Consider the following 72,089-nt stretch of genomic DNA (forward strand, 5'->3'; position numbering starts at 1 on the left):
TATGAACTCATACTGACCTGCGGCATACCACCAATACATCAGTTTAGCCATATAGTGAACACGGTGAATAAAATATCCCAAAAACAATCATGCAATTACACTTTTTTTTTTCAATTTTTCCCCACTTGGAATTTTTTTGCCGTTTTCCAGTACACTATATGGTTTCATTTAAAAATACAGCTTATCCTGCAAAAAAATAAGCTCTCATATGGCAAGATTGACAAAAAAATAAAAACGTTACGGCTATCGGAAGAAGTGGAGCAAAAAAATAAACGAAAAATGGAAAATCGGTCAGGGGTGAAGGGGTTAAGATCTCAAAGTTACATTTTAAAAACCATATCCACATCTATGATTAATTTCACCAAAACCTTCATATTCGACTTTACTGATCTCTGGACTTTAAATCACTAGACAATGTTTTCATCCTTAGTGCTGAATGCTTAAATTGAGCTACTGCTTACTAGAATTCTTCTTAGAGCTATAGGTAGGGTTTAAACTCAGAGCGGGCAAAGCATCTTAGTGGACCCCTAAGCAGGAAACCATACAACTACGGTGGCACAGCCTAATCATAGGTATAGGGGAACCTCAGCAGATGACTGAGGTCCTACTGAATATCTTAGGGTAACACTTATCTTATGGCCATATAGTGAGCATTTAGTGATAGCTACCAGTGCTGCAGAACACATAGAAGGGTCCAGATTAAGATTTAGTCATGGGTCCCCATCTCCCCCTTCAATAGATACAGGGTTTCCCCAGCTAAGTCCCGATCAACATGCAGCACTCTCCAGACCCTTCAGATCTTTGGAACTCCAGTCCACCCTGTCCAGAACTCCGTCAGGGAAAGTATCAGGCCCCGATGGTCTTTCATTACCATACTACAAATCCTTTTCTAACATCTTATCTGCGTAACACATGTAACACCATCCTCGCTGTCAATTAATTTCCCAAACAGGTTCTTGAAGCCCACATATCACTCACACAGGGCAAAGATCCAGAAATCTGTAGTAACTATAGACCAATCTCCCTTCTTAACGTTGACTTAAAAATCTTTTGCCAGTATGATAGCCAGCCAAATAGCAGAAGTCTTCCCCAATCTTATTTCCCCTGACAAGACAGGATTCGTTAAGGGTAGGGAAGGCAAAGAAAATGCAATATGCATTCTGCACCTAATTCAGCACGCTAATTTGAACAAAACTCCTTTGGTCCTACTGGGCACAGATGCGGAGAAGGCGTTTGATAGGGTGGACTGGACTTTCCTTACAGAGACTCTCACAAACTTTCACTTCCCCCTGCACTTCACACAGGCTATATTGCAAATGTATACCTCCCCGTCAGCGACAGTTAAACTCAATAATTCCCTAACCAATCCATTTACATTCAGAATGGGACTAGGCAGGGGTGCCCGTTGTCACCCCTTCTTTTTGTCTTAGTGATGGAGCACCTTATACAAGCCATCAGAAACTGCAGAGATAGCCACAGAGTTAAAGTATGCAGTATAACCCATAAAACTGCAGCATTTGCAAATGACCTTATGGTCATCATGCCTCAGCCTACGAAAGGTCTCCGGGCGCTCATGTCTATACTGGAAGAGTATAGCTCCCTATCCAATTTTAAAATAAACCCTTCCAAATCAGAGGCTCTTAGCATTAACATCCCTGCACAACTAATTGATCGCCTTAAAATTAACTATCCATTCCTCTGGCCGCCTAAACACATTACCTACTTGGGCATCAAGATTGGATGGAATCCTAAAGATCTATTTGATCTAAACTTCAAACTCTTGCTACCCAAAATTTCAGAGAGAATCAACTCCTGGAAGGCACCATATCTGTCATGGATAGGAAGGAAAAACTTAATCAAGAGCATAATCCTCCCAAAATTCATTTATCTATTCCAAATGCTTCCCATCCAGATCCCAGACTCCCAGACTCCTTTTTGTCCAAAGCTAATTCACGTATTTACAAATACTGAATATTATACCGAATTAACTCACTTTCTCTTTCCCTGCCCAAAAATAGAGGAGGAATGGGTGCCTCAAACATACGCCTATACTATCAAACAGTCCTTGCTGCCAGAGCTCTAGACTGGATCCAAAAAACCAAACGGAAGGTCTGGGTCACTATTGAAGATCATATGGCTCCCATCTACCTTCACTCCATTCTCTTCCTACCCCGTGGCCTCGGCCCCAATAGGAAAATCCCAAACTTATTGTCAAGGGCCATAACTACGGGCTGGAAAACTTTGGTAAATAATTTAGCCCCAAGTAGCTTCCCTTTAGGCCCGTTTCACACGTCAGTGAAAAACACTGAAATTTTTCACTGGTGTGTAAAACACGCACATGTCCCTCCGTGTGCCATGAATCACGGCACACGTGGGTTGTCTAAGTGCAATCCAGGCTCCGTTCTCCGTGGCCCGTGATTGCACTTAGAGATTAACTCACCTGTGCGCGCTCCCGCTCTCCATGGTGCTGATCGCTCCCGCGGTGCAGCATCCGGCCAGCGCTGACCCCCGCAGCAGATGCTTCCGGGTCGGCTGTGTCGTGCATCATGAATATGCGCGACAGTAATGAGCCGGCTCAGAAGCAGCAAGCTGCACGGGCTGCAGAGGACATCGCTGGAGCCGGGTGAGTAAAAATGATTTTTATTTTAAAATCACGTTTTTTTCTGGCACGTGTTTCATGGACCACACCACTGTGTGGTCCGTGGGACATCAGTGATGCCAGAAAAAAATGGACATGTCTCCGTGCGGCAATCACGGACACGCGGGTACGCCGCACGGAGACACGTGCAGTGAAAAATCACTGATGTGTGAGCAGACCCATTCATTATAATGAGTCTGCGTATGTCAGTGATTCTGGTACGTTTAAAAAAAAGCACAAACGTACCAGAATCACTGACGTGTGAAACAGGCCTTAATCCGTATATCGGACATCCTGTGTCTCTGATCTCCAAGCACTAGTAAATGCTCTACTGACCAGTCACTTAGCTTGGATATCCCTGTCGACCACTTAATAAAAGATTGCTCTCTGTTAACCTATCAGGAATTGAGCACTCTCCCCAGTTTTACCAAGATAACCTTCCTACACTATAACAAAATAAAAAATGTCATTCCCCACTCACATTCCGGCGGGAATCTTTACAGACAGCCTGCAAAGTTCAAGGCCTTGTGCTCTCAGTTGAAACCTCCCCCAAAAGATTTTATCGCAAATATACAATCTACTAGTTACTAACAACAAACCCAAAAGAAGGGCCTTTGTGACCAGATGGGAGAAAGACCTGGGCACCACATTTACTGACTCTCACTACAACCTCATACAGTGCCTACAAGTAGTATTCAACCCCCTGCAGATTTAGCAGGTTTGATAAGATGCAAATAAGTTAGAGCCTGCAAACTTCAAACAAGAGCAGGATTTATTAACAGATGCATAAATCTTACAAACCAACAAGTTATGTTGCTCAGTTAAATTTTAATAAATTTTCAACATAAAAGTGTGGGTCAATTATTATTCAACCCCTAGGTTTAATATTTTGTGGAATAACCCTTGTTTGCAATTACAGCTAATAATCGTCTTTTATAAGACCTGATCAGGCTGGCACAGGTTTCTGGAGTTATCTTGGCCCACTCCTCCATGCAGATCTTCTCCAAGTTATCTAGGTTCTTTGGGTGTCTCATGTGGACTTTAATCTTGAGCTCCTTCCACAAGTTTTCAATTAAGTTAAGGTCAGGAGACTAACTAGGCCACTGCAACACCTTGATTTTTTCCCTCTTGAACCAGGCCTTGGTTTTCTTGGCTGTGTGCTTTGGGTCGTTGTCTTGTTGGAAGATGAAATGACGACCCATCTTAAGATCCTTGATGGAGGAGCGGAAATTCTTGGCCAAAATCTCCAGGTAGGCCGTGCTATCCATCTTCCCATGGATGCGGACCAGATGGCCAGGCCCCTTGGCTGAGAAACAGCCCCACAGCATGATGCTGCCACCACCATGCTTGACTGTAGGGATGGTATTCTTGGGGTCGTATGCAGTGCCATCCAGTCTCCAAACGTCACGTGTGTGGTTGGCACCAAAGATCTTGATCTTGGTCTCATCAGACCAGAGAACCTTGAACCAGTCTGTCTCAGAGTCCTCCAAGTGATCATGAGCAAACTGTAGACGAGCCTTGACATGACGCTTTGAAAGTACAGGTACCTTACGGGCTCATCTGGAACGGAGACCATTGCGGTGGAGTACGTTACTTATGACTGAAACTAATGTCCCCACTGCCATAAGATCTTCCCGGAGCTCCTTCCTTGTTGTCCTTGGGTTAGCCTTGACTCTTCGGACAAGCCTGGCCTCGGCACGGGTGGAAACTTTCAAAGGCTGTCCAGGCCGTGGAAGGCTAACAGTAGTTCCATAAGCCTTCCACTTCCGGATGATGCTCCCAACAGTGGAGACAGGTAGGCCCAACTCCTTGGAAAGGGTTTTGTACCCTTTGCCAGCCTTGTGACCCTCCACGATCTTGTCTCTGATGGCCTTGGAATGCTCCTTTGTCTTTCCCATGTTGACCAAGTATGAGTGCTGTTCACAAGTCTGGGGAGGGTCTTAGTTAGTCAGATAGTCAGAAAAGGCTGGAAAAAGAGATAATTAATCCAAACATGTGAAGCTCATTGTTCTTTGTGCCTGAAATACTTCTTAATACTTTAGGGGAACCAAACAGAACTCTTGTGGTTTGAGGGGTTGAATAATAAATGACCCTCTGAATACATTTTTCACAATTTAAAAAAAAAATAAAAAAAGAAATAACATTCTTTTTTGCTGCAGTGCATTTCACACTTCCAGGCTGATCTACAGTCCAAATGTCACAATGCCAAGTTAATTCCGAATGTGTAAACCTTCTAAATCTGCAGGGGGTTGAATACTACTTGTAGGCACTGTATATAGCTGCTCACATGGCCCTTCACATTGTATTAGATTCCAGGAAAATTCATACAAAGTGCTAACTCGATGGTTCACAACTCCATCTCAAACACACAAATGGTATCCATCCTCTTCTCCTTTGTGCTGGAGGTGCGGAGTTGAAGAGGGATCATACCTTACATGGTGGCGCTGCTTTATAATCTGCACATTCTGGTGTGATATTTCACTACTAACCTCGTCTGTGGTGGGTTGCAAAGCCCAACTCACTCCAGAAATGGCCCTACTTAATTTCCCGATTTGGTCGGCCAATAAATCCTGGTCTAAGCTGGCTGCATTTATAGTGGTATATAGTATTTTGAACCCAACACATTGGCTCACGCCCAAGAAACACACCCTAAATAAAATTGACCTTTTGTACCGCACTGAAGAACTGGCTGCGCTCGCCCACTACAATTTGGCTTCCTTCCAGAAGATCTGGGGTCCCTGGATGTCATACCAAAAATCATCAGAATACTTGAATACAATTACTATAGGAGACACAACCCCCAATAGCTAGCAGACTTCAGATCATTCCACAGACCTGTTGAGCCTCAACCCAACTCTCGTAGCAAGCACCATTCTCTTCAAGTTCTGACGGACCCAAAACCCCCCCACTCAACCCCAACTCCCTGTCTTCCCTCTATTTTCCCCTTGTCTCCCCCATTGTTAAAATGCTTAAATGTCTAAGATTTGTTTTGGAAATTGTCATGCTTAGATGCCCACAAACATAGCTCACTTATAGCTCAGTAGCAACAGCTACTAGTACGTTGTATACTGAGTGTGATACCTTTCTTCCTATCTGTTTCTGAAAAATTTCTTAAATAAAACATTGAATAAAAAAAAAGAAAATATACAGGGTTTCCCTTCCCTTTCACTGTACGTGTGGTAATTCCCCATACCTAGAGTGACAGTTGTCCATATAATATGTGGGTGTGCTGGGAACAATGACACTGTTTGAGGGGACAACTAGGGGCCATCATAAAGTGTGAATGGACTACTGGGGACTACCATAGAGTGTCAGGGGCTACTGGTGTACATCATATCATGGGGAAGGGGGGGCTTTTATACAGTGTGAAGGCAATACTGGGAGCCATCATACAGTGTAGGAGGACTACTGGGGGCCATGATACCATGTAGGGAGCTCTTGGGAGCCATTATACATTGTGAAGAGACTATTGGGCGTCATCATGCAGTTTATAGTGAATACTGGGGGCCAACAATACCATCTGAGTGATCTAGTAGCCCCAACCATAATTAAACGAGAGAACAAAACATGTAGTGTAGCAAAATTTGCAAACATTAAAGACTAGTTTTCATGAAAGAAGCATGTAATTGGTTGGAACACAAAATGAAAAAAAGAAAAACATTTCATGAAGGGCAAAGAAAAAAAATCAACATAGGAGATGAGATGAGTATGTAACATTAACCCCACTGGACCCTATTAACATGGACTAAGTGGTAGTATTTTCAAGTCTTCTCAAGTCTTGATCATATGTTTACTAAAAAATTATTTTAGAAGACAGTATAAGGCTAGGTGCGCACGCACCGCAGCATAAAGTCACTACTTTTGCGATTCAGAACGCAGCTGAAAAGCTGTGTTCTGAAAGTTTTGTGTCTGCAGAATTCCAGCAGAATTCGTGTGCTCTGGATGCTGCCTCTCCCATAGACAGAGTGGATAGTTAGAAAACTGAGGAAAGGAAAGCGCAATAGGGTCTTAACCAGGTGATGGAAAGGGTGAAAATAAGTATTAGACTCACCTATAATGGTTGTGCCAGTCACAACCACTATGCACGCATGCAGAAATCCAAGTCCGGCAGCAGTGCCAATATTGGCTGATAACAGAGAGTAAACGGGTTGTAAATCCATGCCAAGGACTCAGAGCTCTGAGTCCTTGGCGCGGATTTACAACCCATTTCCCGTTTACTCTCTGTTAATAGACAGAGTGGAAAAAGCATCCAGAACACACAAAACAATTGACATGTTACTTTTTAGAACGCAGCATTTTGACAGCATGTAAAACGCTGCGTTCTAAAAAGCAACGAGCGGATGCATTTTGCACAATCTATATAGATTTTGCTGGGGACGCAGGACGCATGCTTTTACGCTGCGGTGCAGAACGCTGCGTAAAAGCATGTAATTACGCAACGTGCGCACATGGCCTAAGTGTATGCTTTTGTAACATTGTTGGAGGGTATTTTTTATATTCAGATATTATGCTGCCAGATAATGGTTGTGAATCAAATTAAAAACAATATAAAATGCTTTATAAATTGTGTTTTTTTTTAGCATTTTTGGCATCTTTGTAAAAACATTTCTTAAAAAGCGAACAGATAAAAATGATATTGTTTTTTGCAATCTAGAAAAATGCTGATTTTTTTTTTAAAAATGTAGCAAATGCATCTAAAACAAACAAAAAACATTGAAAAACTCTTGAAATTCCTCCAGATTCACACATAGTGTACAAGTTGCCTATTTTCATTTGTGATATCCATAAGAAACAGTGCAATGCGATAAGTGGGATTTTAACATACCAGAATAAAAAATGTGTTGCATATTTAAAGTATATTGCAGACTTTCAAATCCACAGTATATCGTATCTTTTGAGAAATGAGGCAGATTTCACTTTTTGCAGTGCAATAAGTAATATTTATGGCTAATTTCTGCACAAAAAAAAGTAACATGTTAATTTCATTGTACAATGTAATTTTTATGATATGTGTTAAGCAGGGCCGGCGCCAGGACCCGGCAAACCCGGTCAAATGCCGGGGCCCTGAGCTGCCGGGGGGGCCCACTCGCGGTGGCAGGAGTGGCGCACCGCTACTCAGGGGGGCCCGGTGGCCGTGCTGTCACCGCCCCCCGCCGAGGATCGAGCTTTCAATTGCATCGGCATCGCAGGTGCCGATACAAGTGAGAGCAATGATGAGAGAGTGAGCGGCGCGCTCCCTCTCTTATCATTCTCCCCGCTGTGACTGTCGGCGTTCTTCTGACAGCTCTGCAGAGGACCGCGGTGACGTCATCACTGCGCGCCTGCAGAGAGGTCAGAGCGAGCGACAACAATGGACGACGCGCCGAGGAGACCGGATCAGCGGGGGAACGAGGAGAAGTGAGCCGCCCCTCTACTGACACTGGGCTCCCCTGACTCACAGGCCGGCCACTACACAGCGGCACTACACATAGGGGCCCGACAGCCGCTCTGCGTCTATGTGTAGTGCCGCTGTGTAGTGGCCGACCTGTGAGTCAGGGGAGCCCAGTGTCAGTAGAGGGGCCCCTGACCTGGAGAGGCCACCAGCCATGTCTGAGCTGCAGGAGTGCTAGTCCTGACCTGCACAGTAGATGGAATCTCCATCCTGCAGGACCTGCGATGATGTCACGCCCATGTGACTGTGTGGGAGGAGACACAAGATGCCGGGCAGAAAGCAAGAGAACTGAATCCTGAAGGAGATTTGGACACATGATGACTGGTAATAAGAAAAGAGGGGACATGAGGGTGAGGGGGGCTGCAGGGTGAGGGGCATATGAGGGCTGCAGACTGTGACAGAAGCATGTGAAGGGGTGCAGAGTGTTTGAGAGGGGTAAGTTGGGGTACAGGCAGGGTGAGATATGTGAGCAGGGTGTGTGAGATATGGGGGTGTATTGTGTGTGATATGGGGGTGCAGGCTGTATGGGGAGCAGTGTGTGTGTGTGTGATATTTAGGGTGCAGGCTGTATGGGAAGCAGGGTATGTGACATATGGGGGTGTAGTGTGTGAGATCTGGGGGGTGCAGGCTGTATGGGAAGCAGTGTGTGTGTGTGGGATATGGGGGGTGCAGGCTGTATGGGGAGCAGTGTGTGTGTGTGTGTGTGTGATATGGGGGGTGCAGGCTGTATGGGGAGCAGTGTGTGTGTGTGTGTGTGTGTGATATGGGGGGTGCAGGCTGTATGGGGAGCAGTGTGTGTGTGTGTGTGTGATATGGGGGGTGCAGGCTGTATGGGAGCAGTGTGTGTGTGTGATATGGGGGGTGCAGGCTGTATGGGGAGCAGTGTGTGTGTGTGTGATATGGGGGGTGCAGGCTGTATGGGGAGCAGTGTGTGTGTGTGTGATATGGGGTGTGCAGGCTGTATGGGGAGCAGTGTGTGTGTGCGTGTGTGTGTGTGTGATATGGGGGGTGCAGGCTGTATGGGGAGCAGTGTGTGTGTGTGTGTGTGATATGGGGGGTGCAGGCTGTATGGGGAGCAGTGTGTGTGTGGGATATGGGGGGTGCAGGCTGTATGGGGAGCAGTGTGTGTGTGTGATATGGGGGGTGCAGGCTGTATGGGGAGCAGTGTGTGTGTGCGTGTGTGTGTGTGATATGGGGGGTGCAGTCTGTATGGGGAGCAGTGTGTGTGTGTGTGTGTGTGTGTGATATGGGGGTGCAGGCTGTATGGGGAGCAGTGTGTGTGTGTGTTTGATATGGGGGGTGCAGGCTGTATGGGAAGCAGGGTGTGAGAGATTTGGGGGTGTAGTGTGTGTGATATGGGGGTGCAGGCTGTATGGGAAGCAGGGTGTGTGAGATATGGGGGTGTAGTGTGTGTGATATGGGGGTGCAGGGTGTGTGACATATAGGGGCAGGGGCATAACTACCGCAGTCGCAGGGGTCGGAAGGAGAAGAGAGGTACTTGTTTTTTATTTTATAGGGGTGCATTTTATAGGGGTGCATTATACATGGAGGAGTATGGGCTGCATAATACAATATGATGATTTATGGCGCTACATTATAATACATATAGCACTATAGGGGCTACATTATAATAAATGGAGAAATATGGAGGCTACCTTACACATGGACACACATGGGTGTGCGTTATAAAACATGGAGGACTGTGGTGCAGTATAATATATGGAGTACTATGGGGTGAATTATAATACATGGAGAACTATGGGGGTGCATTATAATATATGACGGGTTATGTGGGACCCTTTATATTAAACGGAAGGCTATGTGGGGACCATTATAGTATTTGGAGATCTATATATAAGGAGGACAAAGATACAAGTATGGGATGGGAAGGTTTTGTGCTGAGGGAAAAAGGCTCTTTCTCTCAGCACCCAGCTTTCCCATGCTCTGCTTTACATCTTCTCTCAGCACCCAGCTTTCCCATGCTCTGCTATACATCTCTCAGCACCCAGCTTTCCCATGCTCTGCTATACATCTCTCAGCACCCAGCTTTCCCATGCTCTGCTATACATCTCTCAGCACCCAGCTTTCCCATGCTCTGCTATACATCTCTCAGCACCCAGCTTTCCCATGCTCTGCTATACATCTCTCAGCACCCAGCTTTCCCATGCTCTGCTATACATCTCTCAGCACCCAGCTTTACTCTGTTATGGGAAAGCTGGGTGCTGAGGGAAAGATGGATATCAGAACATGGGAAAGCTGGGTACTGATAGAGGGATTTCAGATCATGGGAAACCTGGGTGCTGAGGGTAAGAGCCAAGTGTCAGCATCATTATCCTGTACCCCGAGTGTCAGTGTCATTATCCCGTACCCTAAGTGTCGGTGTACGTGGAGGGGGGCCCCGGTCCAAATTTTGCACCAGGGCCCATCAAACTCTAGTTACGCCACTGAGTATTAATCACTGTATTCTACATGAGGGTGCCTACTGCTATCTGGCTCTGCACTGTGCTATATACAGGCTATGCTATATACAAGCTGTATGCTACATGAGGGTGCCTACTGTTATCTGGCTCTGCACTGTGCTATATACAGGCTATGCTATATACAAGCTGTATGCTACATGAGGGTGCCTACTGCTATCTGGCTCTGCACTGTGCTGTCTGGGCCTGCACTGTACTATATAGGTCTGTGTACTACATGAGGGTGCCTATTGCTATCTGGGTCTGCATTGTGCTATATGTGTGCTGTATACTACATGAAGGTGCCTAATGCTATCTTGGTCTGCATTGTGCTATATGGGGGCTGCATAGTGCATATGGGGGCTACATAATACTATATGGAGGACAATGGGGGCTTCATAACACAATATGGGGGCTGCATACTACTATACCCCCAGAGTTGTATGTCCCCCCCACCCCAGAGCTGTATACACCCAGAGCTGCATGTCAACCCCCTACCTCACAGCTGTCCCCCCCACCTCAGTCACTGCCCTCCTCTAGAGCTGTATACCCCTTTCCTCAGTAATATCTATTCCCCCCAGTAATGTGTTTGTCCCCAGCCTCTCTTGTGATGTATATACTGCAGTGTTAGTGTGCCCTATGTGCGGCCATGTCTGTTAGACAAGCCGGGAGGTGAATGAGGCTGTTGCCGGCTTCCCAATATTAGAAATATATATACAGGATAAATATATAAAAATAATGTGTGTGTGTGTGTGTGTGTGTGTGTGTGCGCGCGCGCGTGCGTGCGTGCGTGTGTGCGTGTGTGCGTATGATGTGTATCTATGTATGGCAGTGTATATGACTGTGTCTAGATTTATGTCTATTTATGTGTTTTTGTGAATTTCTCTTTAAATAAGTATGTGTACTTGTGCCTGTATGTGTATGTATCTGTGCATGTCTGTGTGTGGATGGGGCCCACTGAGACTCTTTCGCCCAGGGCCCACAAAAACCTGGAGCCGGCCCTGGTGTTAAGCCTAGTCTTGTAGCAATGGTCAGTATTGAAAAACATAGCACCAAATTTATTAAACCTGGCATTTTGCAGTTCAGTCCAGGCTGCATTCCGGAGCACAGGTGAGAGCTCCGGAGTTGAATGCCAGGCCTGGTATTACTGGCGGTTCCTCCGGTAGGCAATCCGATTCTGGGTACATCTTATAAAACTTGTTAATCTCCATCAAAAATATTACTCCAGTGAGCTGCTAGAAAATATTTTTAGTGTACAATGTGCCATAAAAATGGTGTAATGTTCGATACATTTCCCATATATGCTTCCCTCCTCCCTGTCGTGTACAAACTACAACAACAGTTCCGGGTCTGCCTGTGTCTCGCATAAAATCATGAAAAGTCCTACATTTTTTGTGCATCTTCCAGTTACAAAAAAATTGGCAATATTTTAAAGTGTTTTATACCAAGAAACTAACAAAAACACCCTGAATAATTGAGCCCAATTTTTATTATTGACACCTATCCATTTTTGCCTTTCACCTGACAATTTTTAGAAACACACAATCCACAAGAAGCTATTGCAGGTTTTGTCCTCTTATAAAAAGTAGGTCACCAAGCAAGTGCAAAGACATTGCTTTTTCGAGAAGATAAATAATAAATTAAGCTGAAAAGGAAAAAAAAAAAGAATGAGAATACTGGCCAACCAAGAAATACACATTTCCAAGAGACTCATAATAGATAAATATGACCATGGCATTACTACCGGTATCCACATATTTATGACACCGTCTTCACTAACGTCAATGACTGTCAACTTTCGACAAGCATAAAATATGCTAAAATGTCCTAACATAATATTTTGTGTCCAGTCTTTGCTTCATTAACTTGGATTGCCTTCAGCAACTGTCAAAGTTACAAGCATAAATCTCTTGATTTCGCAGAAGAAAAGTGGGAAGGGAATATTTGGGGTGACAGAGGCAAGCTGTCTTTTTTTTGCAAACCAGAAATTCCTCCTTTGTTTTGTTGATTTCAATCACACAGTGATGTAGCCGACCAAAGCTGTGTGACATTCGGTAAATAAAGAGGCTTTCATTTCAAAAAGCTTTTTCTGTGCTCCCCTTTGGAGTGAATAATTTACATGTATACGCTTTTTTTTTCATTGAAAGCACAGTGTGACTACAGATTTCCCTGAGATTCGAGTGAAAGCCCAGGAGTTAGAAAATACAGGGGAGGGGCGCACTAGATGCTTTGATTACACTAAACTACTTCTCTGAGCTATTTTAAAGGATGGAAACAAAATCTCTGTATGCGCTGGATCATTTGAATCAGCCTTCCTCGGGGTCAGTTTAGAGAAGTCAACAGTTCCATTATATCCTAAAATGCTTGCTTTCTTTTGTAGGTAAAACGACAAACAAACACGAACCTCAAAAAGGAAAAGTGAGATATTCATAGCTTGAGCACATCGGCAAAGAAATGTTTGATAACTGAAAGACGTAATAGCGCATAGATTTATTCCTTTTTCCTTGTGATCTTCTACGTGGCACAGCTGGGACATAAAGAGTTTAATAAGCTAATTAACATCTTTAAATAAATGTTGTCACGCTTGAGGCAGAGATTGGGACTTTTTTCTTTTTCCTCTGGAATAATTATGATGAGTATAGGAGTTATTTGAAAATGTAGATTTATAGCTAGCTGGCTGATAAAGAGATACAGTTGAAACCAGAAGTTTGTTCACCTGAGAGGAAGAAAGTTATACTCTCCATCGCCATTGCATAGAAATCCAATTTATTCAAACCATGTGCACTAAAAACATGCGGAGAAGAGGTCGGATGTGGGCGCTCTAAGGACTACGGCAGTTTTACTCTACATTGCGGTTCCACGGGTCCTGCAAACCAGAAGTTTGCATACACTATCTAAAAAGACACATATGCATGTTCTTCTCCCTATCTAACATGAAATAAGAATAAACCTTTCCCATTTTAGGACAATTAGGAACTAAAATTATTTATATTTACCAAATGAATAATGAGAGAGAGAGAGAGAAGGTTTTAAGGCATTTTTATTACTTTCTGCAAACTCAAAGGTTTACATACATTTCATTAGTATATGGTACCATTGCCCTTAAACTTTATGACTTGGGTGAAATGTTTTGGATATCCTTCCTTAAGCTTCTTACAACAGTTGAAAGGAATTTGGGCAAATTCCTCCTGACAGAACTGGTGCAACTGAGTTATGTTTGTAGGTCACCTTGCTCGCACCGGCCTTTTCAGCTTTGCCCATACATTTTCAATAGCATTGAGATCAGGGTTTTGTGATGTCCACTCCAAAACATTGACTTTGTTATCTTTAAGCCACTTTGTAACCAATTTGGCAGTGGAAGACCCATTTTCACCCAAACTTTAAATTCATGGCTTATGTCTAGAGAAGTTGCTTCAGTATTGCCACATAATATTCTTTCCTCATGATGTCATCTATTTTGTGAAGTGCACCAGTCCCTCCTGCAGCAAAAAAAAAACCCACTACATGAAACTGCCACCCTTGTGTTTCCCAGTTGGGATGGTGTTTTTAGGTTTCAAAGCTTCTCCCTTTTTCCTCCAAATGTAAGGATGGTCATTATGGCCATACAGTTCAATTTTTGTTTCGTTAGACCAAAAAACATGTCTCCAAAAAATAAAGTCTTTGTTCCTGTATGCATTTGCAACATTAATCTGGCTTTCCATGTTTCTTTTGGAGTAATGTATTTTTTCTGGAAGAGTGGCCTTTCAGCTCATGTTTATATAGTACTCGTCTCACTGTGAATAATGACTCAATTTAACCAGCTTCTGCCAGCATCTTCACAATGTCTTTTATTTTAGTTCTTGGGTTGATATGCACATGTCTAACCAAAGCACATTCATCTCTGTTACACAGAACCTGTCTCCTTCCTGATCGGTATGATGGCTGGACATTCCTATCTTGTTTGCACTTGCACATAATTATTTGTACAGATGAATGAGTCGCCTTCAGGTATCTGGAAATTACACCCAAGGATGAACCAGACATGTGCAAGTCCACAATTCTCATTCTGAGATCTTGGCTTATTTCTTTTGACCTTCCCATGATGCTACACACATATACCAAGTTAAATATTGGTAATATACCATATATACCATATACCAGGGTAATACATAGAGGTATCAAGCTAAAGATTGCAAAAAAACCCTTTATAAAAAATTAGTTATTAAACAATACATTAAAATGGTAGAAATCAATGGAAGGAAAAGTAGCAAAAAGAAAAGAAAAATTGTGCCGTGATAAGTGACACACACTGGCTACCTTTGTGTGGTATTTTATCTTAAGCGGGCTTTACACGCTACGACATTGCTCAAGTGATCTCGTTGGGGTCACGGATTGTGTGACGCACATCCGGTCGCTTTAGCGATGCCGTTGAGTGTGACACCTATGAGCGATTTTGCATCGTCGCAAAAACGTGCAAAATCGCTCATCGGTGACATGGGGGTCAATTCTCAAATATCTTTACTGCAGCAGTAATGAAGTTGTTCCTCGTTCCTGCGGCAGCACACATCGCTCCGTGTGACACCGCAGGAACGAGGAACCTCACCCTACCTGCGTCCCGGCCACAATGCGGAAGGAAGGAGGTGGGCGGGATGTTACGTCCCGCTCATCTCCGCCCCTCCGCTTTTATTGGGTGACGGTTCAGTGACGCTGCTGTGACGCTGAACAAACCGCCCCCTTAGAAAGGAGGCGGTTCGCCGGTCACAGCGACGTCGCAGGGAAGGTAAGTCCGTGTGACGGGTCTGGGAGATGTTATGCGACACGGGCAGCAATTGGCCCGTGCCGCACAACTGATGGGGCCGGATACGCACGCTGGCGATATCGGTACCAATATCGCAGTGTATAAAGCGGCCTTTAGGGGCATGCAAATTGTGGAGGCCCACAAATTCCTGTGGGGTTGGGTGCCAGGATGATGCTAACTAATAGCTGGCTATCCCTAATCTTCCTCTTACCTAACAGCGGAGGTAATACATGCTACTGTTTATTGGTGCCCCCGTTCAGAGGCGTCTGACCCTAATTATCCCTGTTAACTGCACTTATTGTCTCCAACACTTTAACCCATAAGGTGCAATTGTGCATTGTGAGAGCCATAATACAAAGAAATGCAGTAACACGTTTTCAGAAATATCAATAATTTAAAAATTAATATGTAACAACTACATATTAACACTATAATTAGTGTAATAAATTATTTTTCGGTCAATAAAGGAAGTTACTTAGCCAGTTAGGTCCTCCACAAAATCCCAAAGCGTTTCTCCCCTTTACGGTCACTGGAATTCATCAGGGGATACAAAACGGACAAGTCAATGGTCATATAGAAGTAGTGGCCATCTGAAATGGAAGGAACTGTGAATATAAGGTTTCTTTACCTTTTTCAGGCCACCATTTCAGATATGTGTAACATACATTGCACGGTGCCTGCAAGGATGTCTGTAATCTCACTTTAATGAAGCATATGAGCCACCTACACTGCCATGTTTGTTGCGCCAGAACTGATATACCTTGTGATGAGCTGCTGTCAGGGCAGGGAGGACTGGTAGGCCCAGGAGGTGGATCCACTGGACTATACACCCCACCGGAAGGCAGGGTACACGGCAGCCGGAGCACTGGCGAGGCAGGGACAGGTATAACCAGGTCACCAGGGTCACGGAGTACTTTAAGACGGTACAGAATGCTGGTACAGGTAACAGGACACGGTACAAGGGGACCTGAGGATCTAGCTCAAAAGACAAGCTTCAGGACACGTTGATCAGGCGCCGCCCACATGGAAAGGCAAGTCTTATATACCCAGCACAGCCTCATGTCATTTCCTGCTTCAGCTGTGCTGGGCCTATAAGACCAGGAGAATGGGCGCGGCCTGGTCCTATACAGAGGCACTAGTCAGAGTCAGATTCCTGAGACCAGGAACAGAACACAGGAGAGCACGAGCGGGGGCGGTAGCCGTGACCGGAGGACACGTGGACCGGATCAGTGGGTACGGAGCGGTGGTGCGATGCAGGTACAACTGGATCAGTGGGTACGGAGCGGTGGTGCGATGCAGGTACGACTGGATCAGTGTGTACGGAGCGGTGGTGCGATGCAGGAACCGGGTCAGTGGGTAAGGAGGGCTGCCGGGACACCGGGAGCGTGACAGTACCCCCTCCTTGAAGCCCCCCTCCCCGCGGCCGGGACATGTAGGCGCGCCGAAGAGGGGCAGCAACGTACTTCCGGGACAACCAGGACCGGGCCTCAGGACCGCAATCCACCCAATCGACCAGGAAGGACTGCTTACCCCGGACCGTTTTCATGGCCACTATGTCCCGTATCGGAGAACCCAAGTCAGCGGCAATGGAGGCAACGGAAAGGGGAGGACAGTCAGAAGCAGGACTGGAGTCTTGGACGGCCGGATCGGGCATCTCGGACTGGGTACAGGACATTGTCTCATCCTCAGTAGCCGGTGACATCGAAGTCTCAATAGCCAAGGATGGTGGAGCGATGCTAGACTGCGTCGTTTCTTCTTCAGGACCCGGTGGTACCAAAGACTCAGGCAACAGGAGTTGTGGTACGACGCTGGACTGCGTCGTCTCCTCTTCTTGTTCTGGTGGCACCACAGGTACAAGAGACAGGAGTTGTGGTACGGCGCTGGACTGCGTCGTCGCCTCTTCTTCCTGCGGCATAACAGGCTCAGGTGCCAGGGGCCGAGGAACAGGCTGTAGACAGTTATCATGGCACAAGGGACTCCAGCGGGTGATTGCGCCAGAGCGCCAACTGATGTCAGGGTCATGGAGTTGTAGCCAGGGCAGACCCAGCAGGAGCGCGGGAGTCATTCTCGGGATGACGTACAAAGCAATAGTCTCAGTGTGCAGGGCACCAACACAGAGTCTCACGGGTTCGGTGGTGTACCGGACGGGTTCGTATAGCGGTTTTCTGTCCACGGAGGCGAACCAAAGGGGTTTAGCAAGCGGGATGACCGGTATTCGATAACGGTCCACTGTAGCTTGTAGAATGAAATTACCCGCTGCTCCCGAATCAATGTGAGCCTCTGCCGTGAACTGGGTCTTCTTGGTCGTGACCTGGACAGTCTGTGTAACTGGGACTGAAGGGATTACGGTACCAAGGGTGGCGGTTCCCACCATCCCTTGGACTTGGGGTCTACCTGGTCTCTCTGGGCAAGAACGAAGCAGATGTGTACCGCTTCCACAATAGAAACACAGGCCCCGGGCAAGTCGCTCTGCTCGGCGTTGTTCAGCTTGGCTCAGTCGGTCGATTTGCATGGGTTCGGAAGCGGAATCGCAGGACGGCAATGGCGGGGGAACGGTAGACCTCTGTGGAAGGGAGATGTGACGGATTGGTTGTTTCTCCCGGGATACTTCCTTAGTTCGCTCTTGAAAACGGAGATCAATCCGGGTAGCTAGTTATACCAAAGCATCCAAGGTACGGGGAACATCACGACCGGCTAATTCATCCTTAATGCGGCCGGAGAGCCCCTCCCAGAAGGTGGCAGTCAATGCCTCGTTGTTCCAGCCTAGCTCAGAGGCAAACGTGCGGAACTGGATGGCGTACTGGCCCACCGTCAGGGTTCCTTGGCGTAGCCGGAGGAGCGAGGAGGTAACCACGGTGGTGCGTCCCGGTTCATCAAAGGTACTTCGAAAAGCCTGAAGGAATTCCCGGATGTCGGTCGTCACCGGATCCTCGTTCTCCCACAACGGATTTATCCAGGCCAACGCTTCGCCTTCCAGGTGTGACATAACAAAGGCTATCTTGGCTTGGTCGGAAGCGAAGAGGTGCGGGAGTAATTTGAAGTGCAGCGAGCACTGGTTCAGGAAACCGCGGCAGGACTTGGGATCCCCTGCATAGCGAGGCGGAGCAGCGAGGCGAAGTTGCGAGGCCGTGGAGGAAACTGGTTCAGACCTGAAGACTGGTTGCTGCGTAGACTCAGACGAGGCGGCGGTCTGCAGCGTATATAACCGGTGGTCCACGGACGCCAGGAATTTCAGCATCCGGTTCAGGGTTTCACGCTGTTGTGCCAGCTCCTGGCGCAGCTCAGCCAGCTCGGATGTTTGCGCTCCAGCGGGATCCATGGCCTGATCAATCTGTCAGGGCAGGGAGGACTGGTAGGCCCAGGAGGTGGATCCACTGGACCATGCACCCCACCGGAAGGCAGGGTACACGGCAGCCGGAGCACTGGCGAGGCAGGGACAGGTATAACCAGGTCACCAGGGTCATGGAGTACTTTAAGACGGTACAGAATGCTGGTACAGGTAACAGGACACGGTACAAGGGGACCTGAGGATCTAGCTCAAAAGACAAGCTTCAGGACACGTTGATCAGGCGCCGCCCACATGGAAAGGCAAGTCTTATATACCAAGCACAGCCTCATGTCATTTCCTGCTTCAGCTGTGCTGGGCCTATAAGACCAGGAGAATGGGCGCGGCCTGGTCCTATACAGAGGCACTAGTCAGAGTCAGATTCCTGAGACCAGGAACAGAACACAGGAGAGCACGAGCGGGGGCGGTAGCCGTGACCGGAGGACACGTGGACCGGATCAGTGGGTACGGAGCGGTGGTGCGATGCAGGTACAACTGGATCAGTGGGTACGGAGCGGTGGTGCGATGCAGGTACGACTGGATCAGTGTGTACGGAGCGGTGGTGCGATGCAGGAACCGGGTCAGTGGGTAAGGAGGGCTGCCGGGACACCGGGAGCGTGACAGCTGCCTTGTGGACGCCGATATTTTGCCAGGCCTTCCACCTATTGGCTTATCAATGGATTGATGGACTTCATTTTGTATTCTTCCAACAGTAATGGCGCTCACATGGTGTAGTTTGTGAACTTTCTTGGTTGAGAGATCACTATTGATGAGCTGGATGATGCTGTTTCTCTTTTCTTGGAAAATCTTTTTCATAGCTGCTCCCCACTTTGAATCAGTGACCTTTTGTTTTGAAATCGGCCTAAAAACACACTGAGCTGTTAGAGAATGTCAGACTAGATTGCAATTTGTAGAATATCTGAATAGAGATGGACGGACCGGTGAATATTTGGGTTCTCCGAATCCTCACAGACTTGAAAAACTAGTTTGATTCGGGAACTGAACTTGATCCCAGACAACAAACTCCATAAAAGTCATTGGGGAATAGAAGTTCTGTGCTATAAAATGGTCATAGTAAGGGCTAGAGGGCTGTCAAAGGAAGCAAAATGGGGGTAAGAGCAGGACAATTATACATGCTGTGTTTCCTCAAAGAAAACACTGCAGTCAGATTGCTTTTTGGTCTCGCTCATTAAACTTCATGAATCTTCAGTGCTTACCCCTTCCACCCTTTGTGCCTGCATCTGTAATTAGTTGTTTCCTGCTATAAATGACCCCATCCTCTGTGTTGGCATCAGTGATTGGCTGCAAACCAGTTTGCTGTCTGATAGTATAAAAATAAATAATAACTTAAAAAAATGGCATGGCTTCCGCTCTATTTTGCAGCACTACACACGTAGTTTATTACGCTACATGCTCGTGCTCCCTGGTTTATGTGGGCTCACTTCACGTGAGCTCTGCATTAGAGTCAGGGAGCACGTGAGAGATATCATTGCTGCTGCCTCAGTGGAAGATGTCACCCTTCTGAAAACATTGCCCCACCATTTTAGGGCTGCTCACAATTGCAGCCCTAAATCATTACAGGTTAAGGGCATCGATGTTATCCATGGGAGTGTCCGGGGGGGCGATCTACGGAAGATTCTCGCTCAGCGGGAGTCCAAGTGGATCGTCTCCCTGAACACACTTGTGCCCTTCGGGTTAAGGTGGTCAGTTATGCCCCTTTCCTGTAAATGTAATAGCCGGCATTGTTCCCTATTCTGGTCAGGTTGCATTAATAATTCCCTCTATGCAAAATCCATCCTTCATCTAACCGTGGATTTTTGTAAAACTCCCCCTTGTCTTCTCCTTTTGGCCTCTCCCTGTACCTTGTTTTGGGCCCTTTTTGACAGAATTTCTGCCATATGTACACTTCTGTAGTAGTGGTCCTGTGGGGCTTTTAACCTGTGTATGTCTTACAAATTTTAACATTGTGTTATCTTTTTCTCTCTTTTTCTTACTTTTTAGGCCCTTCTCCATATATTGTTATTCGGATATGAAAATTTTTCCATTGGCTCCTTGCTGAATCTGTGGTCCCACTGTTGTTTTCTTTATTACATGGCCCCTTAACGAGCCTTTCTATATATAGATCGTATGTTTATATGCTGGTTCTACTTACTCTTTTGTGGTCAGGCATGCACTAAACATCTTCACCTCCTTCGAAAAAGCACGCTGCGAAACAGCTGTCAGGAGGCTGTTTCCTTGCCCCCAGAACCAACCACAGGTACTGTTCTTTGCCCTACCCTCACAACTTGGGGTCTTTTTCTGGCTGCACGCCGCTCCAGACTGTGATGTATTGTAAGCACACTCATGCTGGATATAATTGTTCCTTTCCAGTCTGGTCCTTGCGGCCCTGGCAGTGTCAGATCTAGCCCTGATCTGTGATTGGGGTGAGTCCCAGGGGGAATTCAAATACTGTCATTGCTGGCTTGTGGACACCCACTTATGTATATGTATGCATAACATTATATAGCCTCTCCCCTGGTCACTTTCTCCTTGCAGTTCCACTGTTGGAACCCTCTGTCCGCGCCGCCTTCAGGCTCTTTCTGGCTGCGCGGGCACCAGGCTAGGACTTACTGTGTGCACACTGATGCCGGTTAATTTCTGGTACCTATTGGTCCACGCCTGTGGCTCTGCACATTTTTGAGGCCGGATTGCGCCGCGGCTATGTGGGTCCCTGAGGGGTTTTTCATACATTGTACCGCTCGCCTGCAATTATAGTTTGCACCTCCATGTCCCCATAGGGCCGTCACCCCGCCGCAGCTACATTACAAGATATCTACACGTACCTGGTAGTAATACACTTCCCATGTAATTGGTTGGTTCTGTGTGGCAAGGCCTTGTCCCCACACATTACACTTCCCCTACTGTTTTTCCTGCCCAATTGTCTGACCTTTTCTAACTTATGCAATTTTGTATCAATTAAAATGTATTTTAATGAATAAAATGGAATTTTTTACACACATTTGTTGCCTCATCTCCCTTTTCTCCAGTCATGTATGCCTTTGGAGTAGGCAATTTCTTATGGGACACCACTAGGTAGTTCCATAAGTTCGGTATTTATTATGGCCAAATTTTTGCTATTATTATTATATATGCTTATGGGGAAAGATTGAGCATAAGTTGTATTTTGTTTGCTGAATTCCTTGCTAATTCTAAATTTATCAGTCAACTGGGCAGTCATAATATGTTATTCATAGCTATCTCTCTATGAACACTGGGAACACTGTCAATCATTGAGTAGGTCTATCCCCTTGACTGCTAAGCCCAGAATGAAGAGATTTTAACTAATGAAATACAAGTTATATTGGAAACTATGGATCAATAAAGCTATAAATCAATCTGCTCATGCCTCCCATAGGTTGCACAGAGTTTCCAACCTAAGAGGTTCCCTTTAGGCCTCCAACACACATCCATGAAACACGTGTGTGTTTGGTCCGTTTCCATATATACAGGAGACACGGACAAACGTGCACCAATGTTAATCTATGTTTGAGGTCACACTTGCGTTTTTCATAATGTCCATGTGTCCGTCTCCGTGATTCGTATGTGTTTCCGTTTTTCACGGCAGCATGTCCGTTTTCTGCACGGAACACGCACACACGAACACCATGAAAGTCAATGGTTATGTGCGCACAAGTACGTGACACGGATGCATCTCAGTATGCTCCATGTACGTTTTGTGCTTTTTTCTAGCGATGTCGGTTATTCTTTCTTTTCCTGTGTATGTCGGTCAATCTCGCTCAGTCTGTCGGTCGGTCTCTCTCTGTCTGTCTGTCTCTCTGTCTGTCTTATCTGTCCCTCTCTCTGTCTGTCGGTCAGTCTCCCCCCTCTCTCATACTTACCGATCCCCGATCACCGGCGTGGCACTGCACGGCATTCACACTGCTCCGGCGGCTTTTACTATTTTGAAAAAGCCGGCCGCTCATTAATCAATCTCGTATTCCCTGCTTTCCCCGCCCACCGGCGCCTATGATTGGTTGCAGTGAGACACGCCCCCACGCTGAGTGACAGCTGTCTCACTGAAACCAATCACAGCCGCCGATGGGCGGGTCCATAATGTGCAGTAAAAAAATAAATAATTAATTAAAAAAAACGACGTGCTGTGCCCCCCCCATTTTGATGCCAGCCAGGGTAAAGTCACACGGTTGAAGGTTGGTATTCTCAGGATGGGGAGCTCCACGTGATGGGCTAATAAGGAGTTAATGGCAGCCCATAGCTGACAATCAGTCCTAAATTAATCATTGCAGGCGTCTCCTCGAGATACCTTCCATGATTAATTTGTATGTTACAGTAAATAAACAATAACAATGAAAAATCCTTTATTTTCAATAAAAAACAATAACAAAGACCCTCGTTCACCAATTTTTTAAGCCCCAAATACCCATCCATGTCTGGCGTAATCCACTGAGGACCCGTGTCGCTTCCAGCTCTGCTACATGAAGGTGACAGGAGCTGCAGAAGAACACCGCCGCTCCTGACAGCTCCACGCAGCAACTGAGGTGAGTATCGCGATCAGCGATGACGTCACTCAGGTTATTCACGGCCATCGCTGGATCCTCCAACTGTGACAGCAAGTCGCCTGAGTGACAGCGATGAAGTCACAGGTGAGTTGTGGTCACGGGGGGTGGACTCCAGCTAGCTGCGGGTAACCTGAGTGACGGCAGCGTTAATCGCGCTGCTCACTGCAGTCACTCAGGGGATTAGCGGTCACCGGTGAGTCCTTCACGGGTGATTGCTAATCAGGACGCGACACAGACAGAGCCGCAGACAGAGCTGAAGTTCACCCGAGTTCATTCTCAGCGCGCGACTCTGTCTGCTGTCTGCGGGTATGTATCAATGACATTTTACATCACACATGGAACATTTCACATGGAAAACACATTCACACATCAGTTACAAATTTCACACACACACGGGCATTACACACGCACACGCGGTTAGCATACGCCGTTCACACAAATGCCACACGGACCATAAAACGGACATAAAAACGGATCATGGACCTGAAAACGGCCCGTATTACACGTGCGTGGTTTTCAACGGATGTGTGTTGGAGGCCTTAAAAAAACAAGTGGTATCCCTCTTTAAATCACTTATTCGGCCACATCTTAAACATGGGATCCAGTTTTGGGTTCCAAATCTTAGAAAGGATATTGAAAAGCTAGATTCAGTTCAAAGGTGGGTAACTAGATTATAACATGAGGAAATTTCTCTATATGGAGAGGTTAGAGAAATTGGACTTGTTTAGCTTAGAAAAAAAGACACCTCAGAGGCGATCTTGTTACATGTATAAATACATGTGTGATCAATACAAATGACTTCCAAGTAACTTATTCCTTCCAAGGACCTTACAAAGGATTATTGGACATCAATTTGTGGCAGTTAAATGGGAAAGGGTTCCTTACAGTTAGAGTAGTCAGACCGGATAATAAATAATGTAGAAAATAGAAAATGTCAATTCAATAGAGGAAGGTTTATCTACAGTATATGAATCTATAAGTTTTCCACTTATTGAAAAAAATATGATATTGAGTGTATAAAACACTATGAATTTTACTTGGAATTTTTCTGCAAATTGCAGTAATTTTCTCCAAAGATTTGCAAAGGGTAAAAGGTAGAGGTGACTTTACTAATTGTCATAAAGTGACTGTAACTGCCTATTCGTGAGTCCATAATCAAATACAGTATCCGGTATACACAGAAGTGGTTGCTTCCAATACTATCATTATTCTTTCATAAGCTGGGTTTCATTAAACTCATTCAATATTCATGGACGCCCTTAACGTTGCCAGGCATCTGGCGCTTACTACTTGTTAAGTGAATGTTTCAGGAAAACTGAAGACTTTAGAGATCTCACTGTCCTATGATTATGACTTTTGTCTACTAGTAGGATCTTCCGCGGTGCATCAGAAAGGTGATTTTTACAAAGTCCAGAAAATATGTGTGTGGTCAGTAGTGCAGGGGAAAGTCAGTGGTCAAAATGATGGAAGCTTTACTAAATCCATTGGTTTTTTCATGTAAATGAACTTATTTGAAATAGCAGATCATAACCCTTGTCTATATGCTGCACCCATTAAGATAATCTCAATCTGACAGATTTGACCCACCCTTATATTATGTGGATGGTCATATAACAATATTTTCCATGCAGCAACGATCTGAATGAGGCAACTCCATCACTTAAAGTCATATGTCAGAAAAATATGAAGTAATAAATGCCAATGAAGCAGATTATTTTCTGCTACATTAAACATTATTAGTTTATTGTAATTAAAATATGCATTAACATATAAAGTAATCAACATTTCTCAAGTTCTTAAAATAACCAAAAATATAGTAGCAAAATACTATAGAAAGGCGTACTTCAAGGTGACATAAAAAAAGCTAATAAATGCATGCCTCGGTTTTCATTTAGTCGTAGACCACTCATTCATTGCGTAGTGTTGTAAGATTTTATCACCTCGACAGCCTGAAGCATCAATACAAGGTCTCACTCCAGTGCTTCTTTTGCTGCTTCTTCTCTGCAGACAGACAATCAGCATGTACGGACAATACCTTGCTAGGTTCTTTTAGGGGGAGCTATTTAATCAATTTCATTATAATGCAAAATTCTCTGCAATTTTACACAGCATGATCGCTGAACATTGCTCTGAAGCTCCACATGGCTGAGTCTTTAATCAGCTGCGCAATCATCAGGGAAATTAGGGAGATGAGATTTTGGATTCAGCAGTGGGGTGCCCGGAAGCTTTCAGAACACAAAACGAATATCTTCTACTGACATATATATATATATATATATATATATATATATATATATATATATATATATATATACTGTATATATAGATGTGTAAATTTTATTGTTTCTCTCCCTGTATATATACAGTCATGATATATTTTTTATTTATATATATATATATATATATATATATATATATATATATATATATATATATATATATGCATACATATATATATGTATACATACAGTACAGACCAAAAGTTTGGACACACCTTCTCATCTCTAGAACAACTATTCAGAGACTTTGTGCAGCAGGCCTTCATGGTAAAATAGCTCTTAGGTAACCACTACTGAGGACAGGCAACAAGCAGAAGAGACTTACTTGGGCTAAAGAACACGAGAAATGGACATTAGACCAGTGGAAGTCTGTGCTTTGGTCTGATGAGTCCAAATTTGAGATCTTTGGATCCAACCACCATGTCTTTGTAGAAAAGGTGAACAGATGGACTCTACATGCCTGGTTCCCACCGTGAAGCATGAAGGAGGAGGTGTGATGGTGTGGGGGTGCTTTGCTGATGACACTGTTGGGGATTTATTCAAAATTGAAGGCATACTGAACCAGCATGGATACCATAGCATCTTGCAGCGGCGTGCTATTCCATCCGGTTTGCGTTTAGTTGGACCATCATTTATTTTTCAACAGGACAATGACCCCAAACACACCTCTAGGCTGTGTAAGGGCTATTTGACTAAGAAGGAGAGTGATGGGGTGCTATGCCAGATGACCTGGCCTCCACAGTCACCAGACCTGAACCCAATCGAGATGGTTTGGGGTGAGCTGGACGGCAGAGTGAAGGCAAAAGGGCCAACAAGTGCTAAGCATCTCTTGGAACTCCTTCAAGACTGTTGGAAAACCATTTCTGGTGACTACTTCTTGAAGCTCATCAAGAGAATGCCAAGAGTGTGCAAAGCAGTAATCAAAGCAAAAGGTGGCTACTTTGAAAAACCTAGAATATCAGACATATTTTCAGTTGTTTCACACTTTTTTAAGTATTTCATTCCACATGTTTTAATCCATAGTTTTGATGCCTTCAATGTGAATCTACAATTTTTAGAGTCATGAAAATAAAGAAAACTATTTGAATGAGAAGGTGTGTCCAAACTTTTAGTCTGTACTGTGTGTGTGTGTATATATATATATATATATATATATATATATATATATATATGTTGTGGGCGGGGGCCGCTGCCTCTTCTCTCTCGGGGACCTGCTCGAATCCGGTTTCGCTGCTGCGGCTCAAGTGGTGACCAGACCCGGGCTTTCACGGCCTCCCATCCTCACAACCGTTGGAAAGGGGGTATTTACAGGGGAGGTGTTGTGTCTGTGACGCCACCAGTGGGTTGCAGTGAGGGATGGTGGCACCGCCGCTGCCTGGTGATGGGGCGCCCGGGGCTGATGGAGTGGGGCAGTAAGATGGGATCCGCTCCATGGGTAGGGGAGTTGTAGTCCCAGGGCCGGAGGATTGAACACGGTAGTGATGGCTGCTAGAGGTTGCGCACTGGGCTGGACCAGGGGACAATGATGTACTCACAGTTCAATAATTTCACACAAGTCCAATAGTAAACCAAGTTGCCAGTGGCCGGCTGCCTTAGGAAGGTGCATTCGGGTCTTGCACCCAGGTTAATGAACAGGTATCGCTTCCTCCTGCACTTTGTATTTGTCTTTCCTTCTGGACAACTTTGCATGGAACGGAGAAGTCCAATCCCGGTTCTGTGTGTGTTGGGAGCTTTGGCCCGCGAAAACTGACCCTTGAGATCTCTGTGGGTTCTGACGAACACCCTATCCCCCATGTTGGGCTTTTGTTTCGCTCTATCTGGGCAGTTAATGGGACAAAGTCTGGAACCTTGTCCCCGGCTGGTTAATTGGAGAGGGGCTTGCAACCTTCCTTGCCCTAGGGTCCAGGCACCCCGACTGTGCACGGCCTCTGGACCGGATTCCCACTGTCGGCACCGGCGGGCTACAACCCTGCCCCGGTCTACTTTAGGTCTCCCGCGACTGGATCTCCATCGCCTGTGGCCCTGTTCACTGCCTGCCACCTAGCCAGGTAGTTCAAGGGCTACTACCCCTGACTACACTGCAGTCAACTCTCCACTTCCACTTGACTGTGTCCATTTTAAAACCTGAACTTGGTCCTAAACTGACTGAACTCCACTCTAGACTGACGTGTTCTCACCTCTGACACCTCAGGACCTCTAGGTGGGTGTTATCATCTGCCTGATCCAACCCACTGGTGTGTCCCTATTATCATGAGGGTGTGACTAGGGTTTCATGGCTGTGTTATGCCTACGTGTGGGTTTCTGGTGGTCACAAGGAGAATGTATACTTGTTGTGACTATCTGGTTTTGCCAGGGCGCCACACTCCCCCTTGGTTGAATACAGCCAATCCGCGGGCTGTCCGGCCACTGACGTTTATTTTTGCAGCAACTGAAAGCAGAAAAATTAGTATAAATAAAGACCAAAAATTGAGGGAAAAACAGAAAAGCCAAAACATGGCACCTGTCTTAGCACACTCTAAACATCAAACAAAAACTGGAGGACAAAAAGTAAAGTGCAAATATTTGTAATAAATAGCAACTGGCACAAAAGGATCAGCGGCAAAACAGGCCGGCAGATAAAAAATGAATGTACAAGGTGACAAATACATGTAGGGCACAAATAGAAGAAATGACTGACAGGCTGGGTCAGAAGTTAATACATATAGAATGGACAAGGCATCCAGCACATATAAAGCATGATGTGAAGTTTTGACAATTGTTACACATAGACAGATGATAAAAACCAGCACTAAATAAGTACTATAATAAGAGTGTATACTCTGAAATAACAGAGATACATTCAGTATATAGAGTAGAATCCAAATATCACTAGTGAACAATACTTAATACAGGTGCTGGTGAGAAGCAAAACTCTACAATGACAGAGTAAAATAGTCAAACAAAGTCAAAGCTCATAATCAAAATGAACAGGTTTAGCCATCAAGGGGTGCTAAATGGATGCCAGTAAACAGTCAGATTGAGTATAAAGACATAAACACATGAATGAGAGCCCAGCCAGTTAAGTAAACATACCCATAAAGTGCACAAAGCTGGCCTGAAAGGCAGCAGAGCGGACCCCCCGGAGAGAGCCCCGAAGTATACATTTCACAATCTCAGTAATAGGATTATTTCATCAGGGGGAGGTGGAACGCTATGGAGCAGCCATGTGTATTTATACATGGCGCTCGCACGCTCCAGCTGCTCCACCCCCACTCTGTCAGCGCGACTGGATCAATCGCGGCTGATACCCAGCGCCGTCAGCTGTCAACGCCCCTTAGAGGTAGCGCGCATGCGCGGAAAGCGGGGACGTGTCACCCGCAAACCGCGCATGCGCGCAGGCGATAATGACGCCGACAGAGCCGGGCCAGCAGGTCACTGATGCAGTTGCGCCGACGGGGGGAGGAGGAGCGGGAGCGAGCATGAAAGAGAAGGATACATAATTGTAAACAATGTGACATTAGTAGGAGAGCAAATACTATAATGCAGAATGCAGTATTACTTTAGATATCCCAGTCGTGGCACAAGAGAGAGATGATCAATATATAATGATAACACAATGTCCATGATGAATATCAGAAATATACATAAGTAAATGTAAACAGTGTGCCACTGATGGAAAGACATATATTATAACACAGAATATTCAGTATTACATGTTCAAGTGTCCCAGTCATGGCACAAAGAGGAAGGTAATCAATGTATAATATATGAACTCCATGTCCAAAATTAAAGTCAAAAATATAGATATAAATATAAACAGTGTGACACTGAAGGGAGATCATGTACTATGCCGCAAAGTATTCAATATTACAACAGATATCCCTAGTCGTGGCACAAGAGGGAAATGTCAATATATAGTACATTGACTCCATATCCATGATCAAGATAAAAAATATAGCTAAATAAATATCAACAGTGTGAGGGAAAACATATACTATAACAAGGATATTCAATATTAATTCAAATGTCCCAGTCGTGGCACAAGAGGGAAGTAATCAATATATAATAACTCCATGATCAATAATGGAAATGTAAATATAAACGATATGGTGTTGGTGGAAAAACATATATTAAAACACAGAGTATACAATATTGCTACCAATGTCCCAGTCGTGGCACAAAGAGGAAAGTAATCAATATATAAAAAACTCCATGTCGATGTTCGATGTCAGAAGTGTGGTTCCAGAAAGGTGCCAGCAGAAATAAATCAGTGAATCTAAAAATAAAAATATACAAAAAATATATGATTAAAAACAAGGCACAAAAACCAGGGAGAATAAAGAAGAGAGCAGTCATCGTAAGAAAGGCGCAAAACTTAGATGCTCATTAAGCCCCCTCGGGGACAGTGTTCCCAAAGTGTAAATCCAGCGTGTTTCACGCTGGGCAAGTGTTTTGCGTACATTCCCACCCCTCGCCCCCCCCATGTATAACATCAATGCCACTGATTCTCAGGGACGTTGGATCGCAGTCATGAAAAGCATGAAAGTGGCGAGGAAGGGTTTTCAGGGTGGAAGTGTCGACCACTGTCCGGGCGGCAGCAATGTCCCTCACATGCTCCCTCACACGTCTGCGCAGTTCCCAACTGGTAAGGCCCACATTTATCATGTGGCACCCACACATGGCATAATAAACCACATTGCTGGTACCACACGATATATAGTGGCATATATCGAAACTGCGCAGACCATCAGCAGAGGTGAAGGAAGAGATCCGAAGGACATTGCTGCAGGCCAGACAGTGGCCCAAGGGAAACAGCCCCTAAGGGGAGTACCAAGATCCAGAAAGGTGGTAGGTCGATTTGGAACATAGTGGCTCCGTACAAGCATGTCACGTAAATTACGTGACCCGCGAGGCGTCATCAAGGGGCTTTTGGGTAGAAGATCACATAGGATAGAATCAGAAAGGAGAACACTCCAGTGCCTGCTCAAGATGGATCGCATATTGGACCACTCATGGTTGTAAGTAGAAATAAAGCGGATTTGGCCAGGATTTGAGGAACCGCCGGTTTTAGCCCCACTTCTATATAATAAAGTGGATCGAGGAGTGTGCTTCGCTCGTAGATAAGCCCGCTTTATGTTCCTGTTACTGTAGCCCCGCTCTTGAAACCGAATTTGCAACTGCATCAGTGACCTGCTGGCCCGGCTCTGTCGGCGTCATTATCGCCTGTGCGCATGCGCGGTTCGCGGGTGATGCGTCCCCGCTTTCCGCGCATGCGCGCTACCTCTAAGGGGCGTTGACAGCTGACAGCGCCGGGTATCAGCCACGATTGGTCCAGTCGCGCTGACAGAGTGGGGGTGGAGCAGCTGGAGCGTGCGAGCGCTATGTATAAATACACATGGCTGCTCCATAGAGTTCCATCTCCCCCTGATGAAATAATCCTATTACTGAGATAGTGAAATGTATACTTCGGGGCTCTCTCCGGGGGGTCCGCTCTGCTGCCTTTCAGGCCGGCTTTGTGCACTTTATGGGTATGTTTACTTAACTGGCTGGGCTCTCATTCATGTGTTTATGTCTTTATACTCAATCTGACTGTTTACTGACATCCATTTAGCACCCTTTGATGGCTAAACCTGTTCATTTTGATTATGAGCTTTGACTTTGTTTGACTATTTTACTCTGTCATTGCAGAGTTTTGCTTCTCACCAGCACCTGTATTAAGTATTGTTCACTAGTGATATTTGGATCCTACTCTATACACTGAATGTACCTCTGTTATTTCAGAGTATACACTCTTATTATAGTACTTATTTAGTGCTGGTTTTTATCATCTGTCTATGTGTAACAATTGTCAAAACTTCACATCATGCTTTATATGTGCTGGATGCCTTGTCCATCCTATATGTATTAACTTCTGACCCAGCCTGTCAGTCATTTCTTCTATTTGTGCCCTACATGTATTTGTCACCTTGTACATTCATTTTTTATCTGCCGGCCTGTTTTGCCGCTGATCCTTTTGTGCCAGTTGCTATTTATTAAAAATATTTGCACTTTACTCTTTGTCCTCCAGTTTTTGTTTGAAAGCAGAAAAAGTAACAAGAATATATAAAAACATTATAAAATGTTCATCCCTTACGGGAGGCACATTGTTTGAACGTTGCAGTAAACGAAAACATACATCTACTTTTCCCGTTTTCACCTGCCACCCAAAACACCTGAACCCACCCTTGGTGCCACCGCTAGTCTCAAGTGCACACCATCCTGGGTTCCTGTTGGTGTTCGCAATGTTCGGGCAAAGTCCCTCACCGGCCAGTCCACCCTAAGAGTTCCGTAGTCCGAGAACTCTTGGCCTGGAGGTTAGCCACCGGTTTGGTTAGTGACTGGGCCTCGGCCGACTCTACCACAGGCCCTTCCTCCAATCAATCTCTCCAAAGGCGTTGCAGTCCTTGTGGTGAGGCAACAAGAAAGTAGATGGGGGGGTTATGTACAAGACCCAAGAAAGTTTTTTGGGCGGCTTTGCCAGTCCAAAAGCCATGGTCTGGTCCATTTGTTTAACTTTGAAATGGGGGGGTGTAAACTTCATACTGCAAAAGGGTAGCCGGAAGCTGCTACCTACTCCTTATTCAATCACGCAAATCAGGTAAAGTACACGGTTATTTAGCATTACTTATATACATAAATGGCTATATAAAAGAACATACAGGCACCACTCACTCCCTATACAGTCATCCGAAAAAGTTTGGGCACCCCTATTAATGTTAACCTTTTTTCTTTATAACAATTTGGGTTTTTGCAACAGCTATTTCAGTTTCATATATCTAATAACTGATGGACTCAGTAATATTTCTGTATTGAAATGAGGTTTATTGTACTAACAGAAAAGGTGCAATCCGCATTTAAACAAAATTTGACTGGTGCAAAAGTATGGGCACCTCAACATAAAAGTGACATTAATATTTTGTAGATCCTCCTTTTGCAAAAATAAAAGCCTCTAGTCGCTTCCTGCAGCTTTTAATGAGTTCCTGGATCCTGGATGAAGGTACATTTGACCATTCCTGTTTACAAAACAATTCCAGTTCAGTTAAGTTTGATGGTCGCCGAGCATGGACAGCACACTTCAATCATCCCACAGATTTTCAATGATATTCAGGTCTTGGGACTGGGATGGCCATTCCAGAACATTGTTATTGTTCCTCTGCATGAATGCCTGAGTAGATTTGGAGCGGTGTTTTGGATCATTGTCTTGCTGAAATATCCATCCCCTGCGTATCTTCAACTTCGTCACTGATTCTTGCACATTATTGTCAATAATCTGCTGCTACTGAGTTGAATCCATGCAACCCTCTACTTTAACAAGATTCCTGGTGCCGGCATTGGTCACACAGCCCCAAAGCATGATGGAACCTCCACCAAATTTTACTGTGGGTAGCAAGTGCTTTTCTTGGAAAGCCGTGTTTTTTTGCCTCCATGCATAACGCCTTTTTGTATGACCAAACAACTCAATCTTTGTTTCATTAGTCCACAGGACCTTCTTCCAAAATGTAACTGGCTTGTCCAAATATGCTTTTGCATGCCTCAGGCGACTCTGTTTGTGGCATGCTTGCAGAAACGGCTTCTTTCGCATCACTCCCCCATACAGCTTCTACTTGTGCAAAGTGCGCTGTATTGTTGATCGATGCACAGTGACACCATCTGCAGCAAGATGAAGCTGCAGGTCTTTGGAGGTGGTCTGTGGATTGTCCTTGACTGTTCTCACCATTCTTCTTCTCTGCCTTTCTGATATTTTTCTTGGCCTGCCACTTCTAGGCTTAACAAGAACTGTACCTGTGTTCTTCCATTTCCCTACTATGTTCCTCACAGTGGAAATTGACAGTTTAAATCTCTGAGACAACTTTTTGTATCCTTCCCCTGAACAGCTATGTTGAATAATCTTTGTTTTCAGATCATTTGAGCGTTGTTTTGAGGAGCCCATGATGCCACTCTTCTTAGGAGATTCAAATAGGAGAACAACTTGCAAGTGGCCACCTTAAATACCTTTTCTCATGATTAGATACACCTGCCTATGAAGTTCAAAGCTCAATGAGGTTACAAAACCAATATAGTGCTTTAGTAAGTCAGTAAAAAGTAGTTACGAGTGTTCAAATCAAGAAATTGATAAGAGTGCCAATACTTTTGCACCGGTCAAATTTTGTTTAAATGCGGATTGCACATTTTCTGTTAGTACAATAAACCTCATTTCAATCCAGAAATATTACTCAGTCCATCAGTTATTAGATATATGAAACTGAAATAGCTGTTGCAAAAACCCAAATCGTTATAAAGAAAAAAGGTTAACATTAATAGGGGTGCCCAAACTTTTTCATATGACTGTATCTGAGCGGTGGCTAACCTAGGTTAGGGCACGTGGACCTCCTTAACCCTACATTTTCACCTAGGTTCGGTGCAGTAGAGTGATCTACGAGTTCCTCACTCCTAGGAATGGGTACAGTAGGTAGGGACCTACGGGGGTGTGATATAGGTGCAGGTGCTTCCCTGGGTGTATGTGCTGGTGTAGTACCAAAAGACCTCTCTGGTTCTACATCTTCTACTGGTTGTGTGAACATTATAACGAGAACAATCACTGCTCCATTCTGCATAGGGCAATCAGCTGGGAAATCACCCATAATGGTGTGGATCACCTCTTTTCTTCCCTCTACGCCCGGAGCTGGAGTGTGAACCTCTTCCACAATCTTCAGGGGCTCCGGACACTTCAAGTGGTCCCTGGAAACAGTGGCTGTAGTCTTCCCTTGGTCTCGGCTGACAAGGTAGGTTTACCGATTATTCAGATCAGTGGATTGGATAACATAGGGGGCTCTCTCCCACTGGTCGTCCAATTTATGCGGTCTTCTTATTCCCTTCAGCACCACATCTCCGGGTGCAAATGGAGCAGCTTTCACCTGTTTGTTAAAGTGCTGCTCTTGTTTTTCCCTGCTCTGGTTTAAGTTCTTCTCTACATATTCCTGGATTTGTCTATACTGCATCTGACGTTTGGCATTCCAGTCTGTAGCTGGCGAGATGGTCCCAGGCACCTCGATATCCATGTCCAGGTCTACCGGCAATGTTCCAGACCTCGCCCTCATAAGATACGCAGGTGTACATTTAGTAGAACTGACAGGGATATTATAATACATATCCACCAGATCGGGCAGTCTCTCAGGCCACAGGTTCCGCTCTTCAAGAGGTAGAGTCTTAATCAGGTTGATAACCAAGTGGTTTATTTTCTCACACATCCCGTTGGTTTGGGCATGATATGGTGTGGTACGGATCTTCTTGCACCCATATAGAGTGCAGAACTCCTTGAAGATCTCGGCTTCAAAGGCAGAGCCTTTGTCTGTAAGTACCTTCTCCGGGTAGCCATGCGGGCGGCAGAAATGCGCCTGGAAAACCTTCGCTGCCGTGCGAGCTGTTAGATCCTTAAGGGGTACCACGACCATAAATCTTAAATAGTGGTCCACTATTGTGAGAGCATATGTATATCTGCTCCTACTTGGTGTGAGCTTGACGTGGTCCAGAGCGAAGAGTTCCAACGGCTGGTTGGTGATGATGGGCTGCAACGGGGCCTTCTGGCTGGTACCATCCTTTCTTCTTAACACACAGGGACCACAATCCCGACACCATGCTTCAATTGATTCTCTCATTCCAGCCCAATAGAAGCGTTCTCGCAGCAACATTTCCAATTTCTTCTAGCTGAAGTGCCAAGCTCCGTCATGATAGGCCTCTAGGACCACCAGTACGTGTGCATGAGGTACTACAACCTTACAGATCCTCTTATGCGTCTTGGGGTTAATCAGTCCTCTGCACAGCTTGCCTCTCTGCAAGTATAGCCGGCCCCTTTCTTTCCACAGCCTCTGTGCCTCTGCCAGTGCAGTAGGCTCCATCCTGGAATCAGCCTGGGAAATCAATGTCTTGATCAGTCGGACTGCAGGATCTTTATCTTGGGCTTCCTGGCAACCATGGTAGGGAAATGGATTGAACGCTGCCTCCTGCTGACTGCTGTAGGGTATGGTATTCTCTAAACCAGCAGGTTGATTGAAGGCAGGCAGCTCAATTTCTTCTAACTCATCTTCATCCACTCCACCATCAGGCAGGTGTGGCATTCTGGACAACACATCAGCGTTGGTATTCTTCCGGCCGGCTCTGTACTTTATGGTGAAATCATAGTTCTTTAACCGGGCTACCCAACGCTGTTCCAAGGCTCCAAGCTTTGCTGTGTCCAGATGGGTCAAAGGATTGTTGTCTGTATATGCAGTGAACTTTGCAGAAACCAGGTGGTGCTTAAATCTTTCTTTCACCGCCCAGACGAGTGCCAGGAACTCCAACTTGAAAGAACTGTAGTTCTCAGGGTTCCTCTCTGTGGGGCGAAGCTTCCTGCTTGCATATGCTATTACCTTCTCCTTACCATTCTGCATCTGGGACAGGACAGCTCCCAATCCCACATTACTGGCATCCGTATAGAGTATGAATGGGAGGCCGTAATCGTGGTACGCCAAGATCTCTCTTCCGGTCAGGGCCGACTTCATTTGCTGGAAGGAATCCTCTTGCTCCTTGCCCCAGCCAAATGGAGGACTGGGAATTTTACCATGTTTGGTTTCTCCAACAAGGATATCTTGCATAGGGGCTGCCATCATAGTGTAACCCTTGACGAAGCGGCGGTAATAGCCCATCAGGCCCAGGAATTGCCGTACATCTTTGATGGTCGTGGGGGTTGGCCAGCTCTGGATGGCAGTTATCTTCTCCAGATCCAGAGCCACACCTTCTGCGCTTACCACATGGCCGAGATACTGGACCTTGGGCTTTAGCAAGTGGCACTTAGATGGTTTCAACTTAAGATCAAGAGTAGAGAAGTAATTCGCCTTTCTCAATGCAGCTAGCGATTCCTCAATACGGGGAAGAGGGTATGCATCCTTATGGGTGATCTGGTTAATCTTCCGGTAATCCACACACATCCTCATGGTGCCATCCTTTTTCTTGACCAAGACCAACGGAGCTGCCCAGGGTCTACAACTATCACGGATAACCCCTGCCTCCCTCATGTTCCTCAACATGTCCTTAGCACACTGGTAATGTGCAGGCGGTATTGGCCTACTGTATATCTCTCTTTGATGGGTGGGTGTGTACCTGTGGGAATGTAATGCTGGACCCCTTTAATCCTCCCAAAGTCTAACGGGTGTTTACTGAAGACTTGCTCGTACTCTTGCACTACCCTGTAAACCCCTTCCTTGTGATGTTAAGGTGTGGAGACAGTGCCTACGTGTAGTTCTCGACACCACTTCTCTGGCTGACTTGATGAACTGTCACTGGTTGGTTGAGGTGTAATGCTGAAGGGTGTAATGATTTGAATGGCATGTGCATCTACAGTGAATAGCTTAGCGATAGTGGCATATCTGGGTAACTTAACCTCCTCTTCTCCGCAAATCATCACTCTCACGGGCACTCTCCCCTTCCTGACATCAATTACTCCTCTGGCTACCAAAACTGTGGGCCAGTGTTCTGAAGTCAGGGGCTCCACCACTGCCGGATAATCCTGTCCACAGGTACCTACTGCTGCCCTACACCAAATTATCACTCACTCCGCGGAGGCACTACAAGAGGCGCCACATCCATCACCCACACACCACCAATCTCTCCACCGGACAAATTCACCTGTTGCCACTGCAGGAGGGCCCAGATTTCACGTTGCAGAGCCCTCTGATGGCCCACTCCTGCCGTGGCAGACAGCTGTTGCAATAAATGCAATACTTCCCCCATGCAATTTTCAATAACATTAGTTCCTAAGACCATTTTCGGATTATGATCACCAGGATCATTCTGCACCACAATAAGTCCTTGATGCTCTAGCTCCACTCACCCCACCTTGAGAGTCACCTCCATGAACCCCACTTGGTCATGGGGAGTCCATTGGCCGCAATGATAGTAAGGCCAGAGTCTGGTGGGGTGAGATCATCATCAGACCATTAACGCTTATACAGTATATAGTGTATAGTCTTTACCTGCGAGCCAGTGTCTAGGAGCGCGAATGGCGGGATCCCGTCTACGGTAAGGGAGATGATGGGGTGGCCTCCGACATACCGCTCACACCAATCAGCTGGGCCTTGTGGATCTGTTCCTCAGGATTGGCCCTTGGCCTCAGGAGTTGCTCATTTAAAGGACAGCGGCGGGAGTAGTGGCCAGTCTTGTTGCATCTATAACACATAGACTGTTCATACCGGTTGTTGCTCCTTCTCTGCATCCAGGGGACGTCTTCAGGGCTGTCGGCGAGCTGGATCTTCTCCGCTGGCTTGGTCTTTGGCTGGAGCTGCAGGGCCTCGAGGATCCTGGCGACGTCCTTGCTCAGCAACTGAACTTGGGATGACAGATCATCGGGAGCTCCAGGGGGTGCTGGTGGCACTGCCGGTGCTGGCAGGGCTAATAGAGGAGGTTTCACCAATAAGTGAGAAGTATCAGCCGGCCAGGGTGATGATACAGAGTCATTAGCTTCCGGGGTTTGCAAAATCTTAATGGCCTGGTCCTTTAGGACTGCAAAGTTTAAGTCCGGATGCTCCAGGGCCCACAGCCGCAGTTGCTTGAGGTCCTCCACTGACACCAGCCCCTGCAGGAACTGCTCCACCAGCATCTTGTTACTCTTGGGCTCATTAATAGAGTCTACCTGCCTCAGAGTGCGCAAAGCGGTTTGTTGCCTCAAGGCATAGTCCCAGATCCTGTCCTGTGGACACTGCCGACAATTAAAAAACTGCATCCTTAATTCCGCTTCCGTGTGGGTCTCAAAGGCTACTTGCAGCTTGTCAAAGATGGCGGCTACCGAAGCCCGGTCCACATCAGTCCAAGTTTCTACTTGTTGCTCAGCGGCACCGGTCAACTGTACAAGCACCACAGATGCGTGCTGCTTGCCAGTCATGGCGTACATATCGAGAACGGTACATATCTTTTTCTTGAATACCTGCAGGGCATCAGGTTGACCATCATACTGGGGTAGCCAGGCTGCGCCAGGCACGTAGGGTAAGGTGATCGGCATAACCTGGGTAACTGCCGGAATGCAGGCTCCACCGCTCCTGCGACCGGAGCGGGGCCTACCGCTTCTCCGTCATCCTGCACCACTGCAGGAGCCACCGCTCCACCATCACTATCAGGTGCCGACATTCTTCCGGTCTTTCCCCCTTGGTTTTTCAACAGCTGTCTCGTGTGACCCACTGTCCTTTGTGCTTCCTGTCTTGGGAGTCACCGGTTTCCGCCCGAATTCCCAGGGGCCGGGGCTTCAACTTTGCGCCTTTTTAGGAGAAGAAGAAGATGGGGCTGTTGTTTTGAGCCAAAGATGGCGGGCAAGATGGCGGCAGTTCCAAGTTTTCTTACAGTTCACGGAATTTAAAGCAAGGCGCACGTCATCTACAGATGGGGAAGGAATCCTGTTCGTGACACCAGGTTCGGGTTGTTGCGGGCAAGGGCCGCTGCCGCTTCTCTCTCTGGAACCCGTTCGGATCCGTGTTCGCTGCTGCGGCTCGAGTAGTGACCAGACCCGGGCTCTCACGGCCGCCCATCTTCACAACCATCGGAAAAGGGGTATTTACAGGGGAGGTGTTGTGTCTGTGACGCCTCCCGTGGGTTGGGGTGAGGGGTGGTGGCACCGCCGCTGCCTGGTGATGAGGCGGCCGGGGATGATGGAGCAGGGCAGCAAGATGGGATCCCCTCCACGGGTAGGGGAGGTGTGGTCCCGGGCCCGAGGATTGAACATGGAAGTGATGGCTGCTGGAGGTGGAGCACCGGGCTGGACCGCTGGACCGGGGGACAGTGGTGTACTCACAGTTCAATAATTTCACACAAGTCCAGTAGTAAACCAAGTTGCCAGTGGCCGGCTGCCTTAGGAGGGTGCATTCGGGTCCCGCACCCAGGTTAATGAACAAGTATTTCTTCCTACTGCACTTTGTATTTGTCTTTCCTTCTGGACAACTTTGAATGGAACGGAGAAGTCCACTCCCAGTTCCGTGTGTGTTGGGAGCTGTGGCCCGCGAAAACTGACCCTTGAGATCTCAGTGGGTGCTGATGGATACCCTATCCCCCATGTTGGGCTTCCGTTTCCCTCTATCTGGGTAGTTAATGGGACAAAGTCTGGAATCTTGTCCCTGGCTGGTTAATTGGAGAGGGGCTTGCAACCTTCCTCGCCCTAGGGTCCACGCACCCCGACTGTGCATGGCCTCCAGACCGAATTACCGCTGTCGGCACCAGCGGGTAACAACCCTGCCCTGGTCCACTTTAGGTCTCCCGCGACCGGATCTCCGTCGCCTGTGGCCCTGTTCACTGTCTGCCACCTAACCGGGTAGTCCAAGGGCTACTACCCCTGACTACACTGCTGTCAGCTCTCCACTTCCGCTTGACTGTGTCCACTTCAAAGCCTGAACTTGGTTCTAAAACTGACTGGACTCCACTCTAGACTGATGTGTTCTCACCTCTGACACCTCAGGACCCCTAGGTGGGCGCTCTCATCCGCCTGATCCCGCCCACTGGTGTGTCCCTATTATCATGAGGGTTTGGCTAGGATTTAATGGCTGTGTGTTATGCCTAAGTGTGGGTTTCTGGTGGTATCAAGGAGGATGTACACTTTTTGTAACTACCTGGTTTTGTCAGGGCGTCACACACACACATATATATATATATACTGTATACATGTATATATATATATATATATATATATATATATATATATATACATACAGTAAAGCCCAAACGTTTGGACGCACCTTCACATTCAAAGAGTTTTCTTTATTTTCCTGACTCTGAAAATTGTAGACTCACATTGAAGGCATCAAAACATCAAAACTATGAATTAACACATGTGGAATGAAATACTTAACAAAAAAGTGTGAAACATTTGAAAATATGTCTTATATTCTGGGTTCTTCAAAGTAGCCACCTTTTGCTTTGATTACTGCTTTGCACACTCTTGGCATTCTCTTGATGAGCTTCAAGAGGTAGTCACCGGAAATAGTCTTCCAACAGTCTTGAAGGAGTTCCCAGTGATGCTTAGCACTTGTTGGCCCTTTTGCACTCACTCTGCGGTCCAGCTCACCCCAAACCATCTCTGTTGGGATCAGGTTTGGTCACTTTGGAGGCCAGGTCATCTGGCGTAGCACCCCATCACTCTCCTTCTTAGTCAAATAGCCCTTACACAGCCTGGAGGTGTGTTTGGGGTCATTGTCCTGTTGAAAAATAAATGATGGTCCAAGTAAATGCAAACCGGATGGAATAGCACATGGCTGCAAGATGCTGTGATAGGCATGCTGGTTTAGTATGCCTTCAATTTTGAATAAATCCTCAACAGTGTAACCAGCAAAGACTTTTTCTATGTACACAAGAGGCCCTTTTCATTCAAATATTCTTCACAAATTTGTCTACATCTGTGTTATTGAGCAATTTTTCCGCGATAATAATATTTATTCACTTATTTAGCGCTATTATTCCACAGCGCTTTACATACATTGGCAACACTGTCCCCATTGGGGCTCACAATCTAGAGTCCCTATCAGTATGTCTTTGGAGTGTGGGATGAAATCAGAGTACCCACAGGAAACCCACGTAAACACGGGGAGAACATACAAACTCTTTGCAGATGTTGTCTTTGGAGGGATCTGAATCCAAGACCCCAGTGCTGCAAGGCTAACTACTGAGCCACCGTGCCACCCAATACTATCCATTTCACTGGTGTGGCATACCAAGATGCTGATAAGACAGCATGATTATTGCAGAGGTGTGTCTTACGCTGGTCACAATGAAAAAAAAAATCACTGTTTTGTGCGATTTTTTTTTCCAAAGATAAAACAAATTGAAGGTTTATCAAAGTATCTGCAAAATTGAAAGATCAAGTATTTGAAAGGCAATTACAAGAAACCATTTTACACAAATTGCAAATCTGTCTGCTGCAGTAGATAGCAACAGCAGAAAAAAAAGCTTAAGTAGAGCCATGAATCCAAACATTATGAAGTCACATCAACCATTGTACTACAATTTTCCACTGGAACTAATAATAACTAATTATTAGTGATCAGTGAATAGTCTCAGCATTATTCGTTACTCACATGAATAGTACAGTATTCGCTATATCCATTACTCAATTAGGATTTTGCTCCTCTCATTGCAAAATTTGAGTCTTCTCTCAGTATGTTTGGTGTCTGATTTTCATCCACTAAACATGCTGGGATTATTTACCAATCATCGTAATCCCGTACGCAATTTGCTACTAGTATTACTGTGATTGGCTGGCCAGATCATGTCATCAGGTCTAATTAAGACTCACAAACACCATCTGAAGTGCATTTCATCTGCAGCGAGCGTAGGGACAGCTGCTGCTGCATAAGTGACAGTGCTAGTGTGTGGCAGGATCTGCTTGATGATTCAACCAACAGCCCTTTTCAGGGCTAAATAACAAGGCCACTGTAAGCTGAGTGTAGTGCTGGGAGAGAAATCTGAATAGTGTACACTTTGTGTAAAATGTCATTTAAGGGATGGTGGAGCGATGTAACGTGGAGAGCGACCACATGGAGACTGAGCTCTCGACATCCTGATATCATCCTGCGGTAATCCTCCTGGTGAGTGGCCTCTCCTGCAAGTGGGGATACTCCTGGGCTTCAGTGGAGCAGAGCGGACGCTTTGGCCCGACGTGGCTCCCACGCAATCTGGCGAATAAGTGGTTCCTCCTCAGCGCAGATCAGCAGCCATCTTGGATGCGCGCTGCGAGGGAGCCTTCAGCCGCAACAAAAAGCTCCCTCTCTCCTCCCCGCAGCTGTGGTGTAACAACAGGGGACTCAGTGCCACTGCACCAGGCACCAGAGGACAGGGATCACAGTGGTGAGAGCCTGGAAGACGGGTCGTGCGTCTTTTCCTCCTCCACTAGTGCCCACGCTGCCGGCCATCTTCTCCTCTTTTCAACCTCCCCCTGCTCTTCCTGTGTGTGGGAGCCAGCTCCGGGCAAAAACCTGGGGAGTGGACCCTAGATACAGGGTGGAAGCCACTGCCAGTGTAGCTAAAATACTTCTGGGGGGCACAGTCTGTTGCTCTGCAGCACCTAGCAGAGCATTTTGCCCTCCCCCTACTGGATTATAAAGGCAGGGAGCAGGGGACTGTCTTGCTCTTAAAGGGACACTGTCAGATTTGCACTTCAGCTGCCTCCATTACATGCCATGTGTCTGCAGAAAAATACCAGCGCAGCTGATAAACTGAAGGAGTTTGCCAGAGAGAAACCTCTAGACACAGCAGGGGCCTTGAGAGGCAACCCCTTCACTGCTGCTAAGGGCATGGTTGGTCGCAAATCTCATCCGACTGTTTTGCACCGGAGTGACATTCTAGGTGAGTATTATAAAGTGTTTTTTATGTTATACCCCCGGCCTGGGCTCTTATATACAGCATGTTAGAATGCTGTATATAAGAGCCCAGTGGTGGTGGCCGCAGATTATAGGCCCAAAAACTGGTGATAGGTTCCTTTTAATATTAGAAAGGTTCAGTCAGTTGTCTAATACAGTAACATAGTGACAGACAACGAATGAGCCTTGGCTTCGCTGGACATGGTCAAGACATTCGATTCCCTGGAGTAGAACTTCCTGATGGCCTCCCTTCAGAATTTCGGTTTTGGCCCCCGATTCTGTGCCTGGATCTGAATGTTATACTGGGCTTCTAAGGCCAGAATGGTGGTTAATGGGATCTCCTCTGAACCTTTCTTATTAGAAAGAGGAACTCGTCAGGGGTGTCCCTTGTCCCAGCTGCTCTTTGACCTGGCCATTGAAGCTTTAGCAATTAAGATATGCTCTGACAGGCTGATAAAGGGATTACATTTTTAATCATCTGGACAGAGTCTGAGGAGCAGCTGAAGACCTTCCATGAACCTTTAATCAGTTTCATCCCATCATCAACCTAAAGGTCAAGTCACACTAAGCAACTTACCAGCGATCCCAACAACGATAGGGATCGCTGGTAAGTTGCTAGGAGGTTGCTGGTGAGATGTCACACTGCGACGCTCCAGCGATCCCACCAGCAACCTGACCTGGCAGGGATCGCTGGAGCGTCGCTACACAAGTTGCTGGTGAGCTCACCAGCAACCACTGACAAGCCCCCAGCGCCGCGTGGAAGATGCTGCGCTTGGTAACTAAGGTAAATATCGGTAACCAACCCGATATTTACCTTGGTTACCACCGCACGGAGCTACACGTGCAGAGAGCAGGGAGCAGCGCACACTGAGCGCTGGCTCCCTGCTCTCCTAGTTACAGCACACATCGGGTTAATTACCCGATGTGTGCTGCAGCTAAATGTGCACAGAGCAGGGAGCATCGCACACTGAGCGCTGGCTCCTTGCTCTCCTAGTTACAGCACACATCGGGTTAATTACCCGATGTGTGCTGCAGCTAAAAGAAGGGCAGTGAGCCCCATAGGGGTGAGCAGGCCCATGACGATCGGGAGGGTGCAGGGTAGTAAGGAGTTAAAAGGTTTTGGTTGGGGATGAGAGAGATAGATGAGGGCATGGGATTGGTGGATGGTACTGGAGGGGGGATTGGTGGAGAGCAAGGAAGGGGTGGGGGCGTAGTTTGAGGTATAAAGAGAATGTAAAGTGTGTTACCTCCCCTTTCGTCGCTTGAACTTTGTGCCCCAGGACGTCTGTGCTCATGGGATAATGAGGTCCTGGGTACTGACGTACTGCGGGATCAGCTGGCGGCGGTTTGCGGTGCTGGAGCGGTGATTCCTGCTGCCCCTGCGCCCGGGCCTGTTCTACGTGCTCGGTGGTCACGGCCGCCGGTGCGCTACTCCCCCAGTGGAGGGGGGAGAAGGAGATCAAGGAGCCCCTTTGGGGACCCTCCGGCACGAGGGAGCCCCGCGTCTGCTGTAGTGGAGCTGCCGGCTGCCGGGAGGAATCCTCGACGGAGATCCCGCGGGTCGGAGGTGGGCGGAGCTTTGGCGAGGCCTACTTCCGGTCCGCGGCCTGCAAGGTCCCGGAGCGGAGTAGCGGCAACCCCCGGTGATGTGCGGGCCGGGGGTGGAGCCCAGCGTATCGGATTGGCGGTGGAGACTCCCTGCAGACGGCAGGGGAGCGACTCAGGACGGGTAGTGGAGGTGGAGTGCGGCGGCGGGCAGAGACGAGCGGGAGAAGAGTGCGGTGGCCCGGCGGGCATGGTGCGGTCCCGGATTACGGTCCCCTCCGGCGAGGATCGTGCTGGGGGGGGTTCCCGGCGTTTGTCAGAGGCGGGACGGCGATCCCGCAGTCGGCAGGGAGGGAGCCCAATGAGCAGGGAGGACGCAGCAGCGGCGCAGCAAGGATACTGGAGGCCAGCAGGGATGGACGGCGGTACGGCGCCACGTCGTGCCAAGAGACTGAGGTCCAGCAGGAGGCGTCCGGAGGAGCGGGGTGCGGTGACCGTGGGGGTCGACGGCCGCCAGGTGCGGGCTGTCCCCTCGCTGGTCCCCCCTGTGGCCGGCAGCGGCAGTTCGGACTCCGGAGGGGATGAAGAGTCGATGGCAGCGACAGGTCGGACGGAGCGACAGCAGGATGATCGGGGCACGGCTGTGCCGACGGCGGTGCAACGGCAGCCTGGTGAGCGAGCGACAGAAATGTTTAATGCTGTGGGTAGTGCGGGCGGGGGAGGGGGTTCCTCCGCGGGAAGTGTTGCGCAAGGGGCGAGTGCGGTCGGTCAATCTGGTCTACCGGGCCCGGAGTTTTGGGGGCAGCTTTTGGGGGTGTTGCAGGGGTTGTCGGCGGAACGGGGTAGTCGGATTGGGCCTGGGGCTCCGGTGGGGGTGTGGGTGGCCCCCTCGGAGGTGGTGCAGACAGAGGCGCCGGTGCGTGAGGTTGCGGCGCGGGACACTACCTCGGCGGTAGGTGCGGGACAGGCGGCCGGTGGGGCGGCTGACGTGGGTGCGAGTAAAGAGGCGGAAAAAGAGAAAGAGAAAGAGGATGAGGTTGTGCGGTTGGATGATAGGGCGCGGAGTGAAATTTATGTGTGTTTTGAAGGTCAGTTGGGGGTTCATTTAAAAAAGGAAGTGAGGGACAAGATTTGGAAAGGGGAGTATGTGGAAATTTTTTCCCTGCTTCCCCTGGAGAAGTTTAATTTGGATAAGGTGAAGCCCAGTGATACAAAAAAGGAGAAGGAGGACGAGGAAAAACGGAGGTATAGGTTGATCCCGAGGACGTTTACCAATTGGCTGCAGGCCTTTGCGATCTTGGCTAGCGTGATTGGGGAAAAGGAGCCGGAGCATTGTTCCGCTCTATTTGGTTATATGGACGCGATAGGGGAGGCGTATAGAGTATACGGCGGATTAGGGTGGTTAAGATATGACGAGCAGTTCAGGCAACGGAAGGCTCTGCGGCCTGGTGTTCAGTGGGGACACAAAGATATTTCTTTGTGGATGCGGCTAATGACGGCTCCGGTTCAGCCCTTTCGAGGTGGTGCCGGGAGCCCGGGTGCGAGCGGGGGGTCCCCGGCTGGACAGAAAAAGGGGGCTTGTTGGCAATATAACGAGGGCCAGTGTAAGTTCGGGGCCTCATGTCGTTTCAAACATGAGTGTTCCGGATGTGGAGTTTCTCACTCCCTGGCAAGGTGCTTTAAGAAAGGAAAAGGAAAGGCGGGGGAGGGGTCTGGAAAAAAGGAGGACGCCAGTGAGGGTAGAGGCGATGCTTCCCTATCTAAATAGGTACCCGGATGTTAGAGCGGCGGAATTGTTGGCACGTGGTTTTACGGAAGGTTTTCGGATTCCATTTGAATCTGAGGCGCCGGTGTTTCGCCCGGGGAATTTGAGGTCCGCAAAAGAACATCCAGCGGTGGTGAAGGAAAAGCTGCAAAAGGAGGTGGAGTTGGGGAGGATGGCGGGTCCATTCCATGACCCGCCATTCTCCAATTTAAGGATTTCCCCCCTTGGGGTGGTGCCTAAGAAGGAGCCGAACAAATTTCGGCTCATCCATCATTTATCTTATCCGGCAGGATTGTCGGTGAATGATGGGATATCACCAGAGTTGTCGGCGGTTTCTTATGTATCCTTTGATAAGGCATTGGAGCTGGTAAGGGCTGCCGGGCGGGGGGCCCTAATGGCAAAGGCGGATGTGGAAGCGGCTTTTCGTTTACTTCCGGTGCATCCAGAGAGTCTTCATCTCTTAGGGTGTATGTGGGATGGGGAATACTATGTGGATCGCTGCCTGCCGATGGGCTGTTCCATTTCGTGTGCACATTTTGAGGCATTTAGTACCTTTGTGGAATGGGTAGTCAAAGACGTGGCAGGGGTCCATTCAGTGATTCACTATTTGGATGACTTCTTTTGCGTGGGTCCGGCGGGCTCTTCGGTTTGCTCCTTGTTGTTGTTTACGTTAGAGCGGATTGCGCGGAGCCTGGGTATTTCGTTGGCAAAAGAAAAAACAGAAGGGCCGGTGACTGCTCTATGTTTTTTAGGTATTGAAATTGATACACTGGCGATGGAATGCCGATTGCCTGAGGGGAAGCTTCTGGATTTGAAGGCGTCGGTGCGGTTTTTGTATCAGGCCAAGAAGGTGCGGTTGCGGGACTTGCAGTCAGTGCTCGGGAAATTGAATTTCGCTTGTCGCATCATGCCGATGGGGCGGATATTTAATAGGAGGCTGGCAAGTGCAACCGCGGGGGTAAGAGCTCCAAATCACTTTGTCAGAGTGACAAAAGTGATGAAGGGGGATTTGTTGGTTTGGGAGAAGTTCTTGGACCGGTACAACGGTCGGACTCTTTGGATGAGCAAGGCTTTGTCCAATAGCCAGTTGGAGTTGTATACTAATGCGGCTGGAGCGACAGGTTTTGGGGCAATTTTTCAGACGCACTGGTGTGTTGGAAAATGGCCAAAGCTTTGGGTGGAAGCAGGTCTGGTGAGGAATTTGGCGCTGCTGGAATTGTTTCCCATAATTGTAGCAGTGGAGTTATGGGGCCCCGTTTTTTCCGGAAGAAGGGTTTGCATGCATTGTGACAACATGGCGGTGGTGCATTCCATCAATGCGCTGTCGGCAAGATCCCCGCCGGTTGTGGGGTATTTAAGGCACTTGGTGTTGCGTTGTTTGGAGTTGAACATTTGCGTGGAGGCTCGGCACGTGCCAGGGATTCGAAACGAGGTGGCTGACGCGCTATCACGGTTTCAGTTTTGCAGGTTCAGGAAGCTGGTGCCGGGAGCGGACGCGGATGGAGAACCTTACCCGGACGGGCTGTGGGACCTGGCATCGGTGTAGCTTTTGAGGGGATTAGGAGATCGGTGTCTGAGGCTACTTGGTGCCGATATCAGGCGGTGTGGAAGGAATGGGCAGAGTTGGAAAGAAGGGACTTCGTGGAGTCGGGTTACAAAGACCGAGTGTTGGGGGTCCTGATGTTAATTAGTGGGGATTTTTCGGCAGGTCGGTCCGTTTCAGTGATGGGTGGCAAGCTGGCGGCATTGGCCTTCCTGTTTCAGATGCAAGGGGTCCGGGATGCGACTAAGGATTTTCTGGTGCGGCAGGCAATGAAGGGTTTTCTGAAAGGGGCCCAGTCGCGTGACATGAGGCGGCCGGTGTCATTGCCTTTGTTGGGGCGTTTAGTGGGATGTTTGGGGGAATTGTGTTCGTCTCCTTTTGAGAGGGGGTTGTTTTCGGTAGCTTTTGTATTGGCGTTTTTTGGGGCCTTTCGCATTGGTGAATTGGTCAGCCCGACTAAGCAAGCAATGGGTGGTTTGATGATGGAGGATGTAATGCTGGGGGAGGATAGGGTGGAATGTCGGCTTCGTTTTTCGAAGACGGATCAGAGGGGGCGGGGGCGCTTAGTGGTGTTGTTTGCGTTACCGGGACACCAACTGTGCCCGGTGGCACAGGTTTCGGAGTTTTTAAAGGTGCGCGGAGGTTACCCTGGCGTTTTCCTGCGGCATGCGAACGGATTGGCCTTGTCGCGTTACCAATTCATTGCGGTGCTGAAGATGGCCTTAGCTCGGGTGGGGGAGGAGCCAAGTGAATACGGGTCTCACTCCTTCCGGATTGGGGCGGCAACGGAAGCCGCCAGGTGGGGTTTGAGTGAGGATTGTATCCGGCGGATTGGGAGGTGGGAGTCTTCCAGGTTTCGCTTGTACATTAGGCCTCATTTGGTCAGATGATGATTCGGGGGTGGGGAATTCCTGTTTTGTGTTTTGATGCTGGTATGTGACAATTTTCTTGGCGGTTGCTGTTTTATTCGTGGTGTTTATATTTTTTAGGGCCATGCCTTATGTGGATCCTCGGCCACTCCTACGTGTATTGGGGAGCGTTGCAGGCGGATGTGCGTCATGATGGTCGGCAGCTTGGAGTGTCGGTGACGGAGGCCCGAGTAAAGTGGCTGGGAATTCGGGGCATGACCTGGGGTAGGGTGCGCCCAGAGGTGGCTTATTATAGCCATATGGATCGTGACCCGGATGTGTTAATTTTACACGTGGGTGGGAATGATTTGGGAGTAAGGTCGGCAAGGGAATTAAAAAGGGACATAAAGTTGGACCTGTTACATTTGTGGAGGGCGTTTCCGGGCATTGTGATCGTTTGGTCGGACATTATAGCTCGGACGCAGTGGCGTTTTGGTAGGTCGGTGGACCGTATTAATAGGGCTCGGAGTAAGCTGAACCGGGCAATTGGCAGGTTTGTGGCACGGAATGGTGGTTTGGTGGTGCGGCATAGAGAATTGGAGGAGTCCACGGAACAGTACCTAAGGGGAGATGGGGTTCACCTGACCGATGTGGGTCTGGATTTATGGATGCTGGGTTTGAGGTATGGCCTGGAGCAAGCACTTGGGGTGTGGGGGGTCCGGGCCAAGTAAGGTTGTCACTTGGCCGGTCTGTGGCGGGGGGATAGGTCCGTCTGAGAGGTTGGGAGTACCGACAGTCGGTTTGTTGGTACGAAGTCGCTCAAGGGGAGTGGCTTCGGAGTGGATGGGAACTTGCAGGCGGAGGTCCTGCAGGTTCTGGGTGGGGGTAATTAACGATGGAACGTTATTACCCCTCACCTTGGGCCGGTTGGTCATGGCCGAGGTGGTCCTCTGGGCCGGTTTGGAGGTTACGGCCGGGGGGTTAAGAATGATGGTTGTTTCCCTCTCGGATGGATCTATCGGTGGTTTTGGTTATAAGGGTATATATGTATAAAGGTTATGTTTAACAATGGGTGGCATGTTGAGCCACGAGTTTGGTATACATATATACAGTTAAATAAAAGCTGTGGCCATTCCTTGCAATAAAGTCGTAGTTATCGTCTTTATTTAAGTAAATATGGTATGGGGGGGTAGAACCTGTTAACCTGCTTATCCCTTATAGATGCGTCATGTGCACAGAGCAGGGAGCAGCGCACACTGAGCGCTGGCTCCTTGCTCTCCTAGTTACAGCACACATCGGGTTAATTACCCGATGTGTGCTGCAGCTAAATGTGCACAGAGCAGGGAGCAGCGCACACTGAGCGCTGGCTCCTTGCTCTCCTAGTTACAGCACACATCGGGTTAATTAACCCGATGTGTGCTGCAGCTACATGTGCACAGAGCAGGAGCCGGCACTGACTGAGAGCGGCGGAGGCTGGTAACAAAGGTAAATATCGGGTAACCAGGGACAGGGCTTCTTGGTTACCCGATGTTTACATTGGATACCAGCCTCCGCAGAAGCCGGCTCCTGCTGCCTGCACATTTAGTTGTTGCTGTCTCGCTGTCACACACAGCGATCTGTGCTTCACAGCGGGACAGCAACAACTAAAAAATGGCCCAGGACATTCAGCAACAACCAACGACCTCACAGCAGGGGCCAGGTTGTTGCTGGATGTCACACACAGCAATATCGCTAGCAACGTCACAAAAGTTGTTCGTTAGCAGCGATGTTGCTAGCGATGTTGCTTAGTGTGACGGGGCCTTAACACTCAACTACTCCTGCACTGAAATCAACTTCTTGGGCACCATCATTAAACTACGGAACAATGAATTAGAGACATCTCTGTACAAGAAGCCAATTGACTGTCCAACATACCTGAAATGGGACAGTTTTCATGCAAAACACATAAAAAACTCTATTGTATACAGCCAGGCTATCAGGTATGTTCCAACAATACAGATAGAGACAATCACCTTGAGGGCCTCAGAAAGACCTTTCTGAATCAAGGCTACCACCCAAGAACAATTAAAAACCAGATTACAAGAGCCACCAGAATATCAAGAAACCATCTCCTACATTATAAAACTAAAGAAGAAAACAATCGGGTCCCTCGTGTAGTCACCTACAATCCACATCTGGGGGTGTTAAGAGGAGCCACATGGAAACTACAACCATTACTGCAAAAAGATGCCCGGTTAAAATCTATTTTTCCAGACCCCCCACTTCTGTGTTTTTGACAGCCCCCAAATCTAAGAAGCATCATTGTCAGAAGCTCCCTGTCCTCCCCAACAACAACAGGAACATTTCCCTGCAACCAGAAAAAATGTAAGTCCTGTCCATTTATATTGACAACGGACAAGATAAAGATTCCCAGATCACATCATTACTACAAGATCCCAGGTACCTTCAGCTGCACCACAACTAATGTGGTGTACTTAATTATATGTACCAAATGTCCAACTGGGAGTCTGTATGTAGGTGAGACAGGACAACAGCTCAGGACAAGGATGAATTCTCACCGCCACACTATTATAGAAGAAAGGATGGATCTACCTGTGGCCAAACATTTTTGTAACCCAGACCACAGCATCATGGACATGAAATTGCTGGTATTGAAAGGTAACTTCAAGTCCCAGAGAGATAGGAGACTATGGGAGTACAAATGGGAGTACAAACCTTTGACATATTCAGAGCAGGAATGAATGTGTCTCATGGATTCATGTCTTTTTACATCAATTATGAGATGTGCTCCTCAGACCATCTGGGGGCATCCTAGCTCTGTACCAGACCCCAATCAGAGGACAATAAAACTTTCACACTGAACTGCAGCAATATTTATGGCCACAACAGTTTGTCCTCTTGCTATAGTGATAGTTCTGCTTCACATAACTTGTTTATTTACTGCCCCAGGCTATGTCCTGTTGTGTATAAATATGTGACTCTTCAGATTTTGTCTTACATTGAGCCTGAATAAGAGACCTGAGTAGTCTTGAAAGCTTGGTATTATTACCATCTTTTCAGTTAGCCATTAAAAGGTATCAACCACTGAGGACTTCAGTTCTTTTAAACAATTTTTTAAAGGGAATGTGTCATCCGAAAAAAAAAAAATCAATAACTGAAAAAAAGTAAAGTATTACTGTTTTAATGTTTTGATTAAATATTATTATTTGTTTTTAATTAAGCAAAAAATAAAAAAAATAAAAAATTTGATATTTTACACTCTTAAACACTAGCGGGAGCAGCTGCTGAAATCATACTGTAGAACTAGTTGAGATTCCAGCTGCAGTAAAAGTGAGTGGAATCTACTGTGTGATGTCACTGCTCCCCCTCCCAATCTGGGTATTTTCAAAAGAAGAAAATAGAATGAAATTTAGGGACACAGTGCGGAGCCATTTTGCTGGTGACCACAAATGTCTAAAGTGTCACTAAAGACAGCAGGCAGTATCACACAGGATAGGATTAGATACACAGAGCAGCAGGTAGTATCACACAGTTTAGGATCACAGTGCGGAGCCATTTTGTTGGTGACTACAAGTGTCACCAAGGACAGCTGCATAGTGCGCCCCACATAGCGCTCTGAATGCCCCGGTCCAGAAATGCTCTACTGCATGCACGCCCACCCGCAATGTTCTGCCACATGCACGCCCGCAATGCTCTGCCATATGCACACACACAAAACTTTGCCACATGCACGCACCCAATGTTCTGCATGCATGCACGCCCGCATGCAATGCTCTGCATGCACACATGTAATGCTCTGCATGCATGCACACCAGCATGCAATGTTGTGCATGCAGGCACGAAATGCTCTACATGCACGCATGCAATGCTCTGCATGCACACACACAATGTTCTGTATGCATGCCCACACACAATGCTCTCATGCACGCACGCCCGCACGCAATGTTCTGCATGCACGCATGCAAAGCTCTGCATGTGTGCACGCCCACAATGCTCTGCATGCATGCACGCCCACACACAATGATCTGCATGCACGGACACAATGTTTTGCATGCACGGACACAATGGTCTGCATGCACACACACAATGCTCTGTATGCACACAATGCTCTGCATGCACACATGCCATATTCTGCATGCATGCCTGCATGCAATGCTCTGCATGCCCGCAGGCAATGTTCTGCATCCACGCCCACTGTGGCAAGGAAAGCAGGGGGGTGGGTAAAAGCGGTGGCAGTGCGAGGGGGGAGAGCGAGGGGGTGTCACTGGAGACGGTAGCAGCAGTGGCGGCTGGGGGAGAGGCGCTGGTACTCACGCAATGCCCTGCATGCATGCTCGCAGAGGCGGCGGTGCGGGGGGGAGAGCAGGGGGGTGTCATTGGAGATGAACGGTAGCAGCAGTGATGGGGGGGAGGGGCATCGGAGGGAGGAGGGGTTCTGGTACTCACACAGGCCAAACAGATGATAGGGGGAAAGTGCAACACACAGCATATGCTTGAGCGGCACAAAGATGGCGCTGATCTCCTCCCTCTGCTGTGATCTGGACAGCCCATGGGGTGTCTCCATGTCACAGCAGGGAGCTGTCCTGTATTAAGTATAGAGTCGGAGTCCAGCTAGCAGAGTCAATTCCCTGGGGGTTGCCATAAAGGAGGTAACTGTCGTTACTCACAGAAAATCCAAGATGGCAGCCCCCAGAGCTTCAGTAAAACTAGAATTAAATAAAAACTAAATAAACAGTGAGTTTAATTTTGTATTAAAAATACTTGATTTCATAATCGCTATTATTAATACAAAAATAAAAAATGCGGCACCTTCCCTGTAAGGATATCAGGATTGGTGATCGGGTGGACACAATCGGCCTGTATGAAAACGATATGACTATATTTAGGGATAAAGTGGAACAGTCACTGCCTTGTGTTGCTGATGTTATAGATGACTTTACTAAATATTATGGATCAGGCATAAATTGGGATAAATCTAATTTGATCTCTCTCTCCCACGGTCCCATGCCGCTGTTAGAAGGTTTATCCTCTCTGCACTAATGCGGGCTTTACACGAGACGACCGATCGTGCGATGCATCGTCGGGGTCACGGTTTTCGTGACGCACATCCAGCATCGTACACGACGTCGTCTCGTGTGACACCTCCTAGCGACGCAGTATCGCTCACAAATCATGAGTCGTGTACTCATTGCTAGGTATCATAAAATTGTTTAATTAATATGGAGCCGGTTGTTCATCGTTTCCGTGGCATCACAAGTTGCTCCGTGTGACACCACGGGAACGATGAACACAGCTTACCTGCGCCCCGCGGCACCCGCCGGCTATGTGGAAGGAAGGAGGTGGGCGGGATGTTTACATCCCGCTCATCCCTGCTCCTCTGCTTCTATTAGCCGGCTGCTGTTTGATGTCGCTGTGACGCCAAACGTCCCTCCCACTTCAGGAAGTGGACGTTCGTCGCCCACAGCAGGGTCATCTGGAAGGTAAGTGCATGTGACGGGGGTTAAATGAGTTTGTGCGCCATGGGCAGCGATTTGCCCGTGACGCAAAAACGTCAGGGGCGGGTACGATCGTTCGTGCTATCGCACGATAGATCGACTCGTGTAAAGCAGGCTTTAGTCTTAAGCGGGCTTTACACGCTACGATATCGTTAATGAATTATCGTCAGGGTCACGGTTTTTGTGACATACATCCGGCGTCATTAACGAGATCGCAGTGTGTGACACTTATGAGCTACCTTAAATGATCGCAAAAGCGGTCAATATCCTTTGCCGCGGAGAGGTCACCCTGAAACAAAAAATCGTTTTCAGCGGGCTTTACATGCTGCAACATCGCTAGCATTTGCTGGCGATGTAGAGCGCGATAGCACCCGCCCCCATCGTACGGCCGATATGTGGTGATCGCTGCTGTAGCGAACATTATTGCAACGGCAACGTCACACGCACATACCTGCTCTGCGACGTAGCTTTGGCCAGCGAACCGCCTCCTTTCTAATGCCGGCGCCACAAGGTACGATATATCGGGCAATATGTCATCGGGGTCACGTTGTTAGTGACGCACATCCGGCATCGTTAGATATATCGTACCGTGTGACACCACCAAACGACTATGCATGAGCAATAATACTCACCTTATCGTTGCTCGTTGACACGTTGCTCATTTTCAAAATGTCGGTCCTCCTTCTGCACGCCGGTTGTTCATCGTTCCCAAGGCAGCACACATCGCTAAGTGTGAGACCCCGGGAATGATGAACACAGCTTACCTGCAGCCGCCGGCAATGCGGAATTAAGGAGATGGGCGGGATATTATGTCTTGCTCATCTTCACCCCTCCGTTTCTATTGGCCGGCCGCTGTGTGACATCGCTGTGATGCCGAATGTCCCTCCCCCTTCAGGAAGAGGATGTTCGCCACCCACAGTGACGTCTCTCAGTAGGTAAGTGCATGTGATGGGGGTAAACGACTTTTTGAACCACGGGCAACTAATTGCCCGTGACGCACAAACAACAGGGGCGGGTACGATCGCTCGTGCGATCACACCGTGTGATGCCAGAATAAGGGGGCAGTTTGTTCGGCGTCACAGCGACGTCACACGGCAGGCGTCCAATAGAAGCGGAGGGGCGGAGATGAGCGGGACGTAACATCCTGCCCATCTCCTTCCTTCCGCATTGCCAGTGGAGGTAGGTAAGGAGATGTTCGTCGCTCCTGCGGTGTCACACACAGCGATGTGTGGTGCCACAGGAGCGATGAACATCTCCTTACCTGTGTCCACCGGCAATAGGGAAGGAAGGAGGTGGGCGGGATGTTACGTCTCACTCATCTCCGCCCCTCCGCTTCTATTGGACGCCTGCCATGTGATGTCGCTGTGACGCCAAACGAACCGCCCCCTTAGAAAGGAGGCGGTTCGCCGGCCAGAGCGACGTCGCAGAGCAGCTATGTGCATGTGATGCTGCCGTAGCGATAATGTTCGCTACGGCAGCGATCACCACATATCGGCCGTACGACGGGGGCGGGTGCTATCGCGCTCGACATTGCCAGCAAATGCTAGCGATGTCGCAGCATGTAAAGCCCGCTTTAGACTATAAATATTTAGGAATCATTATACAAAAAGATAGCAAACGTGACCTCCCAACTAATATATATCCTCTTTTAGAACATAAGTCCGGCGCGCTCCCTCTCATCATTCTCCCTGTGTGTCTGTCGGCTCATTGACAGCTCAGCAGTGGAGATCGATGACGTCAACACTGCGCACCTGCAGTAAGTGCAGAGAGGCCAGAGCGACAGCAGTGGAGACCAGAGCAGTGGGGGAACAAGGAAAAGTAAGTATGTTTTCAAGCACTGTGGCCAGACAACTATGGGGGCTGTATACTACATGAAGGTGCCTAATGCTATCTCGGTCTGCACTGTGCTATATATGGGCTGTATACTACATGAAGGTGCCTAATGCTATCTGGGTCTGCCCTGTGCTATATATGGGCTGTATACTACATGAGGATGCCTAATGCTATCTGTGTCTGCACTGTGCTATACATGGGCTGTATACTACATGAAGGTGCCTAATGCTATCTCGGTCTGCACTGTGCTATATACGGGCTGTATACTACATGAAGGTGTCTAATGCTATCTGGGTCTGCCCTGTGCTATATACGGGCTGTATACTACATGAGGATGCCTAATGCTATCTGTGTCTGCACTGTGCTATACATGGGCTGTATACTACATGAAGGTGCCTAATGCTATCTGGGTCTGCACTGTGCTATATGGGGGCTACTTAATGTTATATCCCCCATATCGTGCTATATGGGTGTTTCATAGTGCTATATGAGGGTTGCATAGTTCCATATCTGGTTACATAGTGCCATATAGGGCTGTATAGTGCCATATGGGGGCAGCATAATGCAATATGGCGGATGCATAGTGCAATATGGGGGCTACATAGTGCAATATGGGAGCTGCATAGTAGAATATGGGGGCTACATAATACTATATGGAGGACTATGGGGGCTTCATAACACTATATGGAGAAATATGTGGGCTGCATACTACTATATCCCCAGAGTTGTATGTCCCCTCCACCCCGGTGCTGTATACCCCCTAAGAGCTGTATGTTCCCCACCCCAGTGCTGTATACCCCCACAGAGTTGTATGTCACCCCCCCACCCCAGAGCTGTATACCCCCAGAGCTGCATATCACCCACCCACCTCAGAGCTGTTTGCCCCCCCACCCCAGAGCCACTGCCACCCTCTAGATCTATATGCCCCACTCTGGTGCTGTATGCTCCCCATTGCTGTATACCCCTTTCCTCAGTAATATGTATGCCCTCAGTAATGTGTATGTCCACAACCTCTCTTGTGATGTATATACAGCAGTGTCATTGTGCTCTATGTGCGGCCATGTCTGTTAGTGGCCACCAATCAGTGTGGCATAGACACATGCGCAGGAGGAGCTGGATGGAGACAAGTGGGGAATGTGAATAAGGCTGTTGCTGGCTTCCCAATATTAGAAATATCTCTAATGTGTCTGTGTGTGCGTGTATGATGTGTATCTATGTATGTCAGTGTATATGACTGTGTCTAGATGTCTATTTGTATGTGTTTTTTTTAATGTCCCTTTAAATATGTATGTGTATGTATATGCCTGTATGTGTGTGTATCTGTGAATGTCCATGTGTGGATGGGGCAAACTGAGACTCTCGCCCAGGGCCCACAAAAACCTGGAGCCGGCCCTGGGCTAGGCAGGTGAGAAATGAGCTGAAAATAACTGTTATTTTATTTTCAGCATCATATCTTTATTATGTTCTGGGATCTGGAGAGACCCTTGAGCATAATAAGGGAGATTTATTTTGCCAAGATTCAGGGTCGAATTTCCTGGTAAAATCTGTTCAAGCAGGCAAATTGTGATTGCCTGATCAACTCATCTTTACTGTTAGGGTATGTCCGCATGCTGCAGTTTTATGTTCACCACACAACTGCACCTTGTGGCCACAAAATGTATCCAAAAAACGCATGTGCTTTCCATGGTTTTTTATGCATTTTTGGTGTGTTTTTGACGCAATTTTTTTATCAACAATCAGTTAAAGATGCAGGGAAAAATGCAAAAAGAATTGACATGCTAAAATCTCATAGACTTTGCTGGGGAAGGACATGCATGCTGTTTTGTGCTACAAACTGCACCTCAAAATGCAGCAAAATGAGGCAAAAAAATGCAGCCTACGCATGGGACCTTAGTTATGTGGCGCCCCTGAGGCTTCAGTTGCCACAGGGTACTGCATCTCACCAGAGGTGCGGTACTCATCCTGGGTAAGGAGGAGGTCGATGCCAGTTCATAACATCAACATCCACACATAAGCTAGTTGCCCACTCACCGGGATGGGTTTAGGGTAGGGTCATTTAGGATGGTCACCATATCGTCTGGGGCCTCCCACACACTAACTCTGGGGCTCGAGTGGGTGGGGCGACTGATCTGGGGAGCAGGAGCCACACACACATTTATTTATTCTAGTCACCACCGGGAACCAAGTGAGACGCAGGAAAATATGGTCGCTGAGGGGAAAGCTAACAGCTCCCTCAGGAGGAGGGCACATCTCAGGGTGCGGAGCCCTAGGCTGGTGGGCACTTCAAGACCTGCCAGCCGAATCGGCCGGACAGAGAATTTCAAGTCTTCTGGCCCACAACAGCGCCGGGGAAAAGCAGCATATAGAGCCAGGGGCCGTGACCATAGGGCAGCCCATTAACGGACTCGTGCTGCCTGCTTGACGGGATGGGGAATGCACCACCCCAAAGGACAGATATCTCTGTGTAGCTTCAAGTCACAGGGACTCACACAACAGAGCACAGGGAGGAAGGACTCACAAAGTATCCCTCCGGTACCAGCCCCCGAACTATCCGGGATCGTCTGGAGCCCATCACAGCGGAATATGGCAGTCCAATGGCAGGAGCAACTCCGTGAGTAAAGGGTTTTAACTAGAGATGAGCGAACCGGTCGCGGTTCGGCTCGAGGTCGGTTCGCCGAACGGAGGTCCCGTTCGAGTTCGGTTCGTCGAACGTTCGACGTACCGAACTCGAACTGCATAGGAAACTATGGCAGGCAATCACAAACACATAAAAACACCTAGAAAACACCCTCAAAGGTGTCCAAAAGGTGATAAACAACTCACAACACAACACAAACACATGGGAAAGTGACAAGGACATATACCCATGCGAAAACAAAAGAGCTGGACAAGAAAAAAGAAGAAGAGACACAGATATATGAGTATATGCAAGGAAACATCGATGCCATTACTGTGCAACTTGAGCCCTGCTCATTTTAGGCTTCCAATCTGGATAAATTGCCTGAGCTTGCCACGTACGCCTTGGGGATCTTGTCGTGTCCTGCAGCCATCCTTCTCTCGGAACCTGTCTTCAGTGCTGCTGGGGGTCTGCTGGCAGATAAGCACACGTGTCTGTCCACTGACAATGTGGACATGGCTCTCAGAGGACTTTTCTTCCCCTGCGTCAGCCAGGGGACGGGAAAGGCACGCGTATTTTTGAGAGTGCTTCATGCAAAGCATCTGTTTCATTTTGAAAAGGGGGATCAAGTGATGCCAGTCAAGTGGGGTGCGTGTGGCCCAATTAGTGGAAACGAGGGAGACTGTGGTTGGAGTCCCCTCGCTTTTGAAAAAAGAACCAAGATGAACAAGTCATGGCTCTCAGAGGACTTTTCTTACCCTGCGTCAGCCAGGAGACGGGAAAGACACGCGTATTTTTGAGAGTGCTTCATGCAAAGCATCTTTTTCTTTTGCAAAAGGGGGGTCAACTGATGCCAATCAAGTGGGGTGCGTGTGGCCAAATTAGTGGAAACGAGGGAGACTGTGGTTGGAGTCACCTCGCTTTTGAAAAAAGAACCAAAATGAACAAGTCATGGCTCTCAGAGGACTTTTCTTACCCTGGGTCATCCAGGGGACGGGAAAGGCACGCGTATTTTTGAGAGTGCTTCATGCAAAGCATCTGTTTCATTTTGAAAAGGGGGATCAAGTGATGCCAGTCAAGTGGGGTGTGTGTGGCCCAATTAGTGGAAACGAGGGAGACTGTGGTTGGAGTCCCCTCGCTTTTGAAAAAAGAACCAAGATGAACAAGTCATGGCTCTCAGAGGACTTTTCTTACCCTGGGTCATCCAGGGGACGGGAAAGACACGCGTATTTTTGAGAGTGCTTCATGCAAAGCATCTTTTTCTTTTGCAAAAGGGGGGTCAACTGATGCCAATCAAGTGGGGTGCGTGTGGCCAAATTAGTGGAAACGAGGGAGACTGTGGTTGGAGTCCCCTCGCTTTTGAAAAAAGAACCAAGATGAACAAGTCATGGCTCTCAGAGGACTTTTCTTACCCTGAGTCAGCCAGGGGACGGGAAAGACACACGTAATTTTGAGAGTGCTTCATGCAAAGCATCTTTTTCATTTTGAAAAGGGGGGTCAACTGATGCCAGTCAAGTGGGGTGTGTGTGGCCCAATTAGTGGCAACGAGGGAGACTGTGGTTGGAGTCCCCTCGCTGTGTTTTACATGATTTTCGAAGGGCATGACATGCCTAAGAGGTTGAGTTTCATCATCTGCAACTTGTTGACAACAGAAAGGCTGCCTTTACACCCTTTTGAGACCGAGGATTTTCGAGACCTTATGCCCATTGCAGTGCCCCAAGAGCCGATGGCCAGTCGTCACTCCTTCTCCAAGAAAGGCGTGCCTGCGCTACCACAGCAGGTCGCACACAACCTCACCGATTCCTTGAGAAACTCTGTGTGTGACAGGGTGCATTTCACCACAGATACTTGGACCAGTAAGCATGGACAGGAGAGTTACATGTTGCTGACTGGGCACTGGGTAACTATGGTGAGAGATGGAGAAGGGTTTGCTGTACAAGTCTTGCCGTCCCCACGACTTGTGTGTCAATCCTTCCTCTGTATGTACAAGTTCCTCCACTGCTTCTGCCTCTTTAACCTCGTGTGGGTCCTCCACCTCGGCTCAAACCCTGTGTGGTCAGGCCACCCTTCCTTGTAACTGCTCCCAAGGAATCCCACACACCTCCTTACTATGCTGGCAGCAGAGCTCAAGACCATCAGGCGGTCAAATGTTTACTTTGAAATGTAGGGGAAATGTGAGACATCGCTGAGGAATTGTGGACGGTTAGCTCTGGAGAATGAGACCGAGTTTCATCAATGGTTGTCTACACTCAACCAGCAGTCAGGGAAGGTCGGGTGCGACAATGATGCAAACCAGTCTGCGACCCTTCTTCAGGGCCATGTGACACACGTGCCTTGTATGGCTCACATGTTGAACCTGGTTGTTCAGCAATTTTTTAAACACTATCCCGGCCTACATGGCCTTCTGCAGAGGGCACGGTGTAACGCCTGCCTGGATCGACACACTCAGATGGGCTGTAAAGGATAGGCTAGAGGCAAGAAACTCACCAAGCTGGACACCCAGAACCCTGAAACCCTGTAACCCCTATACAGTGATTTGGAATTACACAGGGCCCAAGTTGATCAATACCTGTGGAAGGCTGCAGTTCCAGAGAATAGTAGTCATGCAGGGTCAAAAACATTAATTGAGGAAGAGGAACAGAATGGGATGGCCAGGACTTAATCAGAAAACAAGCAGAGGTGAAATGCGGATCGGCCAACGAGGTACATAAACAGCAAGCAGGAAAAGTAGTCAGGTAACAAGCACACAAACTCATAAAACTGAACTGGGGGTAACAGTAACAAGAGGTTCATAGCTTTGTCTGGCAGTGGTCTGCAGACAGGAGGGGCCTAAAAAAGGGTTTGGTGTCTTCCCATTGGTTGTAGCTGAATGATGGTACTTCATCTGTGAGACACCCACCACCTACATTCAGCCTGTGGTTCTGTATCTGTCAAGGTAACGCAACCCAGTGGGTGACCATAACCTGCGTCCACCTGCGCCGCAGGCATCGACTCCTTTCCCATCATCAGCACTATGCACGAAAGGAACACGTTGTCACCTGGCGACCGGAGTACAAATTGATTGAGTGGACTACGTTGGTGACTTAACAGCCGTGTGCGGCAATGATGCAAACCTGTCTGCAGCCCTTCGTCAGGGCAGGTGTGACACACATGCCTTGTATGGCTCACGTGTTGAATCTGATTCTCCTGCAATTTTTAAAATACCATCCCGGCCTACATGGCCTTGCGCAGCGGGCACGCTGCTATGTGCTCACTTTCATCCTTCGCACCCAGCAGCTCAACAACTTTCATCGCTCCTGAAGTCTTGGGGTCTGGCGGTTAAACGCCTGAAATGCGATGTTCCGACACGCAGGAATTTGAATCTGCACATGTTTCAGCATCTGTGGCAGCACCGCAGAGCCCTGCTGAAATATGGTATGACGTATACCCTGGGCTAACTTGATCCAGAGGTGGTGCAGATCACACTGCTGGAGTGGTGTCAGATCAAGGACCTATGCACCCTTCTACACAGTTTACAAATATCGACGAAGATCTTTAGCACTGGCGATGCCATTCTCAGCGTGACAATTCTGGTCATCTACAAGATGGAGCACACTGTATGCATTATTCGGAGTCAGGTGTTGGTCCAAGAGGAAGGGGAGGAAGTACAGGAGGAGTCATATGCAGAAGGGATAATGAGATCTACAAGGTCCAGACGGTGAGCGGCACCTAGGCGGAAGTCAAGGGACGGTGGGGAAGAGGGATTAACAAGGGCGCATAGTATCAGCAAAAATTGTTGAGGAAGGTGCAGGAGCCCATGAAGAAATGGAGGACGAACTGGCGATGGGCATGGAAGACTCAGCAGATGAGTGAGAGCTTGCTCACATTTCGGTTGTGCGAGGTTGGGGGGAGAGGGCAGAGGAAGGAGGCACGATTCTCACCTCTCTGCCACCAACACACCAAGGACTTGGTCCTCCTGGATGCACAAGACACATGAGCGCCTTCTTGCTGCACTACCTACAACATGACCCTCGGATTGTATGAATTCGAAGTAATGCTAACTACTGGGTTGCCACACTGTTAGATCCCCGGTACAAGACAAAATTTGGCGAAATAATTCCTGCCATAGAAAGGGACGCACGTATACAGGATTATCTGCAGAAGGTGGTACGGATTCTTAGATCTGCTTTTCCAGTAAACACCAGTGCTGCACAGAGTGAATCTCAACGCTTTGTCATGGATAGGAGGAAATGGGCTTTTACTTGTCCACATCTGAGGGACCGAGGGCTGGCTGCTGTGCTGAGATGGCATTGAGTACGGTGTCCCTGCAGAGTTGCAGTTTTGGTCATATACCAAATGAGTTGAAAAAGGACAAATGCTGGTGGAAAGGGGAACAGGTGTGTTGGAAAGGGGAAAAAAGTTTTTGTCCGTGAGTTTGTTGGTTAAGCAAAAGTAACATTTGATGAAGAAACACCATCTGTTACGGTGGGACTGGCAGATTTGGATAAGGTGGTATATACTATGTTACCGCTATATAACGAAAATTAATAAGAAAAGAAAGAGAAAGGTATATATCCCCATCAGCAGTCACTGTCCACCGTGCTCCCAGATGGAAAAGGAGAGGTTGGCAACTGGAAGGTTAGGTGGAGGATACAGAGCTGTGGGGCTATGAAACTAATAGTAGCCTGAACCGAGTTAGACACCACTCGGATCTGGAGACTGGGAGCCCTGTTAGCGTCACAGGGTCCACACGCCCACCCAGCCCAGGAACTCCCTGTTAACATAACAGGGGCCATTCAGTACGCTGACCGTGTGCATTGGGGCCACACCTGTGGACAGCAGGCGCATCAGCAGCAGCAGGCCTGTTAATGCCACTGGGCTGCACAAGCAGGACTTGTAGGACAGGAGCTGGTCTTAACCGTTCTGCGTTACCAACTGTGGTGGCGGCCTGCATCGACGCCCTATCCCTGCCTACCTCTGGCCTAAAGCCGCAATGGGTTCAACACATGGAGGTGTGCTCTTTCGGAGCATAATAGAAGACTGCGCACCTCGTTGTTGGCTCCAGCCCGTTTTATAACCTGGGTCCGCCCCAAACCAGGGTGGACCACAATGCACCTCCTGGAGACAAAAGCAGAGTGACACGTCATGAGTGGCATAACTAGCGTCCTATTTGGAACCGCAACTTCAATAATGACCTCATGGCTGCCACGACACAAACACCTCACCAGTCATCATCTGACCATCAATAAGGAGGTGACAAGTCATAGGGGCGGGCCTCTGCAAGCCATTTGGGAGTGGCCTGGCCACATCGTCAGGATACCTGATGCCCTGTGGTCTATATGGGCCCCCCACATCAGGGGCAGGGCCAAAGAGTTCATTACCGGACCTAGTCTCTGATGCAGTAAGTGCCTGAGCATGGTCAGTTGCATGAAATAGAGTCTCTGAAAAAAGACTATCAGCTTTAACATGGTGTCTCGGCACAAAACAGGACTTAGACCCGGCACGGAATGCAAGTACCTGTGCAAAGAGGCCTTTCACACTAAGTGTGGGAGCATGCGCTGTATCCCGAAATGAAGACTTAGCCTCAGGAATGGCACAGTCAGGCAGAGCATACGCACTAGGCAAAACACTGTAGTTAGGCTGCAGCTGGGGTAAATCGGCACATGCATGCGCACTAGCTGCCTCTCCACACTTACACGTGGAGGAGAAATTGCTCTTCGGGTGTGGACTTGGAGATGCTGTATATGAACAGAAGGAAAAGCTAAAGGAAGCCTCACTTTCTATCCCTCCGAATTATCAAATGCAGCAATGAATTCCCTGAGTTTGCTATAACATTAGCGTAGCAAAATGTGCATGAGGGTGTCATGCAGAGGTGCTAGAAATAGCTTGGCACCAGTGGGACAATAATGAAATACAACATCCAGTTCTATGATGCCACTAAATGGCAGCATTTTTTGCTATCATAATAGCTTATTAAAAACAGGGCAGGAGGGTGTCATGCAGAGGTGCTGCACATAGATTTGCACCAGTGGGGCACTAATGGAGTACAACAGCCACTTCTTGTATGCCACTAAGTTTACTCAATTTTTGGTATTATAATGTCTTAGTAAGTAACAATGAGTTTGAGTGTGCAATGCAGGCAGACGTGCTGCAAATATCTTTGCACTAGTGGGACAATACAGAAGTCCAACAGCCACTTTTATGATGCCACTAAGTTCACTCAGTGTTTGCTAGTATAATGGCTTAGTAACAATGAGTTTGAGTGTGCAATGCAGGCAGACGTGCTGCAAATATCTTTGCACTACTGGGGCAATACAGCAGTCCAACAGCCACGTTTAGGATGCCACTAAGTTCACTCAGTGTTTGCTAGTATAATGGCTTAGTAACAATGAGTTTGAGTGTGCAATGCAGGCAGAGGTGCTGCAAATATCTTTGCACTTGTGGGACGATACAGAAGTCCAACAGCCACGTTTAGGATGCCACCTAGTTCACTCAGTGTTTGCTAGTATAATGGCTTAGTAACAATGAGTTTGAGTGTGCAATGCAGGCAGACATGCTGCAAATATCTTTGCACTACTGGGGCAATACAGCAGTCCAACAGCCACGTTTAGGATGCCACTAAGTTCACTCAGTGTTTGCTAGTATAATGGCTTAGTAACAATGAGTTTGAGTGTGCAATGCAGGCAGAGGTGCTGCAAATATCTTTGCACTTGTGGGACGATACAGAAGTCCAACAGCCACGTTTAGGATGCCACTAAGTTCACTCAGTGTTTGCTAGTATAATGGCTTAGTAACAATGAGTTTGAGTGTGCAATGCAGGCAGAGGTGCTGCAAATATCTTTGCACTTGTGGTACTATACAGAAGTCCAACAGCCACGTTTAGGATGCCACTAAGTTCACTCAGTGTTTGCTAGTATAATGGCTTAGTAACAATGAGTTGGAGTGTGCAATGCAGCCAGACGTGCTGCAAATATCTTTGCACTTGTGGGATGATACAGACGTCCAACAGCTACTTTTATGATGCCACTAAGTTCACTCAGTGTTTGCTAGTATAATGGCTTAGTAACAATGAGTTTGAGTGTGCAATGCAGGCAGAAATGCTGCAAATATCTTTGCACTACTGGGGCAAGACAGAAGTCCAACAGCCACGTTTAGGATGCCACTAAGTTCACTCAGTGTTTGCTAGTATAATGGCTTAGTAACAATGAGTTTGAGTATGCAATGCAGGCAGAGGTGCTGCAAATATCTTTGCACTTGTGGTACTATACAGAAGTCCAACAGCCACTTTTATGATGCCACTAAGTTCACTCAGTGTTTGCTAGTATAATGGCTTAGTAACAATGAGTTTGAGTGTGCAATGCAGGCAGAGGTGCTGCAAATATCTTTGCACTTGTGGGACAATACAGAAGTCCAACAGCCACGTTTAGGATGCCACTAAGTTCACTCAGTGTTTGCTAGTATAATGGCTTAGTAACAATGAGTTGGAGTGTGCAATGCAGCCAGACGTGCTGCAAATATCTTTGCACTTGTGGGACGATACAGACGTCCAACAGCCACTTTTATGATGCCACTAAGTTCACTCAGTGTTTGTTAGTATAATGGCTTAGTAACAATGAGTTTGAGTGTGCAATGCAGGCAGAGGTGCTGCAAATATCTTTGCACTTGTGGGACGATACAGAAGTCCAACAGCCACGTTTAGGATGCCACTAAGTTCACTCAGTGATTACTAGTATAATGGCTTAGTAACAATGAGTTTGAGTGTGCAATGCAGGCAGAGGTGCTGCAAATATCTTTGCACTAATGGGACGATACAGCAGTCCAACAGCCACGTTTAGGATGCCACTAAGTTCACTCAGTGTTTGCTAGTATAATGGCTTAGTAACAATGAGTTTGAGTGTGCAATGCAGGCAGATGTGCTGCAAATATCTTTGCACTACTGGGGCAATACAGCAGTCCAACAGCCACGTTTAGGATGCCACTAAGTTCACTCAGTGTTTGCTAGTATAATGGCTTAGTAACAATGAGTTTGAGTGTGCAATGCAGGCAGAGGTGCTGCAAATATCTTTGCACTTGTGGGACGATACAGAAGTCCAACAGCCACGTTTAGGATGCCACCTAGTTCACTCAGTGTTTGCTAGTATAATGGCTTAGTAACAATGAGTTTGAGTGTGCAATGCAGGCAGACGTGCTGCAAATATCTTTGCACTACTGGGGCAATACAGCAGTCCAACAGCCACGTTTAGGATGCCAGGATGCCACTAAGTTCACTCAGTGTTTGCTAGTATAATGGCTTAGTAACAATGAATTTGAGTATGCAATGCAGGAAGAGGTGCTGCAAATATCTTTGCACTTGTGGGACGATACAGAAGTCCAACAGCCACGTTTAGGATGCCACTAAGTTCACTCAGTGTTTGCTAGTATAATGGCTTAGTAACAATGAGTTTGAGTGTGCAATGCAGGCAGAGGTGCTGCAAATATCTTTGCACTTGTGGTACTATACAGAAGTCCAACAGCCACTTTTATGATGCCACTAAGTTCACTCAGTGTTTGCTAGTATAATGGCTTAGTAACAATGAGTTTGAGTGTGCAATGCAGGCAGAGGTGCTGCAAATATCTTTGCACTTGTGGGACAATACAGAAGTCCAACAGCCACGTTTAGGATGCCACTAAGTTCACTCAGCGTTTGCTAGTATAATGGCTTAGTAACAATGAGTTGGAGTGTGCAATGCAGCCAGACGTGCTGCAAATATCTTTGCACTTGTGGGACGATACAGACGTCCAGCAGCCACTTTTATGATGCCACTAAGTTCACTCAGTGTTTGCTAGTATAATGGCTTAGTAACAATGAGTTTGAGTGTGCAATGCAGGCAGAGGTGCTGCAAATATCTTTGCACTAATGGGACGATACAGCAGTCCAACAGCCACGTTTAGGATGCCACTAAGTTCACTCAGTGTTTGCTAGTATAATGGCTTAGTAACAATGAGTTTGAGTGTGCAATGCAGGCAGATGTGCTGCAAATATCTTTGCACTACTGGGGCAATACAGCAGTCCAACAGCCACGTTTAGGATGCCACTAAGTTCACTCAGTGTTTGCTAGTATAATGGCTTAGTAACAATGAGTTTGAGTGTGCAATGCAGGCAGAGGTGCTGCAAATATCTTTGCACTTGTGGGACGATACAGAAGTCCAACAGCCACGTTTAGGATGCCACCTAGTTCACTCAGTGTTTGCTAGTATAATGGCTTAGTAACAATGAGTTTGAGTGTGCAATGCAGGCAGACGTGCTGCAAATATCTTTGCACTACTGGGGCAATACAGCAGTCCAACAGCCACGTTTAGGATGCCAGGATGCCACTAAGTTCACTCAGTGTTTGCTAGTATAATGGCTTAGTAACAATGAATTTGAGTATGCAATGCAGGAAGAGGTGCTGCAAATATCTTTGCACTTGTGGGACGATACAGAAGTCCAACAGCCACGTTTAGGATGCCACTAAGTTCACTCAGTGTTTGCTAGTATAATGGCTTAGTAACAATGAGTTTGAGTGTGCAATGCAGGCAGAGGTGCTGCAAATATCTTTGCACTTGTGGTACTATACAGAAGTCCAACAGCCACTTTTATGATGCCACTAAGTTCACTCAGTGTTTGCTAGTATAATGGCTTAGTAACAATGAGTTTGAGTGTGCAATGCAGGCAGAGGTGCTGCAAATATCTTTGCACTTGTGGGACAATACAGAAGTCCAACAGCCACGTTTAGGATGCCACTAAGTTCACTCAGCGTTTGCTAGTATAATGGCTTAGTAACAATGAGTTGGAGTGTGCAATGCAGCCAGACGTGCTGCAAATATCTTTGCACTTGTGGGACGATACAGACGTCCAGCAGCCACTTTTATGATGCCACTAAGTTCACTCAGTGTTTGCTAGTATAATGGCTTAGTAACAATGAGTTTGAGTGTGCAATGCAGGCAGACATGCTGCAAATATCTTTGCACTACTGGGGCAATACAGAAGTCCAACAGCCACGTTTAGGATGCCACTAAGTTCACTCAGTGTTTGCTAGTATAATGGCTTAGTAACAATGAGTTTGAGTGTGCAATGCAGGCAGAGGTGCTGCAAATATCTTTGCACTTGTGGTACTATACAGAAGTCCAACAGCCACTTTTATGATGCCACTAAGTTCACTCAGTGTTTGCTAGTATAATGGCTTAGTAACAATGAGTTTGAGTGTGCAATGCAGGCAGAGGTGCTGCAAATATCTTTGCACTTGTGGGACAATACAGAAGTCCAACAGCCACGTTTAGGATGCCACTAAGTTCACTCAGTGTTTGCTAGTATAATGGCTTAGTAACAATGAGTTGGAGTGTGCAATGCAGCCAGACGTGCTGCAAATATCTTTGCACTTGTGGGACGATACAGAAGTCCAACAGCCACGTTTAGGATGCCACTAAGTTCACTCAGTGATTACTAGTATAATGGCTTAGTAACAATGAGTTTGAGTGTGCAATGCAGGCAGAGGTGCTGCAAATATCTTTGCACTAATGGGACGATACAGCAGTCCAACAGCCACGTTTAGGATGCCACTAAGTTCACTCAGTGTTTGCTAGTATAATGGCTTAGTAACAATGAGTTTGAGTGTGCAATGCAGGCAGACGTGCTGCAAATATCTTTGCACTTGTGGGACGATACAGCAGTCCAACAGCCACGTTTAGGATGCCAGGATGCCACTAAGTTCACTCAGTGTTTGCTAGTATAATGGCTTAGTAACAATGAGTTTGAGTATGCAATGCAGGCAGAGGTGCTGCAAATATCTTTGCACTTGTGGGACGATACAGAAGTCCAACAGCCACGTTTAGGATGCCACTAAGTTCACTCAGTGTTTGCTAGTATAATGGCTTAGTAACAATGAGTTTGAGTGTGCAATGCAGGCAGAGGTGCTGCAAATATCTTTGCACTTGTGGTACTATACAGAAGTCCAACAGCCACTTTTATGATGCCACTAAGTTCACTCAGTGTTTGCTAGTATAATGGCTTAGTAACAATGAGTTTGAGTGTGCAATGCAGGCAGAGGTGCTGCAAATATCTTTGCACTTGTGGGACAATACAGAAGTCCAACAGCCACGTTTAGGATGCCACTAAGTTCACTCAGCGTTTGCTAGTATAATGGCTTAGTAACAATGAGTTGGAGTGTGCAATGCAGCCAGACGTGCTGCAAATATCTTTGCACTTGTGGGACGATACAGACGTCCAACAGCCACTTTTATGATGCCACTAAGTTCACTCAGTGTTTGCTAGTATAATGGCTTAGTAACAATGAGTTTGAGTGTGCAATGCAGGCAGACATGCTGCAAATATCTTTGCACTACTGGGGCAATACAGAAGTCCAACTGCCACGTTTAGGATGCCACTAAGTTCACTCAGTGTTTGCTAGTATAATGGCTTAGTAACAATGAGTTTGAGTGTGCAATGCAGGCAGAGGTGCTGCAAATATCTTTGCACTTGTGGGACAATACAGAAGTCCAACAGCCACGTTTAGGATGCCACTAAGTTCACTCAGTGTTTGCTAGTATAATGGCTTAGTAACAATGAGTTTGAGTGTGCAATGCAGGCAGAGGTGCTGCAAATATCTTTGCACTTGTGGGACAATACAGAAGTCCAACAGCCACGTTTAGGATGCCACTAAGTTCACTCAGTGTTTGCTAGTATAATGGCTTAGTAACAATGAGTTTGAGTGTGCAATGCAGGCAGAGGTGCTGCAAATATCTTTGCACTTGTGGGACAATACAGAAGTCCAACAGCCACGTTTAGGATGCCACTAAGTTCACTCAGCGTTTGCTAGTATAATGGCTTAGTAACAATGAGTTGGAGTGTGCAATGCAGCCAGACGTGCTGCAAATATCTTTGCACTTGTGGGACGATACAGACGTCCAACAGCCACTTTTATGATGCCACTAAGTTCACTCAGTGTTTGCTAGTATAATGGCTTAGTAACAATGAGTTTGAGTGTGCAATGCAGGCAGACGTGCTGCAAATATCTTTGCACTACTGGGGCAATACAGCAGTCCAACAGCCACGTTTAGGATGCCACTAAGTTCACTCAGTGTTTGCTAGTATAATGGCTTAGTAACAATGAGTTTGAGTGTGCAATGCAGGCAGAGGTGCTGCAAATATCTTTGCACTTGTGGGACGATACAGAAGTCCAACAGCCACGTTTAGGATGCCACCTAGTTCACTCAGTGTTTGCTAGTATAATGGCTTAGTAACAATGAGTTTGAGTGTGCAATGCAGGCAGACATGCTGCAAATATCTTTGCACTACTGGGGCAATACAGCAGTCCAACAGCCACGTTTAGGATGCCACTAAGTTCACTCAGTGTTTGCTAGTATAATGGCTTAGTAACAATGAGTTTGAGTGTGCAATGCAGGCAGAGGTGCTGCAAATATCTTTGCACTTGTGGGACGATACAGAAGTCCAACAGCCACGTTTAGGATGCCACTAAGTTCACTCAGTGTTTGCTAGTATAATGGCTTAGTAACAATGAGTTTGAGTGTGCAATGCAGGCAGAGGTGCTGCAAATATCTTTGCACTTGTGGTACTATACAGAAGTCCAACAGCCACGTTTAGGATGCCACTAAGTTCACTCAGTGTTTGCTAGTATAATGGCTTAGTAACAATGAGTTGGAGTGTGCAATGCAGCCAGACGTGCTGCAAATATCTTTGCACTTGTGGGACGATACAGACGTCCAACAGCTACTTTTATGATGCCACTAAGTTCACTCAGTGTTTGCTAGTATAATGGCTTAGTAACAATGAGTTTGAGTGTGCAATGCAGGCAGACATGCTGCAAATATCTTTGCACTACTGGGGCAAGACAGAAGTCCAACAGCCACGTTTAGGATGCCACTAAGTTCACTCAGTGTTTGCTAGTATAATGGCTTAGTAACAATGAGTTTGAGTATGCAATGCAGGCAGAGGTGCTGCAAATATCTTTGCACTTGTGGTACTATACAGAAGTCCAACAGCCACTTTTATGATGCCACTAAGTTCACTCAGTGTTTGCTAGTATAATGGCTTAGTAACAATGAGTTTGAGTGTGCAATGCAGGCAGAGGTGCTGCAAATATCTTTGCACTTGTGGGACAATACAGAAGTCCAACAGCCACGTTTAGGATGCCACTAAGTTCACTCAGTGTTTGCTAGTATAATGGCTTAGTAACAATGAGTTGGAGTGTGCAATGCAGCCAGACGTGCTGCAAATATCTTTGCACTTGTGGGACGATACAGACGTCCAACAGCCACTTTTATGATGCCACTAAGTTCACTCAGTGTTTGTTAGTATAATGGCTTAGTAACAATGAGTTTGAGTGTGCAATGCAGGCAGAGGTGCTGCAAATATCTTTGCACTTGTGGGACGATACAGAAGTCCAACAGCCACGTTTAGGATGCCACTAAGTTCACTCAGTGATTACTAGTATAATGGCTTAGTAACAATGAGTTTGAGTGTGCAATGCAGGCAGAGGTGCTGCAAATATCTTTGCACTTGTGGGACTATACAGAAGTCCAACAGCCACTTTTATGATGCCACTAAGTTCACTCAGTGTTTGCTAGTATAATGGCTTAGTAACAATGAGTTTGAGTGTGCAATGCA

This window comes from Anomaloglossus baeobatrachus, chromosome 2 (assembly GCF_048569485.1).
Source record: "Anomaloglossus baeobatrachus isolate aAnoBae1 chromosome 2, aAnoBae1.hap1, whole genome shotgun sequence".
Classification (NCBI taxonomy): Eukaryota; Metazoa; Chordata; class Amphibia; order Anura; family Aromobatidae; genus Anomaloglossus; species Anomaloglossus baeobatrachus.